The sequence below is a fragment of the Cricetulus griseus genome, chromosome X (genome assembly GCF_003668045.3).
Source record: "Cricetulus griseus strain 17A/GY chromosome X, alternate assembly CriGri-PICRH-1.0, whole genome shotgun sequence".
Lineage (NCBI taxonomy): Eukaryota > Metazoa > Chordata > Mammalia > Rodentia > Cricetidae > Cricetulus > Cricetulus griseus.
Genome location: NC_048604.1, coordinates 73011032 through 73083120, shown reverse-complemented (window position 1 = coordinate 73083120; position 72089 = coordinate 73011032). Strand labels below are relative to the sequence as shown.

The window sequence follows — 72089 nt, the reverse complement described above, 5'->3', positions numbered from 1 at the left end:
TTCATGCTCCTGAGACAGGTCCTGGTGCCACTGTCAGCCCCCCAAACAGACCACGTCAAATAACTGTCACCCACATTCAGAGGGTCTAGCATGGTCCCATGCAGGTTCCCTCACTGCCAGTCCATAGTCCATAAGCTGTCTCTTTAGCTCCAGCCAATCATCAACCACAGCTTGCTAATCTCAAATATCACACAAATAGCCCAAATGAAGTATTTGCTTCCACCTGAAGCCTCACAAGCTAGCCCTCTGAAGCTCACATTTCTCTCACACAATATCTCATTACTCTCTGAGCATCCAATGGCTTTTATAACCCATAGTTCCCAAAAATCCTTCACAGTTCTCCCACAAAATAGTTCAGAAGATTAAAAACCACATGGCTAGGTCCATCACAGCATCAGCCCAATTTCTTTGTACAAATTTCTATTTTAGTTTGATACCTGTTGCTGTGATAAAACAGATTGATCAAAAGCAACTTACAGGATTTAAGGGTTTATTTCAGCTTATAATCAATCCATCACTGGGACAGGTCAGGATAGGAAGTCAGTACAGGAATCTGCATTGAGAACCATGCAGAATGCTTCTTGATGCTTACTTTCTGGTTCTCCCACAGGCTAATGCTTTGGTAGTTTTCTTCATATTTAAAGGCTCATTATATTTTTAACTATATGTATGCTTGTGTGTCTGCCTGGGGGTATGTGCATGTGAGTGCCACTACCTGTGGAGGCCAGAGACATCAGTGACTCTGGAGCAGGAGTTACAGGTCTTTCAGAGTCACCTGAAATCTGCTGAGAACCAATCTTGGGTCTTTTGAAAAGTATGCTCTCATAGTAAATGAGCCATGTCTCTAGATCCAATCCACAGCCAGCTTTCTTAAAATATCCCAGGACCATTTACAGAAAAAAAAGTGTCATCAAAAGTGGGCTGTGACCTCTTATGTCAATCATCAGAACAATCCTCACAGACTTGTCCATGTGAGATGCTCTCAACCTGTTGTTGCTGGCTTTTAAGATGCAATAAGAGGACACAAGCAAAGCAATGTTTGCAGTCTTTAGAAGTTTAAAATGGTAAGGGAATTGTTTCTCCCTCAAGCCTACAGAAAGGAATGCAATCTAACAGTTTTTATTTTAGCCTAGTAACTCCTATCTGACTTTTGAAAGGTGGAAATATCATGAATGTGATTAAATTTTTAATTGCATTGTTTAAACTATTATTTCCATGTGGGTTTGTTATAGCAGCAATAACAAACTTATAATATGATGATACAGTGATTATCAATAACATTTACTAAATACTTACTATGAGCTAAGTACTATCATACAATTAAAGAAGAAATAGTGGTAATAACAATAATGATTATAATAATCTTACTAGGGCTTTAAAATATGGCACACATTTGTATTGGTTAATTTCTGTTGCTGTTGTAAAACAGCTTGGCAAATTATGGAAGACTTTGCTTTAGTTAATGGTTCCAGAGGGATAAGAGTTGATCACAGTTAGAAGGATGGCAGCAAGTGGAAAGCATTGCAGCAGATGCAGGAAGCTGAGAGCTCACATCTTCAGTCTTAAGCCAGAAGCAGAGCGCATGAACTGGATGTATGAACACAAAGGCTACCTCCAGTGATAGACTTTCTGCAGCAAGTCCACATCTCCTAAACATGCCCAAACAGTGCTAACTGGGAGCCAGTATTCAAATCCATAAGGATATCGGGGACCTTTCTTGGTCAAACCACTACAGCATAATTCTAACATTTTCACATAGCCTGTTTTACTTAATCAATTACCATAACCCAGTAAATTGCTATTATTAGTAGTATTTTATGATTATAAAAAGTGATTAGACATAGAAAAAATAAACTTGAGAAAGATCACAAACCAGTGAGATACAAAGGTAGAATTATATTCCAGCCAGGCTTTTCAATATTAGGTATTATAAAGATAGAGATTACTATTTTTGAGACTTTTATATACAAGTGATATATCCATATCATTTCCATTCCATCCTTCCTCTTTACCATCCAATTACTCCCATATTTCCCTCACTCCATCTCATGTTCCTGATCTTTTCTTCTATACTTATTATTATTATATAAGCCTGCTTCTTTTTTAATTGAATTGCTTAAAAATATTAATTCTATATGGGATTATGATAGCAGCAATAGAAGACCAACCACTACTATGGTGTGTGTGTGTGTGTGTGTGTGTGTGTGTGTGTGTGTGTGTGTGTGTGTGTGTGTGTGGTGTGTTGATTGTATGTACATGTGTTTAGAGATAACCACTTTGGTTTAGATAATATATCAGTAAGTTCTTTCTTGAAGAAAATTGATTCTCTCTCTCTTGACAGCCATTGATTGCTAGTGGCTCTTCTACTAGGGATGGGAACTGTTGAAAATTCCCCAATACACATTAGCATGTCAGCTGGTGTTGTCATTATTTAGTCACAGAACTTGAAGTCCCTATTGCTGAAGATATCAAGCAATTCAGACAAAAGGACTCAAAGGAATTGAGCTAAAATTAACCATAAGCTTCCTCTTTGAAGACTAACTCTTGTAGTTTCAAAAATTGCTAAGCAAACTGCCAAAGAAGAAAAACAATCAAACCATGCTGTATAGACTATTAACCACAATAATGACTAGCCTGGTAATATATCTCCAATGGAACAACAGTGCCCTTTTTACATTGAGAGTCACCCACAGCTGTCTAGTTAATATGGTCCACTTCATATGAGGAAACTCATACCTAGTACAATAAACGTAGCCAACTGTCTGTGGAAAGAAGAGGCTGTAGACCCTAGAGGAGAATCTATTATTGCCATGTCCCTAAACTAATATAGTTTCTGTGTTTGAAATACTTACTTTTATACACACAGATATGTGTAGCCCTCACCCCTCATCAAGACCACTTTTGGCAGAAGATGAAAACCACAACAGAAATCTACAACTGGCCAACATACAGAGAATAAGTGACTCTGGGGGTGCCCAGGACCAGTTGATTCATCTGTAACACAAACCCTAAACCTGTGGATTATGGAGCATTATGGAAGAGGGGGTAGAAATCCACTTAGAGCCAGAGGATCAGGATGTCTGCTGCTAGGCAGTGTCTTCTACACATGACAGGGTTTCAGTATTCATGATAGTGCACCAATATGTTTGCCTAAAGAAACATATATATATTATGAATATCCCCTATATTGTCCACACATATTTATCTTTCACACAGGTAAAAAATTAATCTTCCATAGTTTCATAGAATTTTTGTCTAATTATTTTTGCTTAATTGACGGTAAGCACTGATAATATAGAATTTTAGAGGAGTGCCAAGATGTTCTGATTAATTTTTTCTCATTTTTGGCAGTTTTTTGAACTGAAAATTTTCTTAAAAAATCAGTAACCACAGTACAGCTGTTATTTTTGTCATGGTTATATCTTACCAATAACACAAATTTATTATTCAAAGTATAGAAGTACTCTTCATTTCTCTGCATTGTTCCTGATATTTATTTAATCACCTTGGCCACTATCTATAATTTAATTTTCTTTAAGTTGCATTTGCATACCATTATCACAATTTTACTGAAAGAAACACTTTCCAGTTTATTTGATTCATATTCACCCATGAGAATATATATATATATATATATATATATATGTATGTATGTATGTATGTATAAACTCTACCACTGTTTTCCTTCCTTCTCCTTCTCCTCCTTCTCCTAGTCCTCCCTCACCTTCCTTCTTCCCCGTCCTGATCCCCATCCACTCCTCTGTTTCTCTTCAGAGGTGGACAGGCCTTCCATGGTTATCAACCAAACATGGCATATCAAGCTGAAAGTTGAACAAGGCAACCTAGTATGAGGGTAAGTGTCCCAAAAGCTGGCAAAAGAGCCAGGCAGTCCCTGTCTCCACTGTTAAGAGTCCCACAAGAAGACAAAGCTACACAACTGTAACATATATACAGAGGGCCTTGTCAGTCTCATGCAGGCTTCCTGGCTGTCCAGTCTCTGTGATCTATAAGCCCAGGTTAGCTGATTCTGTGGGTTTTCTTGTGGTATTCTTGATTCCTCTGGCTCCTATAATCCTTCCTCCCCCTCTTCTGCAGGATTCTCTGAGATCCACCTAATATTTGGCTGTGGATCTCTTCATCTGTTTCTGTCAGTTGCTGGATGAAGCGTTTTTAAAGACATTTGGGCTAGACACCAATCTATGAGTATAGCATAATATTATTAGGAATCATTTCATTGATGTTTTTGTCAGTAATGTTGGTTCTATCCTAGGTCTCTGGGCTGTCCAGCTTCTGGGTCCTGGCCCTCTATGTAGTGTCAGGCCTGAGCTTCCTTTCCTGTCATTGGTCTCAGGCTGGACCAGTCATTGTTTGCCCACTCCCACAATTTCTGTACCACTGCCTATAACCCAGCAAATCTTGTAGTTAGGACAAATTGTAGGTTGAAGGTTATGTGGCTGGGTTGGTGTCCCAATCCCTCCACTGGAAGTCTTGCTTATTCATAGGAGATAGCCAGTTCAGGCTCTGTATTCCCCACTGCTAGGACTCTTAGCTAGGGTCTCTATTTTTAACTCAAATTTTAATATTGAATATGTTGGGCTCCTCTTATACTAGAAAATGCAAAAAGAAAAACAATCCCTTGAGGAATTTTCAAAATACTTGACCTGTCTACTAGTCAATTCCATTCTTCAGTCCTTTGTGAATCTGCATTTAGAAAATGATTATCTTTCACAGAAACAAAATACAAGAAATGTGAGGCTTATATAAAAAAGAAAGGTAAGTTCAAAGATGTCAGTTAAGAACTCAATCTCGCTTGGCATTGTGGAACATGTCTGTAATCTTAGTAATTGAGTAGGTAGGGCAGGAGGCTCACCAGTTCAAGACTATACTTTTTTACATAGTGAGACCCTGTTGAGTTATGTGGGCGCAACAAGCCTGAGGCCACAACTGCAAGCTGACAACAGCTTAGTCATCCATTTTCATTATGGCAAATATTGATAGAGCATATACAATATGCCACTGTTACAATAAGTGCAGGGATGTGAGTCATCTTATGAACAATTTTTATTTTCGCTTTACTAAAGAAAAATAAAGGTACAAACAGGAAAACTGACTTGAGTTTTAAAGTCAGGTTTATATATAGAAGCCAGAGACACGATTGAAAATGAGTCCATTGATTTCTCAAGTCTGTGTTCTTAGTTACTCATCTCAATGCCCCCTGAATAATGAACAGTTGATTCCAGAAGAGAACATGGTAAAGGCTGAAGAGTAGTCAGCAGTCTATGAATGGTATACTATAAACAAGTTATATAATTCTGCCACTTCTATGCTGTGTCACTTAGAAATAATTGTCAAACTACTCTGCTCTGGGTCTAACCAATTAAAATGAGTGCAGTTCTTTTTGTCCCCATTTACTTCAATTAGAAATGAAACATGAAAGGTGATTTAAGGATAAATGAGGTGATGACAAAAGGAAAGGTACTAGAAAAAATGAGGTTAGTGTTGTGGAGTTTGGTGTTTGCCATGGAATTGATTTATATATAGAATGGCATTTGTCAAACTTGTTCCCATTGAGGAACATGTTATTGAGTGATCATCCTTAAATGGGGCATATATATCAACCCCCCAAGGTTCAGGGAACATCACAGAAGAAAAGGTAGAAAGAACCTAAGAACTGTAGGATGGGGAGGAGTGTTGTAAAATGTTATCTTTTGGTTATGCTATTGCCATTTTACTCAGCTCACAGCAGCTGGGGTTACTGGCACAACATTAAGATTAAGCCAGCAACATTATAGCATGGATGGGAGAGAAGCTCACAAGAACCCATCCCTAATTAAGGAGCCCTTGGCAGTTTGTAGGTGTTGAAAGAGGAAAATCATTCTCCTTTGGGACTATGGTTACTGGTAAGTTGCCCATGCCTCAGTAGGCTAGCTCCATGTCTGTGCATTTATGAGCAACACTACTTGGATTCAGTAGGTTAAAAAATTAAAAGTAAAAGCAGAAAAAAAGGACAAGGAGCTTGAAGAGAGATGTCTGAGTGGGACCTTGCATATGTATGAACTATTTGAGACATAACAAAAATAAGAAAGCCTTATCTGAGATGGTAACATTTAAGAAGAAGCTTGAAACATAATGATATTACCAGCAAGATTTATGCTACACAGAAGGAATGGTAATTATAAAGGCTGTGGGGTGATAAGTATGCTTGAGATAATTGATAAATAGGTAAAAGTGACCAGGGTGGTTGTCACAGTGACTCAAAGTGGAAGAATTGCAAGTGGAAAAGGTTACAAGGAACCTGACACAACAACTGAAGGACATGACTCATCCTGTTATTACTGCCAGTCGGTGGTGGTGGGGTCAAAGTGTTTCACTCAGCCTCTCATTATACCACAGAGGTGAGAGACCCATCTTTTTTCTTGGTAACATGAAATTTTTAGTTCTTTTTGAGATTTCTGTAGATACTGACCTGGCTAGAGGAAGGTAACATATTACTGTTTCCCAGATGACCACCACTGACGTCTTTGAATGGAAACATACCTTGTTATTTCAAGATAGTAGTTAATGTTCTGTCCTTTCACAAAACTTCCACTAACAATCACTAGCAGGGCTGGAAGTGAGAGGGATTCTTTGTAATTATGTGGCAAGGTGAAATCTTAGTGGGATGCAGGTAGTGACAAAGTCTCCATGTTGCATTTGGCCTTGTTTGGTAACAGCCTGGTAGGACAGAAAATGCTATATCACTATAGGAAAGTAAGAACATAGGCCTTGACCCCCATATCACACTAACTTACCGGCAAGGGTACAATAAGAGAACAAATTTTCTATATTTGGCTTAGGTAGTACAAATATTGCTTGAAATGATGCTATTTGACTTGGTTGCCCCTTTCTTTACACATTGCCTTGAAAAAACAAACAAGCAAACAATTTTTCCTTGAGAAATTTTATGGTCTATGATCATGAAAATTTGTGTTTTTGGCTTTCCTCCCACACAATCTTTACCATATAAGCAACATGGGGGACTTAGTTGGATGAGCATTATGTTTCCTAATGCCTGTCATTGGGAGACATCCACGGAATAGTGGAACACACCTAAGTCTAAGGGGCAGACAGACCCAAGCTGGAATTCCGGAACATTGTTTAAAGTCATATAAACTTCAGAAAAGAATCATTAAATCTGTCAGAACTTTAGTTTTCTTCTTTATAAGATGAATATTACTAAGGGCAACTACCATCTCTATCATGAGGTTTGGTTCAATAAAATACAAGCTATTAATGCACATATACGGGTCAACTCACATAAGAGTGTCCTTTAGATTTTTATTGCTGTGAGAAACATCATTATCAAAAGAAACTTTGGAAAGAAAGGATTTGTTTGGCATACATGTCAAGATCCATCATTGTGGGAAATCAGGGTAGTAGCAGTTATAGGTATCTGGAGGTAGAAATTGAAACAGAGGCCATGGAGGAATGCTTCTTACTATCTTGCTTTCCATGCTTTACTCAGTTTACTCTCTTCTACAACCCAGGACTACTTGTCCAGGAGTATCACCACTTTCCCACATCAACTATTAATCAAAAATGTCCCATAGGCTTGTCTACAGACCAACCAAAGAGAGACTTTTTCTCAATTGTGGTCCTTCTTCAGATACACTAGGCTGTATCAAAATGGCAAAAAATTAATCAGCACACTAACCTCCACATACTAATACTCCATTCTACTTCATTGTCACTGCACTACTACTTATAAAGGAGTTATTAATGAATGAAATCTGCTACCATTAGAAGCCACAAGGATATAAGCTTAGTGGATGAAAGTCATGTAGCAGAGCAAGTTCCCTAAGTAGGAAGCCATTTTATTCAGACAAACAGCACCTGAAATCCCAATACTCATTAATACATGATTTCTCAATCCTTGAAAGGCTAATTTCTAGGTATACAGAAACTTACCAGTCACACTGAACAAACTAAGTAGTGTTTCTTGATGGAGGAGGTACTTCTGTGAATATGTTTATCTTATTTGTTGATAAATAAAGCAATAGGGGAGCAAGATAGGTGGGGCTAGGAGTCAGGAGGATTCTGGGAAATGTAGTAGAGAGGAGAGTCGCCATGTGATCCCAGGGAAGAGAGGATGCAAGCCGCTGGTGTCCTGGATAAGATAAGTCTTTATAAAATATATAGATTAATAGTTATGGTTGATACTTAATACAGAGCTAGCAAATAAGAAATCCTAGTCATTGGTCAACAGCATTGTAACAATATTAATCTCTGTGTGTTATGTGGGGGCTGTAACGTGGTGGCAGAAATTAGGTGGAGAGAGTTATCGTTATAGTTACTAGCCCAGAAAAATTCAAGCGTTCTTAGTCACTAATAAAAATATTAATAACCATCTAAAAATTCCGTTTTTGATGCTTGGATGCTTTTACTGCTCTTATCCATCTGTTGAGGGATCCAGTTTCCCCATGTCCTTCTAGTGTAGAGTGGGAGTTCATTGCCCTGTTATTAGCACAGGCACACATTGACCTCAACTCCACAGCAAACGAGGTTACTGCTCACATATTAGCCACTTCTGTGCCTCCATCACTATGCATACATTTGTGGATTTAAACTTCTTTACTATGGCAGCATCCTAATATTAATCAAGTGAGACTATAAGACCTGATGTGTTTTCTTACATCCAGAAACATGACAGTCTCACCACAGTCCCCAGACTCTTAACAACTAGTAATTGCCAGACAATTAATATTTTATCCATTGATAATGCTAATATGCCTCACTGTGGCCTGCACTAGTACTTCTTTTGCCTAACATCTCTTTTTTTTTTGTCCAATCCTGAGACTGTAATGTCTTCCCCTGCTATTCCTCTTGTGGACTGAGACATATGCCTATACCTCCCTCTGAGTTCGTGTTATATACTTATTTTTCCTCTTTCCCCCTGGCTATGTAGATAGTTGAAAAATAATAGAACTGAATACATCTATTTTTTACCCTGAAGTGAGTATCTAAGTAGTGTAGGAGAGAGAGAGAGAGAGAGAGAGAGATTAAAAACTCAGCCAAGGCAATGAAGGTATATGGAGAGTATTAAAATCGACAAGTAAAAAGTGAGCTCAGAGGTCAGTGATTGTGAAATGTTTTTTAAATAGCCTTACTGAGCATTTTATATAATAAAAGTCACCCATTTCAAGTGTGCCTGTTCACAATATTTTTTTTTTTGAGACAGGGTTTCTCTGTGTAGCCCTAGCTCTTCTAGAACTCACCTTCTACCAGGATGGCCTCTAACTCAGAGATCCTACTGCCTCTGCATCCTGAGTTATGGGATTAAAGGCATGTGCCACCAATGTTGGATTGCTTATCTGCAATTTTTTGGTTGTGAGCCTAGCCTTTAATGGCTGAGCCATCTCTCCAACCCGTTGTCTGCAATTTTTTAATAAATTTACTGAGAAGTGCACCTAGCACCATAACATTTTTATCTTCTAAATATCTTCCAAATAGATCATGTATGACTATTAACATTTAGTTGTTTCTCTTGTTCCCATTACCAAGAGACCAATAATTTACTTTCTGTTACATTGCACAAATATTTAATAAAAATGGAACTGTGTAATATGTATGTTCTGATACCTGGATCATTTCACTTCATATAATTTGAGAATAAATACTGACATACCATTTATAAGAATTTCAATTATTTTAATCATTTAATAACTTTTTTGTATTACAATTTGTTGATTAATTTATCAGTTGATAAAATTTGGATCCCTGTCAATTTTGAACATTATAAACAGTGTTTCTAAGTTTACTTAGTCAAAATATTATGTATACATGTTTTTAATTATCTTTAGTATTTATGGATGAGTAGATTTATTGAATCATATGATAACTGAAGCTTCAACTTTTACAGGAACTGCCAGGCTGTTTTAAAAAGGCCATAGTACTTTACAATCCCACCAATAATGTATGGATTTTTTCTTTTTCTCACATCCTTGTCAGTATGTATTTTATTAGAATTAGACAATATTTGGGATAGGAAGAAATTTAATTTGCCTGGTTTTAAATAACATTAGAGTAGTGAAGAACATTTCAAATTAAATGCTAGTCCTTTAGCAGTCCCTTGAATTCAATAACACTGTAAAAAAAAATACAGACCAAACAATGGAAAGCAATGTTCTTAAGAGGCAGTCTTACCAATGCTCTAGTGTGTGTGTGTGTGTGTGTGTGTGTGTGTGTGTGTGTGTGTGTGTGTGTGTGTGCATTTTCTTATTTTTAAAACAGTATGAATTAATGGGAATTTGGTTCATTCCTCTAAATACATGCACACAGTCTAAAGACTACATAAAACTGTTTAAGAATTATAAGCTTAGGACACAAAATTTTCCTGAAGATCTGCAGCCAGACAAGAGTATAAATTCCATAAACAATTCAAAAGCAGGATAATTTAGACTATAACTCAGATCTCCTGGGTTACAAGTCAGAATCCCCGTGGCCCTGTTGCTACAACCAATGATTAGAAACACATTTCTTTCTGTACTGACTGAGCAGACACAACAAAACAACCGAATGAGTCATCCCAGTTCTCTGAAACAGGAGGAATAAACAAGACACTTGGATGTACATCTTTTATTGATTCATATGAACTGTTTGCAGATTTCATAAACCAAACACAACTTGTCAGTATCCACACATGCATCTTGCTCAAGATTTAACAAAATCTCTACAAATAGCTCATTTTAAGAAAAGTAGTAATTAAAATCTTCCTACATTAAACACAAAACACCAAAGACCTTAGTAATAAATTGAGTAGGGGTGGGTACGAGGGTGACATCTCAGTGTGTCGATGATGTTTGTTGAAGAGAGTGATGTAGTGTTGACATTTTTACTTAACCTGATATTAAGACCCTTATGGAAGAAAGTTGATCTCCCATACTACTTAAAACCTTTCAAAATTCCAGGGAAACTGTAAGTGGAGGAAAAAAGTGAACACTGAAGCCTGACTCACCTCCACTAAACACCTACTTCAGCCTTGTAAACAAGATCAACATTCTTTTGCTAATTCAAATATGTAAAATGGAACTACGTCCAGGCTCAGAGTTAGGTTGAATACATTTATAATGGATTCTTCTACTTACTTAGATCCCCAAGTAGAAGACACATAAAAACATAGTACACAATGTTGTCCCACTTTATAAGGACACTACTTGAGCAAACATGCAAATATGAATTTGGCCATGGCCAAATATCAGTTTAAAGAAAAAAAAAAAACATCCTTCACTTCTACTCAAGATACCTTAGAAACCAAATGAAAACAAAACGTCCTTATTTTAATTACCAACTCCATCTGCTTAATTTAAGAAAATTGGAACCAAGATGATTTTTGGTACGGGCTTATAATGACCTTGCTATGTACAACCACAGTGTAGTGGGATGCCTGGCTCATTTAATCACATTGTTTTTGCTGTGCAATCATCACAATCCTTCTCACTGAGAAGCAGTGATAGATTTGAGTTTGAAGCAGTGCTAGGCACATGGTGACCTTTCAACAGCTGGAAATTACTTAAGCTGAATCCACCTCAGACTGGGTGTTAGTTGTTCTCCACCAGAAGTACAGATATGACTAATTAAAGTTGGTGAGATGACAATAAATGTCCCAGAAAAAAGTACAGTGAGCCCAAAGACCAAGGTTTAAACATTGGCTCACACATATTTGCTAATGCTTACATGAGACCAGGTTGCCTGGTGAAGGCTTGTGATTCAATTGCTTCTAATCCCCTGCCAAGTACAATGGGACCTTTTAGCATTTTTCTCCCATGCTTTTAACACACTTATCATTGATTTGACCTTAAGGTCCTTAACCAGTGTTTGTGGATGAGCTGTTATTAAAGATACACTTAACAGAATCCTAAAACCAGAAATCTTGTAGAAAATACTCTCTGTTAGGGATAAAATCTGGTGATGAAGGCCACATTTTACCTTAACCACCAAGCACTTGTAGGATAGAAACTAGCTTTACAAGATTCAGAATGATTCTGAGACAATAAAAATAATATAATCTTCAAGGTGCCTCTTGGTTCTATCTGCTCATAAAAAAGTATAAAAAGCTAATGCAAAAATTAGCATTCAAAACGAACCAATGGACAGCACACTAGGCATCTAACTGAGATGTCAAAAGAAATACCAATACCTTGGGCATGTTTCACATCATCACTTAGCTAACAGAAAATAGGTTGGAGGTATCTTTAGAGGTCTGTTGGGTGGTTGTATGGAGAGCCCAGACATAGGAAAGCAAAAGTTGACTAAAAAATGTTCTGTAGGGTACTGAAAAATCAAACTTCAGCCTGGCTTCCTGTTAGGGGTGGAGAAATATAGAACTTCAAATATGAAATAAGGCCCAGGAGACCCATATGAAATTTCCTTTCTGTTTTATATGCTACAGCTCAGGATCACTGCTCTTTGAATATCCACTGAACCGTCCATCAGACTCACAGAATGCTATGAGTCTAGGGACCCAAGAGCAAGCAGAAAAAATTGTATAAACAGTATTTAAGAGCTAGTAGTAGGAAAGGCAAGAAAAGCCCCTAAGATGAACTCATGTGACATTTTCCAATGGAAAACTCTACTACAGCTTCAGCAGCACCAGCAGATTATGGGATCTATTGCATTTCTTGGTGGTGAAAATGCTTTATTTCCTTCTTTCCTTCTATCCTTTCCTTCCTCCACCAATCTCTTTCTTCTGTAATGCTAGGATTGAATCTATGACCTTGTTGATGCTAAAGGCAAGTACTCCATCACTAACTAAATTCCTATCCCTTGGGTTTTGACAAAGAATCTTGCAATGCTGTGCAGACCTGCCTCAAAATTCTGGTACTTCTGCCTCTGCCACTTTTGTATTAAGGGAATACTTGTATGCATTCATTCCCTTCTCTTCTACCTTATAAAAGTCATCAGGGAGTATCAAATGAAGAGAATTGACTGAAAACATTCTAGCCTTGCTATGCACGCCTATTTCACTGAGTAACCCCTTCACTGCCTATACCAAAGTTTGTATAAAGAGCTATGGAGACAACATCTCTGATGTGAATACTGTAAAGTGCAGCACCCATATTTATAGTAAATCTTAACATCATGACCAGAATAATTGTGCTTATATTTAGTTTGTTTTGAATAAATTAAATGAATTTTCAATAAATTAAGTCATACCAACATCATGGACAGCAAACACTACTCCCAAGCAAAAAGATCCAGTTGTTTTACTCATTTGACTGGACCATTATGAGGGCATAGGCATTAAAACTAGTGGCTCTTTTTAGACATAAGGGGATACTTAACATCAATACATGATGCTCACATCTATGTCCTGAGGATCACATCTGCCATGTTCCACAGAAAGGTTATAAAGAAAAAACTTTCAGTTCATGTTAAGAAGCATGTGAAACTGGAGGTTCAGGCTTAAGAGAAATGAATGGACTATTCTTTAAGCCAAAAAGCACCAATTGGTCCCCTTTGCTCCTCAGTGCTCTACTCCTGCACCTCAGAAACTTCACAGTCAAGACCTGACTGGAAGGGAAAAAGGTAAAAAAAATGGAAAGAATTTAAGAAAAGAAAAATTTAAACTCTAAAAGACACTAATTTGCATCACCCTAGAGAGTGTTGGCAGCTTAATATTTAAGAATGGAGACTCGAGCAAATATGCTGGCTTCAGGGCTATCACGACTGTAGAAGTCTAAGACATGAGTTGTAGAATCAAGGCTTCAGGCCTCCCTCATGATATCTCTATATCTATATATCCTCCCACCGTGTATGTGTGTGTGTGTGTGTGTGAGAGAGAGAGAGTGTGTGTGTGTGTGTGAGAGTGTGTGTGTGAGAGAGAGAGAGAGAGAGAGAGAGAGAGAGAGAGAGAGAGAGAGAGAGAGGTGTGTGTGTGTGTGTGTGTGTGTGTGTGTGTGTTCAGGCCTCCCCATGATGTCTCTCTATATATCCTTCCACTCTGCGAGGGTGAGGAGTGTGTGTGTGTGTGTGTGTGTGTGTGTGTGTGTGTGTGTGTGTGTGTGTGTGTGCATGTCAAAGCAGAAAGTTAACATGGAAAGCATTTCATTTTTCTCTCTAAAGTAGTAGGTAGATGTCGGTAGAGTTCTGTAAAGCCCTTTCTTCATTCATACTGAAAAAAATGTAGGCAGGAAAAATATACAGGCAGGAAATCACTACTTTGTTTATCAGCACCCCCCACCTCTATAATGAATTAAAGAGAAAGAGCATGCCCAGCAGTTCCATGGCTGTGGAAGCTGGTTCCCAGGCTGAAATAAATAAATAAAAATGCTCAAGATCAGTCTTGGGGAAATGGTGGAGATTTAACCCTCAGGTAGGATGGAGTTCTGTATACCCTTTTAGAGTATTGGTTATTGTGGGGCCTACATTCCAGGCCCATGCTACTGTTGTTGAACAGAAGAAGAGCAGGAAAGTCCAGCAATAACCACCGGCAAGGTTGCCAAGAGTGAAAGAGACCTAGAAAAAGAGTAGAGTAAGTTAGAATGCTGTGATGCAGTCTCATCACCACCCTCCTTTCCCTTTACTCTAAAAGTTCATGGTTAGATCAGTGATTTAGGACACAATAGCAGAAATATATCACCTGCCTAATAGACATGACAAGTCTATCCTATTCCAAATTAGCCAAAGTAATTTTACTGAAACTGGGTTAAATTATCAATACTATGTACTGGAGAAAAACCAAAAGTGATGCTCTCCAGACAGATGCTGTCATCAGTTCTCTCACATTGCAGAGGAATCAGATGTGTGGCACAAGCAATAGAACCAGAACCCACAAGTGAGGATGAGATACAATTATGCTTTTTATGTTAAGTTCACCTTTTCAGTCATAGCTGTACTACACATTGGGCAGTTGTGAGCTCTTGTTCACTGCAATGTATGAACAAGAACTGCATAACCTCTTGATGAAGAAATAGATTGGCCATCCTTAGTCCGAAATTCTAAGATTCAAAATCCCAAATGCTCAAAACTTTATAACTATTTCACATGACACCTTAAGTGCAACATTTCACGCTTGATCACACATGACAGCTTGTACTAAAAATAGCACATGAAAGTACCTTGAGGATATATGTTTAAGGTGTATATGAAGCATAAATGAATTTTGTATATGTTCTGTTTTCTTCCCAAGATGTTTATACACACAAACACACACACACACACACACACACACACACACACACACACACACACATATATATATATACATATATATATATATATATATATATATATCACATATATATGTGACATATTGAGCTACATATACCTATATTTCAAAATCCAATGATGGAGTTAGATGAACTCTATAATGGGACTACTAATTCTGGGCTCTAGCCTAGTTCTGAGATTGGATTGCTCTGTGACTTTAAGCAAATCATTTTTCATCTCTGTGGCTCAATTCTTGCCTGTTTACAATGAGATTAGCATATTTCTGATTTGCCTACCACAAAGACATGAAGTTCAGAAAAAATGTAGTGAATATAGAAGAAATTTGTAATTTGTGGCCAAATGCAGGGAAAGGAAGGAAATGCCAGCATGGTGTAAACACCTCTCATGAAGACATTATAAAGGACACTCACATGTGTTTTCATTCAATCCTCATGATACTTATGAGTAGAAGACCCAGTCTGAAAGAGGTAAAACGATTTCCATGAGCTCATAAAGTTATTCAGGAACTGAGGTTTATCCGGGTATAGACCTGTACAATGCTGTGCTGCTTATACACACTAAAGGAGAAAATTGAATATGACTAGTGGGGTCCAGATGAAGAAACTGGCATCATGTCAGCCTTCCCAGTCTCCAGACAATTGTTGGCTTACAAGTCTGATGTAAAATTAGCTCAAAAGCTTAGTGCCACAACTGTTGCCTCTCCAACTTCCATCGACCTAATTTCCTGCCAGTCCTCTGCCCAAGCCCTGTCATACAATAGAGCTAGGGTTGGAAATTTGTTGGGAGTGGCCCACACATTTTGGGCTTTTAACAACACTCTTCTGGCTCACCTCAGTAGAGTCAAAGTCTGGGAGTTTGAAAAGGTAAATGGAGCTGCAGCCTGTCTCCAGAGCTTCCAGCTGTGTTCTCCCTCGAGGTTTCAGCTCCAGTACAGGGTTCAGAGCTGGAAAACTTTTGCAGGTCCAGCTCTGTACATTCAATGGGAGTATGGACCCATTGAGAATGGCTCTCTGAAGCGCAGGACGCCATGGTAAAGGACTCCTGGGTGGGGAAGCCACGAGTGGAGCTGCAGTCATCATCCAGGACAGAGTTAAGTGGCTTGATCTCAAAGATGCTCTCATTCACTGGAAATTCAGGACTGGTCTCCTGGCCAGCTGGCATGGGGAAAAGAGAATCCTCTTCTACTGCTTTCTCAGCTTCATATTGCAGTGAACCTCCTGCAACTCGAAGCAGAAAGCCACTGAGTCACCCAAAGTCAAAGTCTCTTCTCAACAGGGTACCTATTCCTGAACACAAAATAAGGAGGGGTAAGGGGGTCTAGGAGCCAGAGTTCCACTTCCCTTCTAGAGGACCAGAGCATCTAGAATTGGTCTAAAATGATACATTTCAGAAACACACTTTCATTGGTGTATTACATTAATAGGCCAGATGCTAGATTAAGCAAGACAAAGTTCTTCAGCTAGAGATAGATGCCTTGTAGAAAAGATATTGTAATATGTCCCGTTCTTCCATAATCTGTGTGTACTATATTATATGGCAAAGGAACCACACAATCAGAATTATGGTAGTAAAAGAAGATTATCTTGAATTATGCAGATGAGTTCACAAATACCCTTAAAATCATAATTTTTATTCTATGATTAATGATCAACATTTTAATTTAGTTCCATTTTGCTAGGTTACTAGATGCATCCTGAGAAATATCAGAAGGCAGAAATGACACAGAACATTAGAGAGGTGTGGCATAAAACAACACCAATATATCATTGCTAGTTTTAGAAATAGAAGAGAGCCAGGAGCCAAAAAAATGTGAGCAGCCTCTAGGCCAGTGGATCTGAACCTTCTTAATGCTTCAGTCCTTTAATACACTTCTTCATGTTTCTACTTTATAGCTATAATTTTGCTGGTTATCAATCATATTGTAAATATATGTATTTTCTGCAGGTCTTAGGCAGCCCCTGTGAAAGGGTCATTTGAGTCCCAGAGGGATCACGCCTCTGAGGTTGAGAACCACTGCTCTAGAAGCTGGGAATGACCTTCAGCTGATAGCCACCAAGAAAATAGCACTTTTTTTCTATAAATTCATGTGGGAACAGATTCTTCTAGAGTATGCAGAAAGAAATACAGTCCTGTCAATTTCTTGATTTAGGCCTTGTTAAGACCCAGTAAGTCCTGCTAATCTTCTGAGATATGGAAACTGAGAAAAGCCATTAAATATTTGACAATTTATTACAACAATGATAAAGATAAGTAAACCATCATTCATACATGAGCCTGACTCAATATTAAGTTACAAACTGAGTATATGTTTATTTGTTTCCCCACTATGGTTGTGCTTCTGCAGTTTGTTTAAATTATTTGTGAGTCCATAAGGAAATTTCATACAAAATCACAAATTTCTGAATTATTTGAAAATTTGGAAAGTTTTGCAAGTGGTAACAAAGAGAAGGAAAAGAGTGACAGATTCCTGAGTAGATAGAAGATGGTCCTTCTAGTATACCACAATCCCATTCCTTTTTCCTGCATCTGCAGTGGATTTAATTCTCACTAAGTTAGCATTACCCACAAAGCCCTAGAATGTGTGTCAGTCAGTGGGTACTAATAAACACCCTTCTCATATGGAAATCATGAGGAAGCTATCTGTCTTTATTCTCTCAGGAGGATACTACAATAGCCTCCTTAGGCTAGTAAAATAGTTACTCATTTTTTTCTCTCCAAAGGAAGAATAGGGAGATGGGCTGTTCTTAGATGCTTCAGCACATCCACCTTACTGATACTGGGGACCCAAACACTTCATTACACATGATCCAGCATTGGGCAAGGATTCTTATTTTACACAACACCTTCCAAAGACTGGCTGGTCAATGAAACAGACAGTGATCCACCATTATCTGAACTTTAGAGCTACCAAAGAAGCTTTAAGGAGATTGAAGTAGAGTTGAAGAATAGGCGTTGAGAATCAAGAGGGAAACGCTTTATCTCATGAAATGCTAGATTCATCTTTGCTAAACATTGAGTACATACAAATAAATAATTGATAGGTTTTAGAGCCAAACAGACTAAGCAAGCTCTATTTAAAAGGGATTTTCCAACACTAAAATAAAGTGTTGCCTCAGGCACAGTGTCCATTAAGTTAAGGAATCTTGACACTGCATCTAGTAAACTCTATCCTTCCCTTTACTAACCCAGGTCTGTTTATTAGTCTGAGTTAGTTTTTTTTTCATTGTCCCTGTTTAGTTCTTGGTTCCATTAATGAAGCTGCACTGGACAGTGGTATTATTGCCTGGGATTCTATTGCCTTGTTTAGTCCTGATGATCCCACCTCTTCTGTATTTGCTCCTTAATGAACTATACTTTCAGCCTTACATTATTGGCTCATAGATGAAGTTGAAGAAAAAATCAAAGTGTTATCAAGAGTTCGACCATAATCATCTGTCTTGATTTTCATGTAGCTATCTCCTATGGTGTGAGCCAGATCTCCTGGAGCAGCAGTATTTTGGAGTTTGGAGGACAGAAAAATATAAGAATGTTGACTAAACACTATGCTTTCAGTTATCCCATTTTGGGAAAATACTATATTGACAGTATTTACTGTAGACCTCATTAACTTTTATTAGACGTGTTTCAGATATAGCTAAATCCTCTTCAATTCTGATGCTTCAGAATCTACTAATACATAATACAGAAAACAGTTTAAATAACTTGTCCAATCCCATCTATCATTTTGAAGATTAAAATTAAGTAAACCCAAAGAATCTAGATAGGTTGAGTTACATTATGATTTAAAATAGATGTTTGTTCTCTTGATTTCTTTACCAAGTGATTTCCCACTAAGAGAAAACTTAAAACTTAATAAATCAGTCCACTAAACCAGGTACATCCCAGCCCTTTTGACATCCCATGTTTTTGATGCCATTGCAGACAGTTTCATGTGATAACAGAACATCATTCCTGGGGTTTTCCAATGTGGCAGAGAAGGCCCATTAAATTACAATTTCAGAAAAATTCCTCTTTTACCAAAATATGTTTTATTTTCATTCATGTGAAATGTTAAGCAGACACACTTACCACATTGACAATGTCTGTTGAAGATCTGCTTGCAGTAGAGGAAAAAGAGTCCAAGGAAGGCCAACGTAAACACCACCAGCAGACTGCCCACCAGTGCCACAAGTGTGGCCTCCTTACCAGGAACAGTATGTGCATCCACCTTCACTAAGCTCAACTGAAAGGTACCTGTGGAACAACAAAAACAGAACAATGGGGGTGGTGGTCAGTCAATGTGGGCAGTTAACAGTTAGACAAGGGCCCTAAAGGTCCTTGGTTACATCTCCTTTAGGTCATCTCTATCAGGGCTGCTATGTTCTTATCTGAGACTAGGTAAAAATATCATGAAAAAAGCACAACTCATAAGCTCCAGGAATGGTATAAATTAGCATGACTAACCAAAAGATGCTGCTATTTTGCTTCATTCATGCTATATTTAGCAATATAACCTAAAATATAGAAGCAAATTAAAATGCTCATCAGTAAATACTAGATCAGTAAATCGTGATTTACCCCTAAGACGTCATAAAAGACCTTTCATTGATTATTATAAGTAACCCAGTGGAGAAAAACAAAGTGAAGAATAGCTGGATGACCTTTACAGAAAATATTGTAAAGGACAAACATACTAGCACATATTGTCTAAGGATATGAATATACATGAAGTGATACAAACATTTAAACAGTAATAGAGAATACATAAGAGGAATATGCCTATGAATTAACCACACACTCTCTGTATTTTTTACACGCTTACAGTGAAGACATGAACATACTTGCAGACAATGCACTTTTAGTGAAAACATGTATGTCACTTCTAGACTCAGTTAAGAGCTGATACATCTCTATCACTTCTTTCTGTGACAAGGAACTTGGTACTACCTAGTCTAGCCACAATAGGCACATTATGGAAGAAGGCCTTTGCCTTATGAAAGGAAACATGGGATTTGTTTATTAGCATAGGATAGCCTATTAAAAAGCGGCTTAAAAGTTCGGGGAAGCAAAATGGCTGAAAGACACTGAAGAAAGTGCTCAAAATCCTTAGCCACCAGAGAAATGCAACTAAAAAAAAACTCTGAGATACCATCTTACCCTGGCCAGAATGGCTAAAATCAAAAACACCAATGACAATCTATGCTGGAGAGGATGTGGAGAAAAAGGAACACTCCTCCATTGCTGGTGGGAGTGCAAACTTGTAAGACCACTTTGGAAATCACCATGGCGGTTGCTCAGGAAAATGGGAATCAGTCTACCTCAAGATCCAGCCATTCCTCTCTTGGTCATATACCCAAATAACCCACGTTCATACAACAAGGACATATGTTCAACCATGTTCGTAGCAGCATTATTTGTAATAGCCAGAACCTGGAAGCAACCTAGATGCCCCTCAACTGAAAAATGGATAGAGAAAATGTGGTACACAATGGAGAACTACTCAGCAGAAATAAGCAATGGAATCTTGAAATTCACAAGCAAATGGATGGAACTAGAAGAAATCATCCTGAGTGAGATAACCCAGTCACAAAAAGACAAACATGGTATGTACTCACTCATATATGAATTTTAGATATAGAGCAAAGGATTACCAGCCTATAATCCTCTTCACCAAAGAAACCAGGAAACATGAAGGACTCTAAGAGAAAAGTATATAGAGAATGGGAAGGGGCAGGATCTCCTGAGCTAATTGGGATCATGAGGGTAGGGGAGAGGAAGCTGGCAGAAGGAGAAGAGGAGAAGAGCAGGGGAGAGGAGGAAATGGAGGAGCAGAAAGGTTGAGTTGGGGGAAGAATAGAGGAGAGCAGGATGAAAAATACCATAACAGAGGGAGCCATTGTAGGTCCGAGGAGAGATCTGGCACTAGGGAGATTTCCAGAGATCTACAAGGATGACAACAACTGACAATCTAGACAGTGGCGGAGAGGCTACCCTAAATGCCCTTCCCCTATAATGAGACTGATGACTACTTTATATGCCATCCTAGAGCCCTCATCCAGTGGCTGGTGGATGCAGAGGCAGACACCCACAGCTGTACACTGAATTCATCTCTGGAACCCAGTTGCAGAGAGGGAGGAATGAAGATCAAAGGGGTCGGGACCAGGCTGCTGAATCCCACAGGAACAGCTGGCCTGAACAAGGGGAAGCACACGGACCCCAGACTGCTGTCTGGGAGGCCAGCATAAGACTGATCCAGATCCCTGAATGTGGATGTCAGTGAAGAGGACTCAGCACACTATGGGGCCCCTGATAGTGGATCAGTATTTTTCCCAGGTGTAAGAAGGGACTTTGAAAACCCATTCAACATGAAGGGATTCTATCGGACTGAACACATGGGGGAGGGCCTAGACCCAGCCCAGGATGATGTGGTGGCCTTTGTGGAGCCCCCATGGAGGGCCTTATCCTCCCTGGGGAGTGGAGGGGGTGGGGATGTTGGGGGGAGGGGAGGGAGAGGGAGAAGGGATTGACATGTGAAGAAAGCTTGTTCCTAATTTGCACAGATTAAAAAAAAATTCGGGGAAGTGCTTGTTTCTGTGGAGGGAAGGAATGAAGAGAACTCAGGATTGAAAAGGGAAGTTTATTATGTCTCTTCTTTTAAAAATCTGAAGGAAATATACAAAATTTTAAGACTTATTTTCTAGAAATATCAGCTAATTTAGGACTTTATATTTTTATACTTATGTATATTTTGCAATGTTTATTTTATATATCATGATTTTAGGGATAAACCACTAATGTGAAGAATATGTTAGAAGATAAACAAAAATTATGGTAACTCAGACAAACAAGCAAATGTCAAATGATATGCACATAGACTATATTTTAGTTTTTTTTTCAGATTCTAAGGTGGTCTAAAACCTTATGACTTCCATATACCATGTATATTGACTCTAATAGTAATATTGGGTATAATAGCAATTAATACATGTAGAAATGCTATCATTTTTAAGTACACTATAGCATTTATTACTCTAACAAACTTAGCAAGCAGGTCATTAAGTCTGAATAAAAATATTTTCATTAGATTCAATTTTTAAGACAAGGGAAATGAATTTCAGTAAGTTTGAATGCTGAAAAGTTGGGGATAAATCATAGGTGATTGTCATCACCAGGGCTCCAATGGAAGGAGTACTAAAGACTATTTTCCTTCTACAAGAATAAAGAAGTCTATTGACTCAGTTGACACAAAGCAGTTTGGGGAAGACAGCAGAGAAAACTAGATACATACACTGAACCTCAGAAGAAGGAGTCTGCTTTGTACATGGGATACATTCTTGGTCTTGCAGTCCCCCGATGCGTGTCTTTCGGTAGAACCTGTGATCAGAGAAGAAAGTTATGGCAGACTGATGAAACAAGCAATTGACTTGTAACAGTGTTTCCTGAGACCATCGAGAATGTCTAAAACTGTTTCCTTCATGTTTCTTCCATGGGAAGCAGTACCTACATTTGTGAAATCTCTGACATGTGTGATTCAGTACAACTTTTTTCCTAATTCATTACATCCCATAGCCAAAAGGGTAGTTAAGGACATGAGACGGGAAAGCAGTTATGACACCAATTTATTCATGATTTATATGCAATCTATCTAAAGTGACATTTTTACTTTAAATTTTAGGCAGAATATCAGCACAATTAAAATGTTTCAAGTGTTCATCTGTGTTTAATAATTGTCAGGTACTTCATATATAGGGATCTAGCTAGGAAGATATGGCTTCCCCATTCATAGAGCTTAAATAGAGTGTGACATGAGTAGTCAGGATACTCTTACTAGGGTCTAAGAGGTAAGATGATGAGGGACACTAAAAAGTTTTAAGAAATCCTAGAAAGACTGATATAATTGAGTAGGCTTACCTGGGCATACAGTCTCCACAGATAGCATTAGAGGTATTTGTGCAGTTGGCCTTCTGGACCCGATTAATGACAGCACAGGTGATGCAAGTCTGACACCTGTGATGTCCCCAGGTGCTTTTATACTTTCGGGGAGGGCAGTCTGTGCAATATGCATCACCACCTTCTCCATAACCACAATCCTGAAATATAGGAGTATTTATAAGAACTTAGAGAAAGGATCTGCTATGAGTCAAGTGAATATAGTATAAAACAATATTTTTCAAACTACAAATTTCAGCCACATTATTGGATCATTAGTTTTAACCAACATGGAAAAATGAAATGGAACTAAAGAGTATAGTGACATAAAATGAAGTAAAGCTAAGTGCATCAATCAAAATAAACAGATTACACTACGGAAAAGATTAACTCTCAAATTTTAGCTTTGTGAAAAGAGATTACTTTTTATTCACATGCTGCCTATTGGAGATTCAGTGAGAGTTCTGACCTGTATTAGCCACAATGGTGCATGCATGAGAGGTTTAATTTTTGTGCTACTATGATAGAAACATCAAGTAAGGGAGAACATTTTGTCCTCAAGAGATAACACACTTCAATTTTATCATATGGCACAGGACACACACATCAACTGATCATTATTAAGTACAAAGAGTACAAGAAAGCACAATTTTACAATGTATCAAAAGGTGGGTACTAACAAATATCTGACATAAAACATAGTGCCTATTTTTTTAATTAAAACTTTCACAGGTAAACCCAATATTCGCACATGTTGGGTAATGATGAAAAATTAGTTCTTATTCTAGTGTAGTAAAAATGTTTTAATATCCACTGAATAAGGCATCTATCTTGTTTTTGCTTCAGGTCAGATATCAATACAATGATACTATGACTATTACTCCCAACCTATTCTCTCCGTGCATAAAAGAAGGGATTGGAATAGTTGTTCTGTAAAGATTATTCTAGCTCTCCTACTATGGAAATAAGTTGGGTGGTTCCTTAGAAAGACAAGAATCAATCTATTTCAAGATCCAGATATACCACTCTTAGGCATATACCCGAATGACACTTTAATCATACTACAGAGACACTTGCTCAACAATGTTTACTACTTTTCTATTAATAATAGCCAGAAATTAGAAACAACATAGGTGTCCTCCAACAAATGAATGAATAAGAAAGGTGGGACATTTTGACTAGGAATATTATTTGCCTGTTACAAAATGAATCAGTATGTAAATGGAGTGGACCAGAAAAAGCAATCATCCCGATTGAGGTATCCCAGACCCAGAAGGACAAATATAATACACATTATATGTGTATATTGACTGTTAAGTCAATTATAATCAAGCTACAATCAAAAGTGGGGATGGATAGATCTCACTAGAAAAGGGAACTAGAATAGATAGCTCTGGATGGGTGGGGGTACTGAAACAGGAAGAGCAAGCAGAGTGGGGGAGGGAAAAGGGAAATGAGTGATGCAATATTGGTAGAAACAACTAAAATTAAGGATCATCTGAGGGGTAGTATGGAAACTGAATATGGTAGAAGTTTCCTAAAGTATATGCTTATATGAAGGCAATCTAAATGAATTTGCCAAATAATGGGGGAGACAGAGTCCCAATTGGACAGTTCTTATAAAAAATGGAAGCATCCAGTATAAGAATCAGCTTATATCTAATTGAGTTGTTGGCCAACATGGTCCCATGGGAGCCTCCAAACAACCCAGGCTGTTGCCGAGAATTTAGGCTGCTCTGCACAAACTGACTGCAAGGCCCCAGTTTTGAACATAACACCTACAAAACTCACCAAACCTAGTGAATTCAAGCAGGTGCCTAGCTAGATGCTTCACCTATAAGGACTAATGTTCTTAGTACCAGAAGGTACTCTGCACACTAGCAAAGGAGAAACATAAACACCAAGATCTAAAATGCTGTCCTGTCTGTGAGATACGGTGTTGTTCTGTTTGTGAAATAAGCTGGGGCAATAGTGGCACAAAACTTGTGGGAGTAGCCAACCAATACTTGATTTGACTTAAGGTCCACTCCATGAGATACAAGCCATATCCAACACTGCTTGGGTGACTAAGAACCTGAGACTAGATATCCCAGGGACCTACGATAAAACCAAATACTACTGTTTTAAGAAAAAAAAGGTAACAATAAAATGACTCCTAATCACATTCTGCTATGCTCATAGATCACTGACTCACATATGACTTTTCACTTACTAGAATAAACAAGTTGCAAAAGTTTGACAATATCCTGTGTTAAGAAAACTGCAGGGAAACAGGCTTAACCACGTTCTGCTGGTAACACAAAAACATCATAGCTCTTATGAGAAGAAACTGTCAATACTAAGTTAAGATTACATATGCATTTAGGATTCTATCCCATAATTCAACTGTGCATGTATTGAATGCATGTGTTGTTATCATCATGCCTAGTGAATAGTAAGTTCTCAATGGACAAGTAACAGTATGTATTGTTATACATTCTAAAACAAGTAGGGTACTGGTATCAGAGGACCTATTACCTCACTGACTGGAGAAGACAAAGTTGGAAGCCAGCCAACATTCACTGATTATCAAATAATAAATTTACACATTCTTCAGCATGTTCCTTGATGTTACTGGTTAATTCAGATAATACTTATTAGGCAACTATTAAACATTATGATTCTGCCATGGGTATCATGACTAGATTAATAAAATCATCAGAGAAAAATCCCTGACTTCAGAGACTTTTATATTTGTTTATTTTCCATATAAATTTCTAAGGTTGCAATACCATTCCTATTTCAAAAGTGAAATTTTTTGTACCAAAACAGTTGGCCAATTCATGAGATTTCTCCATGCACAAACAGAGATACTGTGTTTTAGTGGATACAAGCAACAGGGATATTGACACAAGTAACCAGTCCAAGTAGCCACTTTACTTTCTGAGTCTAAGAATACTTCATAAGGCTGGATGTCTTAGTATACACTGGAAGGAAGTATCCTACAACCACTACAGTCTTAGAATTACTCATCATCTCAAAACTCAGAGATTTCTTTCCTTCAAATGAGATAAATGGAGAAAATGCTCAGGAAACATCTTTCCAATTATCAGGAAGTCTATCAGAGTAATGCAAGACCCAGCAGTACACACACACACACACACACACACACACACTATATATATATATATATATATATATATATATATATATATATATATATATATTCCACCAAGGATATAGAAAATTTGTCTTTCAAACTGACATCCACAAAGAAAGCCAGAATCTGTATATCTGTATGTTAAGACAGGTAACTCTTTGAAAAGATGGAAGATTTTAGTAGGACTCTGAGTCTCCTGAAAAAAATATAAGACACCATAAACACCTGTGATAACAAGAATCAAGAAAATCAGATTAATGAAAGCAAGACAATAAACAGACACTACCATCTAGATGAATCAATTATTGGAATTGTTTAACAAGATTTTAAAGTACCCATGAAACAGTTCTGACAAGCAATTACAAATTACATTTAAATATGAGAGAAAATTAAACATCACAGCAAATAAATGACTTTTTTATTGGCAAGTTTGGTTTTTCACATAGTGCTCAAGCTGGCAAGGAGCTTGAAGTAATTTTGTTCCTGCCTTCTAAATGCTGGCATTAGAGCTGAAAGTAACAATATTCAGTTCAAAGAAATTATTTTTAAGAGCCAAATGGAAGTTATAAAAATAACTAAATAAATGAACAAAATTGACTGGGTGCACTGATTACTAGAAAATTAGAAAAATCACTGAACCTGAGGATAAAACAGTAGAATGAAAGCATTTCTAATGGCAGGGAAATTAGGCTAAAATAGACGAAAAATAAGACAATGACTAGAGAATATTAGGTTAAAATAACAGATCAAGCAATAAAACTTTCAGAGTCACAGGAAAGAAATACCAAAATAATTTGTTTCAAAAAATGCTCAAAGAAACAAAGCCTGAAATTTTCACAAATTTAGAAAAGAATCACCAAATATGGTGATAAATTGACAATTAACACAGAATAAGTTCAAACAAATAGATACATGGATATCTCTATCCATCTATCTATCTATCTATCTATCTATCTATCTATCTATCATCTATACATATTTCTCTATATCTATCTCTCTATCTCTACATAATGAAACCTCTAGGCAAAAATCAAAGTTTGGAAAATATCACTCAAATGACAGTGAGTTTTCATCTGAAACTTTGGAAAGTTTTCTCAAGCCATATTTTTAAAATATTGAGAGTGCATAAATGTCGAGTGCAGTGAAAGTCCAACTCAGGAAAGAAGGGGAGACAAAGATCTTCTCCAGGCAGGAGAAAACTAACGTTTTGCTGGTAGGCATACTATAAAATAGTAGCTATAGGAAGTTTTCAATAAGTAGAGAGTGATCGAAAATGGTAACTTGGAAAGCTACAGGAAGGATGAAAGAATATTGTAATCATAAAAATACATTTATAAAAATTGAGCTTTTATTCCCAATCCTTTTCAATACTATACTTTAATCACTATCCAGGAAACTAAGACAAGAAAAATTGAAGAGATACTAATTGGGATAAAAAGGAAATTTAAAAAAATCTCTATTGGTAGATGACATGATACTATGTTTCAGATCCCAAATACCCCATGTGCAAGCTTGTAGAAAGTGTCAAGAATGTAAGTGATATGAAAGGATAAAGATCAGGAGTTTTCTTTCCACTACAACCACCACCACCAATAACAAAAAGCACAAAGAAAGGGATCATAGACACACTCTCATTTAAAGTAGCATCAAATACAGTAAAATGCCTAGAAATAAATCTAACTAATGAGGTAAAGGACCATTACAATGAAAATTTTAAACCTCTGAATAAAGAGATACAGAGACTATAAAATGGAGGCATAAATCATGCCCATTGATTAGTAGAATTAACATTGTAAAAGTGAATATTCTTTCAAAAGCTATTTAGAGTTTAATGCTACCACAATCAAAGTCCGTAGCATACTTTTTACAGAAATATAAAAGAAACTATTCCAAAATTCACATGGAACAACCAAAGACTCCAGATAGCAAAACCTATTTCAGATTTCAAGATATATTACACAGTCAAGAAGTGAAAACAATACGGTAATGGCACAAAAATAGACAGAATCACCAATGGAAAAGAAAAAAAACCCTGAAGATCCAAACATGAATATGCATTATGACATCCATATACTAGTACAAAGATGCCAGAAGCATACACTGGGAGAAAAGGCAGAATCTTCAAAAATGGTGGTCGGAATCATGATGTCCACATGCAAAAGAAAGATATCAGACCTGTATCTATTACCTTTCAAAATTTAACTCCAAATGAAACGAAGACTTAAGTGTGAAATCTCAAATATCTAATGAAAAACATTTGAAGTACTCTACATGAAATGTGTGTAGGGATGGACTTTCTAAATAGGATCCCAATAACCCAGAAATTGAGGTCAACCACTGACCTCTTAGAATTATAAAGTGGCCCCTCATAAAACTAAAAATCTTCTGTACAGCTAAAGAAATGATCACATGGAGAGCATTCCTACAGAATGAGAGAAAATCTTTGCCAGCTATATATCTGACAGAGGATTAACATCAAAAACATTTAAAGAATTCAAAAATAAAGAGAGAAAATAACCCACAAATAACCTATTCATAAACAGGCTTGAGGTATGAACTGAGGGGAACAGCAGGGTACAAATGATTTGATAAGGAAACAGGAAAGAGAGCCTCGAATTATGGAAGGGAGAGGGAAATAAATATAGAAGAAGTGGGAGGACAAAGTAATAGTAACCATGTCTACAAAAGTCCCAAGGAATCACACTATTAACTATTTACCCCCAAAATCCTGCTATACAGAACTACATGTAAATATACATACATACATATTTTAAATGAAATTTTCTTAGCTGAGTTGACAATGCTCCCTCCAAAAGCCAAAGACAACCTAACAAAAGCCCCAACACCAGGCATAAGAAGCCCTCTTTTGAATTTTGGCCAGGGTTGTCCAAGATACTCCTAAAACAAACAGCCTATTGATATTGACACCGATCTTCCTCAAAAGTGGAAGGTAACTCCCTGTTGCTAAAGACAATATGCATTTCAGGCTCAGGACTCAGAGACCTCTGTGCTGGAACTAACTTCAATGCATCCTCCATGGTGAGAAGGGGACATGGGGTCATACAAGCTTCCAAAAGAAGGACATAACTAGCAGTCGTACTCAGCTATGATGTAGATGAAGCACAACAGTGGCAACCATGACACAATAAGACTAATAGGTACAGTAGGGGCATAAATACCTTGGTGGTAACCAAGGGCTCTCTAATTTTAATGAAGACTTGTTCAAAAAGAGGAAAATCATACCTGGTGCAAAAAACCATTTCAACTACCCAGTGCCAGTGAAGCCAGAGATCTTGGAGGAGAACCTACAACTACCACTTTACTAAACCACCAATATCACTAATCACATTCTAAATATTTGTCTTTATACCTACAGATAAGTGTAGTCCTTACCCCTTTTCAAGGAAACTTATATTTGCAAAATGAGAGCATTACAGAAAACCACAAACATTCAAAATGCATAGTTTGTAGTGCCTAACCCTAATGAATACATCTACAAAACCACTCCTGTAGCTAAAGTTCATGAAACAATATGGATGAAGAAGTTTACTGTGAGACTGGATCTCCTAGTAATGTCAGAAAAGCACCCAGAGTCGTATAATGGTTAAACATGAGCTGAATGAGGACAACACAGATGTGTTAAAATACATGGAGAAATCCATGAGGCCCAGCCTTACATACAGAGCTACATGCAACTAAAGAATGCCCAGTGTAGGAGAAATAGTTTTCCCCAGAGAAGAGCACACCAGGAACACAAAGTAATAGTTATAGGAAGGAAAGGAAGAGAAAAAAATGATGTAATCATACATTAATTTGAAAAACTAGAAAATGTCTTTTAAAATATAGACATTATTTTCATTACTTTTATAAGTACTGTTTGATTATAACAAAATATCATATCTGATATCCATATCAATTATATTTATATATTGGGTATGGTGGTATGAAAAAGAATGGCCCTCATAGACTGATACATTTGAATGTTAAGTCATCAGGGAGAAGAACTATTTGAAAAAGAATAGAAGGTATTGTCTTGTTGGAGAAGACGTGGCCTTGTTGAAGAAAGTGTGTCAGTGAGGAACCGGCCTTGTGGTTTCAAAATCCCAAACCAGTCCCAGTGTCTCTCTCTATTCCTGCTGCCTGCAAATCTAGAGGTGGACGTCCCAAGCTCTTTTTCCAGCACCATATCAGCCTGCCTTCTGCTATGCTAATAATGGACTAAAGATATGAAACTGTAAGAAAGCTTCAACCAAGTGCTTCTTTTATAAGAGTTTCTGTGGTCATGGTATCACTTCACAACAATAGAACCCTGACTAAATACTAAAGTACACACATGTGATGTTTCTATATTCATAATTTGAAACAGTTGAAACCAGCAGACCCTGAAAAATCATGTATGTATTTTAGTATTTAGAACAGCTAAGTAGATAATACAAAGAAATAAAATAAATTGGCACAAGTAAATCAGTTAGTGATTAAAATTTAGGAGTGACTTAATATATGATCCCAAAAGATACCTTTGTGTAACCAGCAGGAAGGAAAAAAGGAAAGAAAAGAAAAGACAAAGAAAGGGATAGGAATTGAAAGAACAATAAAATGGTAGCCTTAAGCTCTAAAATGCCAATCAATAACAATCTTAAATTTAAATCATCCAAGCAAAGCAATTAAAAGGCAGAAATGAGCATTGTAGATAAAATCAGATACGATCAAATTGCCCCCAGTAGCCATTTCTCTCACTGATGAATGAATCATTTCCTAAGAATTAAAAAGATGCAAATTATCATTTAAAACTCTTGTTGAGAATCATCTTTCATAGTTAGGAGGCAAAGAGAGTTTTGTTTTTTTAAATGATTCAGGTTCCCAAATGATTTTGCTGCTAATCAGTTTTATAACCAGTAAACATTTATCTTAATTTTATGCTTTCATGATGCTGACACAAAATTTTGATGCTCATCATGGAGTAGGTATAGTTATTTCCTTTTAAAAGTTGTTTGTATAATATATGAGAACAATTAACTAACAATTATAATCAAGAATGGTTTATACTGTAAATATACAATATTTTAATTTTAAGAATTTATTACTATATTAACAAATTAACATGACAAAGACAAAAATGTATGAAAAGTGCATATAAGATGATGAAATACAACAAAATTTGAAAACGTTTCTGATTTTAATATATTTGTTTATTCTACAATAGATTAAAAAATATTTCATTTGGCCATGTCTGTCTACTCAAATACCATACATGAGTGGAAATCAAATAGTAAATATTGCATTATGAAATAGTTCACAGGTTAGTGTATTTCTCTATCAAATATTTAAAAAATAAAAAAAATTCATAAAGTTTCACAAATTAGTAATTTAATACTATAGAAAAAGCACAAAATTAACAGATGATGGAAATATGTATTATTCATTTTGGGGTTTTACTTCTGGGACATGGGAATTTTATGCATTATTGAAAATGAATGCAATTGTAATGGAAATTAGTAAGAAAAAGTTCAAAAGTGGTATCTGTTCATATATTTCAAGAATATTAAAATTGTATTAAGCTTACAAATTATACTTCTAGAAAAATATCCTGAGGAAGTACTGTTAATTTTCTGCAATAATTTGTTTACAATGATATTTATAATTCATGAGTGAAATGTAAAACTAAATAGAGATAACTTAACAGAAATGTTGTCTTGGATGTTGTTAGTTATTTATCTAAACACTGCCCACCTTCTTTAAATAATCATTAGCTTTCATTCTAGGTAGTATGATGACCAGGGTAAAAAATAATTTCTTAATTTGTTTAGTCAATCATGTCAATATTATTCTTGCTGCCAAACACAAATTTCCCAGTCACCTACTAGGTGTATAAATATGCATTACCCAGTTATGTTTCAAAATATATAAAGAAAAGTATACATGGAAACTTTGGGAAATATTTATTTCTTAATAAAAGGCTAACTTTTTTCCTTTTGTCTGTTTCATGACTTGTGATGTGAAGATATGATGCTTTGGGTTTTAACAACTATGGAGCCATGAGTATGTGGACAGAATAGCAAAGTATTTACAATATCTGAAAAGAGGCTGTGTCCTTGATAACATTGTTGATCAGCAAAACACACTACAATGATGTCTATATCCAGGCTTCAATATGTTCATCCATACATGTGATCATATATTAAGTCACTCTTAAATTTTAATCACTGATTGATTTTCTTTCTAAACATAGAAAATGTTTTAAAGTTTAAAAACAACTATTCTAATTAAATGTATTTTAAATTGGTACACAAAATATAAACATTGTACTATATCAAGTGAACAAACAACTCAGCATCCATTCTCAGATGTTTGCCACACATCATCTTCTGAGAATCATCCACTTATTGAATTAGCCTGTTTATCAGTTGTGTGCTTTGTTTTCTTGCTGTTTAGTTTTCTGAGTACATTTATAGTCTACACAACACTTTCTGTCACATGAATAAGTCGCAAACATTTTCTACCATTTTCTAAGATGTCTCTTTGCTCAATTGTTTCCTTTATAGTGTAGAAACACTTTAATTTCCTTTGCCAACCATTTTCACTATAGTCCTATTCAGAAAATGCTTGATTTTATATATATCTTTAGGTCCTTTTTTCTTTTTTTTTTTTTCTTTTTTTTTTTTTTGAGACAAGTTTTCTTTGTTTAACAGCCCTAGCTGTGCTGGAACTGGCTCTGTAGACCCACTCAGGGTTTTGAGATGTGAGCTCTCAGCTGTTCCTAGCACCATGCCTTTGTCTCACCATCATGAACGCTAAGCCTCTGAAACAGTAAGCCTAATTACATACTTTGTTTTATAAATTTCATTGGTTATGACATTTTATTATAGCAATAGAAAACCAAATGTGATGTGTATGTTATTAAAAAATGCTGTGTCTATGTCCATTAGGGAAACAAACCTATAATTATATTTTAGTGTTTTCCTTTTTCTGATTTTTTTTACTTATTTAAATTAGAAACAAGCTTCTTTTACATGTCAATCCTAGTTCTCTCTCTCTCCTCTCCTCCCAACTGATGCCTCTATCCCAACCCCTTTCTGCTCCCCAGGGAGGGTGAGGCTTTCCATGGGGGAATCTTCAAAGTCTGACATATCATTTGGAGCAGGGCCTAGAACTTCCCCAGTGTATCTAGACTGAGAGAGTATCTCTGTATGAGGAGAGGGCTCCCAAAGCTCATTTGTGTACTAAGGGTAAATACTGATCACTACAAATGGCCCCATAGATTGTCCAGACCTCCAAACTGACTTCCTCCTTCATGGGGTCTGGTTTCCCAGCATAGGACTGTTCCTTTTTCTGTTTTGCCCTGTTTAAGTGTCACATAATATTGGATTCATAGAAGGAATGAGGTAGGCTCTTTATCTTTCTATTTTATGAAGTAATTTGAGAAATACTAACATTGTTCTTCCTTGAAGGGTTGTCAGAATTGAGCAGTGAATTTTTCTTATCCTAGACGTTTTTGCTTGTTTGTTTTTTAGTTTTATATTTGCTTTTTGAAACAGTGTTTCTCTGTAGCTTTGGATCCTGTCCTGGAACTTGCTCAGTAGACCAGGCTGGCCTAAGACTCACAGAGATCCACCTGTCTCTGCCTCCTGAGTGCTGGGATTAAAGTCATGTGCCGCTACCACAAGGCTATCCTAGACTTTTTAGTTGTGAGATGATGATGATGATGATGATAATAATAATAATAATATTAACTCTAATCACATTGCTCAGTTTAGATTTGTTTAATTTGTTTACCTTACCTTGCTTTTATTTTCGTAAGTCATGTGTGTAGTGATTCATTCACTTCTTTTAGATGGCATAATTTGGCAGGAGGTATTTTTATAAGATGTCTTAAAAGATTTTTTTTCTGAATGCCATTGGGAACATTTGTAAAATCTGTCATTTCACTTGTAATTTTGATAATTTGGGTTTCTGTTCTTTTTCTCTTAACTAATTTTGTTAAGGGTTTATTTGATTTTATCTTGGCAAAGAACCAACTCTTTGTTTCATTAATTATCTGCTTTGTTTAATTATTGTGGTTGTTCTTTCAATTTTCTTAATTTCTTCCCTGAAGTTGATTATTTCTTTCTATCTGTTCATTTGGGTGTTGGCTTTTTCTTCCTCTTCCCAAGCCATAGACATACCAATAAGTTATTTATTTGTCATCTCTCATTGTGTGTGTTCACATGCAGGAAGGAGCACATGCAAATCAGGTATCTTTCACAATAGCTTATGCAAATAATTTTTTGAGACAATGCTTCTCAGTCAGACTGGAGCTCACAAATAAAGCCAGACTAGTTGGTAACCAAACTGCAATGAGCTTTTTAGCTATGTCTCTTCAGAGTAGGATTACAGGGGCATGCTGCCCCATGTGTATTTTTGGGGATTTTTTTTTTTTGCATGGGTGCAAGGGGTCTAAACTCTGCTCATCATGTGAGTGATGCAAATACTTCATTAACTGAGCCATCTCTTCAATATAACTTCTCTGGATATACTTGTCAGGTGAAAATTCTGATGGTTAGGCAAAAGCCAGCATTCCTCAGGAACTTGTAAAGCCGGTTCCCTTCTAGTAAAGAAACCATTTCCTTATCACTGTCAGAAGGGACAAATGGCTATTTTTGGTGCCTATTCACACACCTCTTGTTCTTACATATTTTCTGCACCCCTTCTATGATGTTCCCCAAATCTTAGGTACAAGATTTGTGCTGCAGAAAAATCTGATCTTTCAATAGTGTCCCACAGCACTCAGGTGTTTTAGTTATATTTTCTTATTATTTTATCTTTGTTGATGTCTTTGTTGTTTCTTTTCATCTGTCCCTGGCATTCTTTCTTCCTTACAATCCATTATATTACATATTGAGGCTATCAATTGAATTTATTGTACTTTCTGAGATTCTTATTACTAAAATTTCAATTATATTTTTCCTCCCTTTCTGTTTCCTCACCAAATTCCAGTTTCATATGCTGCATTGACCTTCTTATCACACTCAGCTCTTTATTTTTACTCTTCCTGATTTCTTTCAGGATTTTATTTCTCTCTTCTTTTATTAAACATCCTATTAAAATTTTAGATATTTTTCTGGGATGTATCTAATTCACTCTCACTGTGGACTAGTACTATGATATTTTCCATGGGGAAGAGGTCATATTTCCTTGATTTGTTATCTTTCTTGTTCTATTCCATTGAGATCTATGCATCAGTTTTTTTTATTGATTGGGTTTATCAGTTGTTTTATTGCAGACAATATTTTCAGTATTCTATTGATAGAATTAATATGCAGAGTTTAGAATTTATACCCCCTTCAGGGTGCCTGATACTACCACATATTTAAATATTATCTGTATAATCAACCACACTGCTGGATAGAATTCCTACTATGAAAGTGTCATTCCAGCCAATTAACAGCAGTGATACTTTTAACTCCAATAACTATTGCAGTACTAGTACACATGCATAGTATAGTATAGTATAATATAGTATAGTATATAGTAAAGAATTATCAAGAATCCAAGAAAAGGGATGTAGTCTGGATAAGGAGAGGAATTTGTGTTAGACCAATTGGAAGAAAATTAAGATGAGAAAAAACATCTGGGAGCAGAGCATTGGGATATTGTTATTTTCTATGGTATCATACATTTTTAAAGTTTTGGAGAGCTAAAGTTAATAAGAAAAAGAAGTAGTAGCAAGGAGGACAAAATATAAAAAGATGTGGGAATTCATGAGTAAATACACTGGTTGTACGTAGTATGAATAGCACAGAGTACATAATAGTACAATGAGGTCAAAAGGATACAAAACAATCACATAAACTGTGCAATGTATAACCTAAATAAAACCATTACAAAGTATTTGTTCAAGACTGAAGATTAAAAGATGAAAAGAAAAAAGAAAAAAGAAAAATTAACAAAACTTTTAACAGTAGCAAAAGAAAAGTGTAATAAAAAACCCTATTCATCAATATTTCTTTTACCCTGGAATGGGATTTGAATTTTTTCTTCCCTTCAAAAATTTCATGAGGCAAATTGCACTCACAGGTGAGGGACAATTTGTTTGTTATTAAAGTAGAAAGCTGCAAAGCCTGATTTTGTCTATGTATTGTCCCATAGAGGTTAGCTAATAACACTTTGGATTGAGTGTTTGGCACAGCCTCAGTGAAATGAGCAGTGTAGTTCTCAGTTCCTTCCTTGGTACTCTGTGTGGTTTGGCAACATTGTGCTGGAGAAGACAGGTTGCCATCTCTTGCTGTGGGTTCCCATGGACTATAGCTACAGACTGGGTATAAAGAGCATGTCAATTGCACTATCACATTTCAATCCCTGGACCTACCCAGCTCTCAGTTTTGTGGCAGGCCTTTCTTCAGGCTGTATCAACATGCTGGTGTATGGGGAAGGAGGTGTAAGCTTTCCTCCTACAATTCCCGCTTAACCTCAACTGGAACCCCGCTGTGAGAACTAAAGCTTTAGTTCCAAGGCCTCATCTCCAATTGCATATCCAGTCCTTGGTTATCAGCTAACTGTTACCGCAGCTCTGCTGAGTGTGTGTGCTGCAAAGTGCTTCCCTGTGGTTTCCAATTACCTCACCAGAGCCAATTTGTGCAGCTAGGCACCAGTTCACAGTCACTCTTGTCTGCTTCCCCACAGAGATCTCACTTGGCTTAATAAGCCCATTTAGAGCTACTGTCTCTTGCAAGAATAAAGATTATCATGTACTCTCCTGTTTTCTTTCAGTGAGTTGCATCATGCGCTCTCTAATCTGCCAACTTCCCTAAAAATGCCTATTCTCAATTTTTTTGAGGAAAATCCAAGCTATTTTACAACATTCTTACCATAGTGTAGGAGAGTTCTTTTTCTACATTCTTACAAAGATTAAAAACAAAATTTTTAGTATTATTTCTATTACCAGTCTTGTTAGGGTGAGGTGTATCCTGTTGCTTTGACTGGCCTTTCCCTGAATAGTGACATTGAGCATAGTTTCATGTACCCATTGTTTATTTGTAAGTCTTCTTTTGGGAAATGTTGCTTTCAATTAAGTGTATCCTACTTAATTTGAAAGAAAGATGGGACCCAGTTTTATCTGATCCCAAATGTATTTCTTAGGTATTCACTTTCACTATACTTATATGACTGAACAAGTTGCACATATTCTTTGAGCTGTGGTTGTCAAGCCTGTGAAATGAGGCTCACAATAGTTGTTTGGCAGGATTGTTGTAAAACCCAACAAAATAATATACTTGAGAGTTCTTTATAAAGTACAGACTACCAGACAAATATAAATTCATTATATTTAACATTTTTTCATGAACAGTGTTGCCATTTATGAGTTTTTCTGAACTTTCAAGTGGTGTGTAAGTAAATGGCAGTCAGAGAGGCACTGAGTCAAATGGGCCTTTCATCGTAGTATTCCTTTTATGAGTATTCAGACAGCAGCTTGACAGATTAGCAGAACCTTCTTTCCCCTAAAGAAGTGCAGCTTTGCAAATATAGATGGTTTTAAAGGTGATAATCATGTACATGATAGGAACATTTGTAAACCATTTATCATGAAGTCCGATGTGATATTTAAGAGATATTTTTTTCAAGACAAGAAATTTGTTGTATTAGATTCTTCCTAATATCCAATATGACCCACCCTCTAGTAGGCTTACCTTGGCCTTTGAATTCCTCTTCAACCTTGTGGGCATCCTACTGTTAAAACTAGAGATGATACTTACATCCTTTCATAGTCCCTGGCTTTAGCCTCTATTTTTTAACTTATAAACAGAGGAAGGAATTGAGATAAATATTTACTTTAATGCTTTTACCCAGTAGAAAATATTGCTTGCTTAAAATCCCCCAGAAGATTTCTAGTGCTCTAAGCAAAAATATAAATATTTCTCATCAAGAACTTCAAGTCCCCAAAGATTCTGATCTATACTTCACTTTCTCTTTCATTGAATATCACTCTTTTTTATTTATGAATCAGTTGTGTTAATCTTCTTATTCATGAAACAATGATAATTTGTACTCAGCTTGGGACTGCATTAGCTACATGTTATTCCCAGAAAGCAGTTACTTAGGGAACTCTTCCCCACTTCCCTACATTCAAGTAGCCATCCACTCTGCATCATATCAACATAGTTTTGTTCTTGGGCCCTCACTGTGAGGTGAGTGTGTGTGTGTGTGTGTGTGTGTGTGTGTGTGCGATTTGTTTCACTGTGATACCTATAATCACACTGACTGTTCTGCAAATTCTTGATAAGTAATTGGCAAATGAATGAATAAATGTGTAAAACAAAGCATGAGTACACTGAAACTCTGCTGACTATCTTCTTCCAGCCTTTGTAGCAAAATTTAATACTATCTCTAATTGAAGGAGAAACAAAGGCTCTGAAGAACGTGAAAAATAAGAAGTATCTGCCTTGGTCTCATTTTTCATTGCTTTCCTTTTTATTCAAACTTTTACCTTTAATTGGGTCATTCTAGACTCCTGCAAGTTTCCTATCCCTGAATTCTTTCTTAGACAGTTTTCTCAGTAAATCAGATCCTTCAGAACAGAGGCCATTTCAGACTTCATGATTCCTCTCTCTTACAGATTCCCAAAACTTAATATTTTGTTTCTAAACCTAATTAAATATACTTTGCTTTGTTTAACAGATTTCTCTAATTCAAAAGTCTGGACATTTATATTTACATATCTCTCCATGAGGTACCCAAGTATATCATTACACTCTCCCTTCCCTTTAAGTGTGCTAGCCTCACTTCTTGTTTGAACAGTGACTATGATTACATACTATTTGTATCTCAAGGTATCTGCTGAACTGAACTATTAACAGCTGAGATTGAATGTATTGCTAATATTGGCCATTCTCAAATATTTGTCTTTAAGTGCACAAGCACGTACACACACACACACACACACACACACACACACACACACACACACACACACACACACTTCCAGGTTCCTGAGATATAAAAACAAAAATTACTGTTCAAAAGGGTTTACCTTGGAGAGCTCCTGTCCAGGGCCACATTGTTGGCAGGTGACACAGTGCCCCCATTGGTCCTGGTACTCATTTTCTTGACAATCCATGATGAAAAAACTGTGGGTACAGAAAACAGTTACTACTGAGATAAGCAAAAAAAGAAGTAGCTTCCCTGACACCTGGCTTCTGTGTCTTCTTAACTGTGACTTTTAGTGACAATGGCCAAGGAAGCCAACTGGAAATAGCTAAAAGTTTTGGAGTACTGACAATGTGCCCAGAACTCTTCCAAATGCTTCCTATGTGATAATACATTCAATTCTCAAAGAATAACAACATAAATTAATAATAATAATAATAATAATAATTATTACATTTTACATGTAAGGAAACAAAGGCACAGGGACAAACAAATTTTCAGCTAATGGTTATACCAGAGCTTACAGTCAATAGATAACGACAGGCAGATAGATAATTAAAACAGTTGGATTCTTTCTTTCTAGTGGGTACAATCAAATGTGTGAAAAGCTCTTACGCATTTAAAAATCACTTTCACACTTACTTGATTTGTAAATACTTTCAATATTTTTATGACTTAAGCAATGTAGAAATTATCTTTATTTGTGAATGAAAAATTGAAACATGATTCTTCTTTGCCAAAGGGTCTGATTACAACAGCCATGTATTGAAGAACTGTACAAGTAAAGCAGTGTAAGTATGGAGATCGCCTTACATACATACACATATACGTTTATTATAACAGTGTATCAAGGAACACATACATGGTGCTTGTGTCTCTAAAATAAAACTGACAGGCTTTTTTGTCACTCTCAATGTCATTTAAGACTTTATTTCAAGTGGGCTCTCAACACACACTCTCTCTCTCTCTCTCTCTCTCTCTCTCTCTCTCTCTCACACACACACACACACACACACACACACACACATATATATATATATATATATATATATATATATATATATATATATGAGAGTGTGACCACCAATCATCTCCACAAAAGTCATCAATAGAAATAGATGTTCTGGATGGCATTTTTGTTGAAGTAAATTTTCCTTCCCAATTCTTCATTCAGTGGAAGGTGTCCTATGAAGTCTACTTTTGGCACAAAATGAATACACATTATCCTCTGTTATTTGTCTCAAATTGTCAGTCTCAGGGGGCAAGCATCCCCTCTTCCATATATTTCTCATTGAGGAAAAAAAAACTATCAGTAGTCTCCATAACCCTCAATGACACGGAATTCAGTGTTACAGTAATAAATCCAGCATAAATTATTCAAAGAAAATTTCTCATGTATAGTTTTTTTAAAAAAATAAAACAAAACAAAAAACAGAAAAACATTGACAGAGTCCCAAAAGCAAACCTCCTTAGGAGATGAATTCTTAACACAAGCACCTAAACTTTTCATGAAGGCTGCTGGCCTTAGAGACATCTGAGACCCTATTTTCAGTTTGGTTTCCAAATCCAAAACAACCCAATATACATTAAATTGCCTGGAGCTGATATGAGATTGCTGTCTAGGTAGGCTCCCTGCCAAATACATATACCAGGACACAGTCAATAAACATAGGGTTTCTTTGTCCCTCTATTTTTTTTTATCAAAACAGTTATCCAAAACATGAATTAAATTGTATTTCAATGGGAGTTTAAATGTAGACAGAAATTTCTGTTTACTTCCTGGTCCTACAGTCATTTAGCCCCAAGCAAACACACAGAGGCTTATATTAATTATAAACTGTTTGGCCAATGGCTTAGGCTTCTTATTGGCTAGCTCTTCTTAATTACTAACTATGTATTTCTATTAAACTATGTATTTCCAAGAGGCAGTGAATTACCATAATGCTCCACATGATACTTCTGTGGTGGCTACATGGCATCTCCCTGGTTCTCTGCCTTCCTCTTTCTAGCATGCCTAGTATGGCAGCCCCACCTATACTTCCTGCCTAGCTACTGGCCAATCAGCATTTATTCACCAACCAATAAGAGAAACATATATTCACAGCATACAGAAGGACATGCCCCATCATTTAAAAATTGTTTCTATTGAAAAAAAAACAACAAAACCATGTGTATGCTAGACTGTTGTGAAGAATCCTAGTTATATGGATAAAACTTCCTAATAAGCAATAAATGTCACCACCCATCAATAATGTGATGCCTTATATGAAGCCATTTGCTATGAATAGTAGTTTCCTACAACAGATGTTAATTTATGGTAAGCATAAGAAAGAATAATTGGACATTGCAAATACAACTATTCTTAAATATACTACCACTGAATCTATCTTCCTACAAAGTATTACAGAAGATGGAATTTTGAGTAAATCAGCAATGCACAGTCAGACCTATGTATTTTCTAGTAAAGAACTCTTAATGTGCAGCAGGAAGTTAGTAGAGAAATGGTAATCCAACAGAGCTCGTTGCGTGTTAGTTTGTGAACACACTTACTTTCCTGGCCTGTGATGAATTACGTGTGTGTCTAGGAAACTTAGATTGTTTCTCTCTCTAATAATGCCTTTTCAGACAGTGTATTGTAAACCCATGTCAAGGAGACTTCGATGTGAATCACAACCCTGCCATTTACTAGGCTTTACAATGGTTTTCTTTTTCACAGCACTATTTGTTTCACCCTTAAATTTGGTATTTTAAAAATTCAAACCTTCCACAGTTTTGTTCAAGGAAATAGATGTTCTTACATATGTTAAAGGACCTAATATAGTGCTTTGTTCAAGTGTTCAAATAGGTTCTCTACTCATTTGCCCTGAGGTTACCACATTTTAGACGTGTGAAGAACTCAGGGGAATTTGCCTTTGTCACCCCAGATATTTGTAGGAAAGGAAAGGGTAAAGCACATAAAATAACTTCAGTGGCCAACTTCACCAGGAACATGGAAGTCATGCCAAAGAATTCGATGTCTCCAGAACACATCCCTTCCCAGTAACTGTTCCCACCAATAACATAAGACTTAAGAACAGGTTTACTTCAATATATGTAGTATCTAAGTCACCTTGGTTAAACTGAACATTGTATTAGTGTTTGTTGAATATTTTTCGTCAGGATATTCCTATATAAGAAGAACTCAGTGAACAAGGCCTGGAAACTTTTCTGGGATAATTACTTCTGAAATGGAAGTATAAGAAAAATATGAATTGGGGAGGATAGTATCGACTTCACTGAGTAGCAGATCATTTCCCACAGAAAATCACTCTCATTGTCACATCCTAGTACTGTAGCAGATCTCTGATATGACTCTGTGTTCTTTTTATATCATTACATTAATGGAAACAGGGGAGATAAAAGGGAGTGTCAGGCATCTCTTGTCTCCTATCCTGGAGCATGACAAAGGCTGGGTGGGGTTCTTGGTGCTTCTGCCAAAGTTCACAATGCATTCAACTCTACCAGCACAGGCCACACTCAAAAATTCTGCCTCCACCTTGCCCAACAACAAAGGAAGAAAAATATAGACAAAGAAAACAAATGAACATTGAACAAAGCCCAGATTCATCAGACAAATTCTGTGGTTTGTGACAGGAAATACATCCAGGTAAATATGTAAAATGCATTGTCTACTCAGGGTCCCTTGTACCCCTTTTCCAGTCAATATGACCCCTTCCTGTAGGTAATTGCCATTCTGGTTTCTGTCATTATATATTTTCGCTGTCATTTAGTGTCATATAAATTCAAATATAAGACATTACCTCTTTGTTTCTTATTTACATGAGTTTTCTCTTAAGAATTATTAAGATGGATAATTTAAGATTTTTTGGGGGGTTTTTCGAGACAGGTTTTCTCTGTGGCTTTGGAGACTGCCCTGGAACTAGCTCTTGTAGACCAGGCTGGTCTCGAACTCCCAGAGATGAGCCTGCCTCTGCCTCCCAAGTGCTGGGACTAAAGGCGTGTGCCACCATTGCCTGGCTTTTAAGATTGTTTTGATCAAACAATATTCTTAAACATTTTTGTGACCTTAGGTTATGCTGTTTTTAAGCTTTAGTAAAACTCTATAAGCAACCAAAGGCCAAGGTGTGAAGACAAGTTTTACACCTAAACTTAGTACTTGCAAATTCAAAAAAATTTGTCTCAAGAAGTGATTTTGAATCCCTGAAGTCCCAAAGTGGAGTTGGACTCTGGACAACATGGAACAGGAAGCTCAAAAACTGAGATCCTGGTAGTCTGTCCACCAAGTCCCTTTAGAGAATGAGAAGCTGCTGTCAATTGTGGATATGTTTATTTTCTGGAAGAAGAAGGCACATCTCTTACAACCATAGGCCATCAAGCATTCATCACTATTGATTTCAGAGTCTGAAGGAATTGAAGGTCCCCTCCTTTTTTTTTTTTTGCTTTTTTGATTTGTTGTTTTGCTGAATCACTCAGGCAAAATACGAGTAAAGAGGAATCATAGTTCAGTATGTCACTGCCTAAGAACAGTGTGGGCTAGTGCTCCCATCAGACTTCTACCTCTTCAGTAACCATCTCTCTTCTAGCCAGTGAGCATGATTTGCAAGGGGGTACCAACCACATAATGCCATTAGGAAGGCCTGGCATTCCAGGAATTCACAAAAAGTATGATAACCTATAGTGAGCGTGAGCATTACAGTGACATCTCAATCATGTCTATCACCAAGATCCAAATAGTACATGATGCTGCTTCCCTGACAGCACCTTCCACCACAGCCTCTTTAACACATGGTACTAGTACCAGGCATGCCTTATTGAGGCCCATTCTCTACTATGGACAGGATGTTATTTATCAGAATCCCCTATGACTTTTGAATTACTGTGGTTGGATACCAGTAGTTGCTGACTTTAGAATCTCAGGACTCACTTGTGAAACAACCAGATTGCCAGGAAGGCTCTTGCTTGTTTGATTAACACACATGTGCTCCATAGAGCACAGAGAACTCCAAAAGGCACCCAAGAGGGAATCTCCAGTTTCAAGGCATTATTTATTCCAGGATGACAACTATGGGAAAGTATATACCAAATGTTCTCACCTTATCAGTCATGAAATAAGAACACAGGTGAGAAGCCCTACAAAAAAAAAAAAAAAAAAAAAAAAAAAAAAAAAAAAACACTGCACATGCCCTAATGTGCTTGGATGTTGCAATATAAATATGTACCAGATATTGATCTCATGCATATGATGACTGTGGGAGACAGTTCATGAGATCTAACCATCTAGGTAGCACTGAAGAACTCATCAGTGGATTTTAGTTTACCTAGAAGGTCAGGCCAAATGAAGAAAGACCAATGGTCTTCTTACTCCTAGCCAGGAGCTTTAGGTAATTTTCTCCTTCCTTTGGCTTTCTACTCCCTGACCTCACTGCATCAGACTAGCTCATCTCTTTGGTATGCAAAGGTTTAAATGGAGGAAGGAGCATTAGACTGTGGTAATAAAGCCAAAATGAAGCTGTTGACCTCACCAGGGATACCTCAAAACCTTCAAAAATAGTCTCTTGATGTTCTTGTCTTCAGAGGCATCAGCTCTACCCTTTAGTCAGATGAGAAATTGGAACAGAGAAAAAGGGCTTTAAAAAGCTCTTCTCTTCTGCCACTCTTTACTTAAAAAAAAAAAAACCCTTTAATGACTCTTGTTTACCTGCTATATAACATTCAGGATCTCTATCTGGATCTTTCACAGTCTTCAGAACCAGGTTTATGTTCAAGTAATAAATGCATCACTTACTGGAAAATGACATTGGGAAAGGACTTTGAACAACATGTTTTATGAACAAAATGTTTTATTTAATCATCTTCTGGAAAATAGCATTAGGAGTATTAGGCTACAATGAATATGCCATATGTAACACATTAGATTCTCTCATCATGGCTACCAACATACCCAGAGTTTTTGTAGCTTCCCACTAAACTTGATTAGAATTCCTTGTCATAGAAGATGGGATCTGTAATTCTATATAACCATAGAATTCCACACTTTTGGGACAGGTAATACTCATGGGTAAAATTTGACTAGTGGGTAAAAGGAGATAGGAGAGAAACAAGAGGAGAAATTCTGCCTTTCTTCTCTCCCATAAATTGTTGGGTAACATTATTTCTCCCCCACATGCTAGCTTTGTGGGGAGATCTCCAAAGCAGCCAATGAGAACACTTGCCTCTTCAAGGATGGTCATGAAGCAGTACCTAGCATGGAAATACATCACCTGGCACTACTTCTTTCTTTACTGCCACACTGGCATGTTTTCACTCCTATATATTGGTTTTGAACAGCTCAATAAACAATTAGTTGATTTTTGTTATTTTTTTAAAGTTTAACTTTAAAAGAAAGACCAGGAAAGAAGGGGAGGGAAAATCAATCTTAGGTGGTGATTGGTTTTCATTGGATGAATGTATTAAAATAACACTCTGAACCTCATCAATATGTAATAATTAACATGTGTTAATCAAAATTAAAATATTTAAAAGTAAAGATGAAAGATAACTCACACAAGAGACAAATTTTGCAAATCATATAACTAATAAAATATTTGTACCTAGAATATAGTTAGAACTCTTATAACACAAAAATTAAAAAAAAAAACCACAACTTAAAAGCTCAGATTAGGGGGTCCATGTCTGGGTTCATGGCTCTGATGCAACTCTTGTCTGTGTTGGTGTCTGAGGCCACTGGTACCACTAAAGGCAGAGAGAACAGAGCTGTATAGAGTTGTCTCAGCTCCTCACTGGCAGCAACCTTGGGGAGAACTGGTCCTGCCCTCACTGGCTGAACCACTCAGAATAGAGGGTATAAACACCTCACTTGGCCGGCATAATAGCGCTGACCCTGTTCACAGAAGGCACAGAGAAGCTGGCCCTCAGGGCATGAGAATGGGAAAGCAGGTTATTCTACTCTCATCTGCAGTGTGGTAGCATGGGTGCAGGAAAGATACCCTCCTCCCTTCAACACCTGCTTCAGGTGGGGGACCGGGCTCCAAACCCTCCATAGCTGCAGCACTTTGGAGAACAAGCCTTCCACCTCACCTTGGCAGCACAGTAGAGTGGAACCTGTAGACAGGGGTATGAGTGACCCAGCCCTGAGGGCATGTGAGGGGCATAGCTGGTACTGCCTCCCTCATCCGTGGTGTGGTGGTGACAATGAAGAAAAGATGTCCTCCCCAAATGCCCCTACCTCCACCAGATGATAAGGGAGCTGACTCTTCACTTTACCAACTGCAACACTCAGGAAAGTGGGCCCTGCACCTCACCTGGGCAGCACAGTAGAGCTGACCCTGTTGATGGGGAGGTGGGTGAACTACCCAAGAACATGAGCCATGAGCATGTGAGATCTGGTCCTGCCCCTCAACCACCATATGATGGTGTGGACATGGGAGGCATGCCTCCATCTCCTGTGGTAGATGGGAGATCTGGCAGGTGATGTCATCAGAGTGGGAGGGCTATCCCTGCCTCTCAACATGTGCAGCATTTAGGAAAGTGGCCCCTATACCTCCTCTGGACAACACAGTAGAGCTGGCCCTGAAGGTGTAGATATGGGAGAACCAAACTCTAGGGCATGAAAGCAGGAGAACCAACCCTAACCCTTGCTCATCACTGCAATGGGTGAATTAGCAGGGGCAATGCTGGACAGCTCACCAAGATGGTGAAGACAGGGGAGAGCTGGAGGACTGACCAACCCTGCAACTAGCCAGGTCCAGAACCATGGCTTTGAGATGGCCCACCCCAACATCCACCCCATCTATGATATGCAGGGCCATGTGAAGGGGCTGCTTCTGCATACCCAAAGCTTCAGGATCTCCATGACACAGAGCAACAACAGGATGTCCAAGAGGAGTCCCAGTGAGGGCCTAGCATCTATAGTGTATCAGAAACCAGACTCTTTGCAATGAACACTTGCACCTAAAGATATATGAATAGATGTGTTTACTGTGTGACTCACTGTGTCACAATGCAGCTTCCATAACAAGAATTTTCTCTTTTTTTCTTTTTTATCTTAAATGTTATTGGGAGGGTCAAAGTGCAGATACAAAGGAATGGGAAATGAATGGGATGGAGATGCATGATATGAATGACACAAAGACTAAGTAAAAAGAAAGAAAGTTTAATAAAATATAAAAGCTCACATTTTTTTTCCTGACGTAGAGTTACTCAGTGTAACAGTCCTGGCTGTCCTGAAACTCACTCTGTAGACCAGACTGGCCTCAAACTCACAGAGATCTGCCTGGCTCTACCTTCCAAATGATGGGATTAAGGGCATGCATCACCACTACCCAACTAAAGTTTACAAACCATATAACTAATAAAATATTTGTACCTAGAGTATAATTAGAATCCTTATAAATCAAAATTAAAAAAATACAAAGTAAAATAAGCTCATGATTGTGTGCTCAGTAGGAATACAAATTAAAATCATAATTAAATATTTCATTATACCCAGTAGAGTGGTTATATATTTTTCTAAAATATGGATAAACAACTGTCATGAATGATGTATAAAACTAGAATTTCATAGACTGTTGTTGAGTCTAAAGTAATGCAACATTTATAGAAAATGATTTATCAGTACTTCAAGATGTCAAACATAGTCATCATATGATATAGAAATTATTACTAAATATAGACTACTAAATATATATGCCAAGAGGTGAAAACACATGTTCACACATAACCTTGTGCATAAATGTTCCTAGTAGCATATTCATAATAACAGAGTAATAAAATAAACCAAATGTCCATCAACTTATAAGCAAAGTCGATAAACAGAACTTGGTATACCTGTATAACAAAACATTATTATCTAGAAAAAGGAATAAAACATATAATGCGGGCTATAACGTGTAATCAGTCTTTAAAATATTATGCTTAAGCTGACCCTATTCACAGAAGGCACAGAGCCATGAAAGGGCAACAATGTGACTTCATTATCAAGATGTCAGAAACAGGCAATCCACAGAGACAAAAAGTAGATTCAATATTTGCTGTTTCCTTGGAGGAAGAGCAGTGACTATGCAATGTGTAATAATAATGACCAGGAATTACATTTATTAATGTGTATAAGCTAATTAAAAAAAAAGTGGTGCCAGGTACCACAAGAGTAACAGAACTGTTCTGTTTTCTGGGATTCTGTTTTTTACTTTTTTAAAAAATGGAGTGTGCTGGATGTCTCTACAATTTTGTTCAAATGACTGCAGAACCTGGAAAAGCTGTTGCTGCTATTGATGCATAACATACTGCCATTATTGGTCTATATATATATATATATATATATATATATATATATATATATATATATAATTTGAATTTTTGGAAACTTTAGCTGTGCTGTCAACTTTGGAAAAAAGTATCCCAGTTTACCGTGTTGACTTGGCATTGTATAAAAATTAACAGCCATATTGGTCTAGAAATGTTGAACTTAATTTTTTTCCATTTGTACAGGGGTAACACACTGTATTAAATATGCAAGGTCTTAAAAGAAGAAGGGATTTTGAGAGCCCATCCCATGTGAAGGGATGCTCTCTTGACCTGGACACATGGGGAAGGGCCTGAGCCTGGCCCAGGATGATGTGGTAGACTTTGGGCAGCCCCTTTTGAGGGCCTTACCCTGCCTGGGGAGTGGAGGGGGATGCCTAGGGGCAGGTGGGATGTTGCAGGGGGGAGTAAGAGGGCGAAGGGATTGACATGTGAAGCAAGCTTGTTCCTAATTTGAACTAATAAAAGAATAAAATAAAAAAGGAAAAAAATACGTATACTTGTAAACTTGAAAATGGTAAATTTTATGTGAATTATGCTTCAGTTGTTTGAAAAACAGATGACCTTCATTTTTTAATTAAATACTTGAACTATCCTCTTGATCCAGATGATTTGTTTCATTCAACTTTTTACCCAAATTTCATAATTGAAGTGTATGTACACATATATGTACAATATCATATTATTGTATTAATATGTCATCAACTATGTGTACATACATATATTTATCCAGTAAGACTGGAGTGACAAAAACATGACTAGTGTTTCTTTACTTGTCCTGTCTCATCTGCATAATCTGTGAGTGTGTTACCATTGTCCTGACTCTTCAGAAAATAACCTAGAAGAGTGTTAATGCAGGCAGACAGGAAAGAGAAAAGCAATGAGGTCGGCATTAATAATAATCTCAACATTAGCTCACTGTGCCCTGAATAAATGATGCTGGCTAAGTTTCTGTTGGGTGTAAGGTACTCTCACACTGCTGGGTGTGCAGCTGCCTCTGATCACCATTTGTGGCTGTTGGTCTTCTCAACTTGCAGAAATGCCTGTGGCATGAAGCATGGTCTCTATCTAGGATGGGTAGAACTTGGAGGATGACAAGTCTAAATTAAGAACTCAGGACTTTAGGCTATTTGCTTTGCTGGGGCAGTACAGAAGTCCTGAGATTAAAAAAGGGTGATGAAGATAGCAGCTGGCCCATTCCCTGTCCATTCCTCTCATGCAAGCCCAATCACCACCCATGTGTACAAGGTTATCAAAAATCAAAGCAGTTGCTTGGCCTTGAGAATAATTCCTTCTTTGAAAATCAAACTTCTAATCTTGATAGTGCCCTCAACAATTCCAGATGTTTGGCCTGCAGTGCAGATGTTGTTGTAAATTATTAGACACTGCCTCTCAGCTTTCTCTTTTCTGGTCTGGTCCAGATCCATTTCTAGGTCAGATTTCTCTTGTCAGTTTCCCATTTCCATTTTAAAAAGCATCTTAATTTCTTCCTAGCCCACTAATTGTGGATTTTTTAAATTTATTTTATTTATAGTAAATGGCCCAAGGTACAGCTCTGCCAAAAGTAACATAGTGATACTTAGTGCTGGCTCAAGCTATACAGTCATCATGAGAAGGCTGATTAGGTTAAACACTTCAGGCCAGTGGTACTCATTCTTAGTTATATTCTGGAGGCTCCAAAATATATTGATACCTGGGTACCACTCCTATTTTTAATTAGAAACAAGCTTCTTTTACATGTCAGTCCCAGTTCCCTCTCACTCCCCTCCTCCCCTCCCCATCCCAACCTCTTTCTGCTACCCAGGGAGGGTGGGGCCTTCCATGCAGATCTTCAAAGTCTGTCTTATCATTTAGTGCAAGGCCTACACCCTCCCCTGTGTGTCTAGGCTGAGAGAGTATCTCTCCATGTGGCGAGGGCTCCCAAAGTCCATTCAGAGGCCCCATAGATTATGCAGACTTCCAAACTGACATCCTCACTTAGGGGGTCTGAAACAGTCCTATGCTGGTTTCCCAGCAATCAGTCTGGGGTCCATGAGCAACCCCTTGCTCAGGACAGTTGTCCCTATGGGTTTCTCCAGTCTGGTTCTGACCCCTTTGCTTATCACTCTTCCCTCTCTGCAACTGGATTCCAGAGTTCAGCTCAGTGTTTAACTGTGGTTCTCTGCTTCTGCTTCCATCAGCTACTGGATGAAGGCTCCAGGATGGTGTATAAGGTAGTCATCAATCTCATTATCGGAGAAGGGCATTTAAGGTAGCCTCTTAACTACTGCTTAGATTGTTAGTTGAGGTCAAACTTGTAGATCTCTGGACATTTCCCTAGTGCCAGAATTCTCTTTAAACCTATAATGTCTTTCACTATTCTGGTTTCTCTTTCTTGCTCTCCTCAATTCTTCCCCTGACTAAATCTTCTGCTCTCTCATGTCCTCATCTCCCTTCCAGTTCTCCCTCTCCCTTTCTTCTAGCTCCCTCTCCCCTTCCACCATGCTCCCAATTAGCTCAGGAGATCTTTTCCCTATCTCTGGAAGACCATGCATGTCTCTCTTAGGGTTCTCCTTGTTTCCTAGCTTCTCTGGCAGTGTGGATTGTAGGCTGGTACTCCTTTGCTCTATGTCTAAAATCCACATATGAGTGAGTACAGACAATTTTTGCCTTTTTGCGACTGGGTTACTGGGTACCATGCTTGAGTTTCTGATATAATTAGTCAAAGTATGATCTAAGCTTCTGGAACTTATACAGTTTATCCATTGATACTCAAGGAAAACTACTCTAAATAACTGTGGGTTTAAGGGTTCCTTTAGTTTTGACTTTGTGTATTGTTTAAATGTAAAGCATAATTAATAAAAGCGAATTCCTGTCCTTCTACAGACAGGCAACCCACCCATATTTTATTTTTTGGTAGGAGAATGAGACATAAAGGAGCAGAATGTAGGAGAATGGATCCTTTAAACATATCAGATTACATTATTTTTAACTTGAAATGGCTTTTCCTTTTACTCCCGAGAAATCCGAGGCCCTTTTAATGGGCAGTGACCTTATATAATCTGCCAACATAAACTTCATCTGCTATTTCTAGCCATAGGCTCTACTATTCTTCCCCTTACTGTATTTGCTTCAACCACAGTGGTCTCATTGCTATTCATCAAATTAAGCAGGGATATTTTCAGTGGAAGGACTTCATACCTTCTCAAGGCAGGAGTCTTCTGAATATATACATTTGACTGGTTCTCTCAACTTCTTTGGTGCTTTATTATTATTATATCATTTGTTGCATAGGGCTTTTCTGGCCACCATTTTAAAACTGGAATTCCCCTAATCCCCTTATCCCCCTCTTGTTTCATTATTCTTCATAGTACATGTGACCTTCTTTATATATTATGGTTTTCTTATTAACATATATCCCATTTATGACATCATTGTCCCTATTATTTTTACTACCTTATCCAAAATACTTAAAACAGTGCCTGTCCACACAGTTGTCACTAAATAAGTATTCATTTGAGCAAATGGCAAAAAAGAAATTCTACAGAGTAATAGTAACAACCTTATAGTTTTTAATGCCAATTAGTTCTATTGACCTTCACAATAATCTTAGGAGGGAGCTAAGACAGATTTTATCAAAACAAAATGAATGAGACTCAAAGAGAAAATATTCCCTTAAGTTAGTTTACTTGGTAAGAAAAAAAAGCCAAACTCTGCATATATTTTACATTTGTGTAACTGGGTCTTCTTGTGGCACTCCTAACAGTGGAAACAGGGGCGGTCCCTGGCTCTTTTCCTGGCTTTTGGGACCCTATTACTCATACTGGGTCACCTTGCCCAGCCTTAATACATGGGAAGGTGCTTAGTCTTACTGCAACTTGATATGCCATATTTTGTTGATATTCATGGGAGACCTGTCCTTTCCTGGACTGAGATGGAGGAGGAAGGGATTGGTGAGTGGAAGGGAGAAGTGTGAGAGGGGCTGGGAGGGAAGGATGGTGGATGGTGGGGGTGGGGCACTTTGGGTTGGATGTAAGACAAATAGATGAATAAATTCATTTAAAAAGAAAAAAAGAAAAAAAGAAACTAAGGCAAGACTCAAAGGTAACTTAGAGTGCATAAGTGCATCCATCATGCTTTCTAAGGCAATGTTTTATGAAAATAGTGACTGCATAACCTCCATTAATTATTTTTTCTTTTTGCAATATTTTCAGTGAACACAAAAAATTGTTTTGAAAATTAACTTGAGTTTTCTTTAAATAATAATTTTAAAAGGGTTACTAGGGAAGTTTTGGAAAATGCCTACACTCAAGATTAAATAAATCAAAACATCTGGTAGTTAAGAATCATTATACTAGGTAAATAGTGGGATAGACTTAGATGACTAAAGAAGGATGCCAGGAACAAGATGTTAAGGACACACATATTTAAAGTTAGAAAGGGGATAGCAGCCACCAACACACAACAGGAACCCAGGGGAAAATTAGACTCTGGTAACAGTAATGCATGATAAAATGTTACTAATTAAGGAGTGATTATTAGTGCCATATTTTGGTACAGGGATAGACAAAGGGGTTAAGATGTGTTAATTTGATTTTGATTTGTGTATTAGTAAATTGGTAGCCAGCAAAATAGCTTAGTGGGTAGGTAAATGTGCTTGTCATGAATGCCTCATGAACTCGATTTGAACCTTAGAACCCATATTTAAAAAGTAAATTATCTTTTATCCTTAAATTTGCTAAAATAGATTCCTGGGATAGAAATAATTAAGAGGCCATAGGTGTTTGTTATAGCTTTTGATTTGCTTCTTTTTCCATTTTCCTACTGGCTGAGGAAATTCATCTATTCATGGTAACAACTTCAGGGGGAAAAACGAACTGTATACAATTAAAGACTGACTGACCTGCTTCTTTTGTCCTTTATTCCAGTGCACGAAACAAGAGGAAATATCCCATCTGAGGTATGCAGAAGTATATAGTTCTTTTTCAAGGCAGTTGTCACTGTAGAGGTAGAAATAATAGTAAGGAAACTGGGCCACTTCTACCTATGCAAAGGCATATAGTAATCACATGAGTTAAATTTCAGAATGTGTGCCTGCACCCATAGCTACTGCACAAAAAGACACAAACTTCTCAAAAAGACTGTAAATTGAGCAGAAGAAAAGGCTAAACACATATATACACACACACACACACACACACACACACACACACACACACACACACACACACACACACACACACACACGCACACTCACATAAAAGAATGAATGAAATTATTAAAGTCAATCAATTCTAGTCTGATTTTAAGGAGACCATATCCTTTGGATTTCTGCTGAAACAGTCATTCCAAGTAGAATCGAAGGCACAGAAACAACTTTGGACTCTGTTCAAGGGAAAGAATGAGACAATACATGTGAAAGTGCTCTGGAAATTCCAGACTGTGTTTCACATGAGAAGAGCTGCTAGGACTATTGTTACTATCCCACCCAGTGCAGAGAAAAAAAGGACATTGGAGATAAGTCACAGGTCACATTAATGTTGAGCCAATATTTAAGTCTGATTTGCTCCACTGTCACCCAAGTCTAAGGGTGTCACTGCTTTGTGAATTGACCACCCTAAGGAAGTATGAAATGATGCTATGAGCAATAATTAGTTACCTACCAGGAGAGTGCTTGAAGTGGAGATTCATTAGCTTCCCAAGGAAATTTGGCACAATGTCCAAGAAAGAAATTGAAATCATGATATGAGTTCTTTATGTGCATGGCTGGAAACTGGATGACTCTCCGAAAGTGTGTTCTAATTTCTGATTTCCCTTACTACTTTTTGGTCTTGCATCATATTATTTCTACTCTGTTCATATTATGAGGCAATCTAGAATAACTGTACCATCTTGAATCAGTCAGTTCTTTTTACCCAATAATAATCAAATATGACATTTATTCCTCTGAAGGCCAGGGAAAGAAATATACCTTCATAAACAGTGGGATAAAACAGTAGGTACATGTAATATCACCCAAGGTAAAAACCACACAATAATACTAGGAAAAATAACCCAGAGATTGAAGCCTATTCATAGAGAATTGTTGCCAAAGTTGTTCTATCCCCCGTTTAAAAGCCATGCCAATAAAATGGGAAGGAAGGGTCATTAAAGGTGAATGTAAGTAAGATTGTTATACTCTTATAAATATGTCACAAGGAAACTCACTGTATTGTACACCAACTAAAAAATTTTAAAGAAAATAAATATATGTGAAAAAAGTGTTCAAGGAGAGGAAGAAAGTATTGGATATGAAAGGGTTGGTATTATAGTAATATCTGGTAAAAATAAACCTATTATCACATATATAATTATGCTTTGTGAAATAGTTTTCAGAAATAATTTCAAATTTTGAGAATCTCACACAAAAGGTCAATTAGCCTCATCTTTTTAATTCTCAGAGGAAAATACCATCCGTCTCTATTTGAACCCCTTTAATAACAGGCAGCTCCGTCCTCACAAGACAATATGTTTTCATTATTTTTTTCTTCATTTTGACAACTGCTTACTATTTAAGATAAAATTAATTATGACTATATAGGCATGAAATCTGACATGAATGTATCAAGGTAACCTCAACCTTTATGATGCAAGTAGGAAAACTGGAGCTACAAGGAAAAAACAGCAATTTTCCTGAAATGTACATAGTTTGTTAAGACTATAATCTAAGTCTCTGCTCAGAGTCTAGTGCCTTGTCTATTTCCCAAGCACAAAAAGGCAGGGCATTTTCAGGACTGACTGCTAACTTCTTTTTTCTTCACAGCATAGTATTGGCTCTGTAATCTCTCAAAAAAAAAAAAAAAAAAAAAAAAAAACTACCAAAGGGTAGAGTAGGTCAGGGAAAGGCGGCGGCTCATGGAAGGGAAGTAGTACTGCCCACTCTTTTTGGCTTATTCACAATAGTGACTAACAGCCTCCAGGTAATAATGACATCTTACTGTTTGATTCCATCATATACTACATGGAAACCACTTTACTTTTCAGAATTGTTTGCTATTTTTTGAGGATCCATATAGAATATCTGTAAATTCTGTAGAATAGATGGTTATTTACTAAAAATTCAGCTGATAATTGTTTCTACACTAGGCATTCTTTTGAGACTTAGTCACAAAAGAGAAAATTGAACCAGAATTAAGAAGGCTAATTATGTGTAAGAGAGCATGTCCAAAGAAACACTGAAAAAATATTTAGTTAATTCTAATCTAGACAGACTAGAGCCATCCTCACATCTCTAATATGTATCTAATAATAATGGTCCTTTTAGTATATAAACTGATGATAAACCTAGCTAGTGCTCTCCCCAGTAAGCAACTTAGGGGATAATATATGGGTAGGGATAATCTCCTAAAGGAAGCAGAGAAAAAATAACTTCTGCTTCAAAAGCTTCAGCTCTGAATAATGACTTATGCTTTACTCCCTGCAGAAGGCATTCAGGTGGAACAGATCAAAAAGACATCTAACTAAAGGAAGGCTCCTTGGCCTGCCTTAGGTTTCTAGGCCCAGGTATCATTTGCTTTTCTTTTGGGTCTAGGGGCTTTTTCCTCCCTGGTTTCTTTTACTGAAAATTTTCAAAAAGAAAGTAACTGGTACAAGGCAATTGAATGATTATTTTCCTCTCTTCAGCTCTAGTTCAAGAATTAACCTATCTAGCCATCATCTTATACACAAAGCAGCTGTAGAAAATGAAGGAAAAGTGAATTAGAAAAAAAACACTGTGACTTGCAGTTATGGCTCACACAGAGAGAGACCAAATGTTTTCCAGCAGGTTCCCTGAGCATTCTCTAGTGAAGAAAGAGTACAATTAAAGAATTGAAAGGAATAACACATTATAAAGAAGTTTGCCACATTTTCCCATCATGCTTCTTGTGCAGTTATTGCCATCTTTCTGGAGGTGTTACCACTCCATTTTATATAATTCAAAACCTCAGACTCATATTTTAACTAATAGCATGCCACAGGATAAATGGAAGAAACCCAGCTGATTTACCAGGGAACAGAAGATGGAGGGAAATTTGGTCTCTAATCTTCAGATCTCTGAACTTTCAAAAGAGAGAAAGAGGTGTCCGTAAGTAGCTCCAAAAAGCACCACTAGAACATCTGAGTACAAGTCAGAGGCATAAGAAATGCAGCTGAACAGAAGAAAACACTTTCAAGAATCAAGGATTTCCCCCCAGACAGATAATGGATTCTTTCAGAGAACAGTGAAGACTTTTCCTCTACAAGTGTTGTCAGAGATGAGACGGATGTTTAAAGGTGAAGTCAAGTGTTATAAAAGAAACATATGACTCATAAAAGCCTACTAGTCATCAGCCTTGGGCTAGGACCTTTACAAGATTATCACTTTTTAATCCTTCCAACAAGTGGGAACTATTTCCCATTTTTCAAGAAAACAGAAACTCAGGGAAGTTTTAATTTTCTCACTGGGATTACTCATGGTTCTATAGGTGGGTGGAAGAAACATCTCTTTGCTGTATAAAAACACTTAGTGCTGATTCAGAATGGAAATATTGAGAATACTATGCATGTAAAAGCCCTGGGCAATTTATGGGGCCTCTAGTAGTGGATCAGTGTTTATCCCTAGTGTATGAATGGACTTTGGGAGCCCATTCCACATAAAGGAACTCTCTTAACCTAGACACACAGTGGAGGCCCTAGGCCCTGCTCCAAATGATATGACAGACTTTGAAGATTCCCCCATGGAAGGCCTCACCCTCCCTAGGGAGCAGAAAGGGGATGGGATAGGGGTAGTGGGGGCCAGGGGAGGAGGGGAGGGAGAGGGAACTGTTATTGACATGTAAAACAAGCCGGTTTTTTTTTTTTTTTTTTCGAGACAGGGTTTCTCTGTGTAGCTTTGGAGCCTATCCTGGCATTCGCTCTGGAGACCAGGCTGGCCTCGAACTCACAGAGATCCGCCTGCCTCTGCCTCCAGAGGGCTGGGATTAAAGGCGTGCACCACCAACGCCTGGCAACAGGCGAGTTTCTAATTTAAATAAAGAAGGAAAAAAAGATTTCAAACAACAGATTCCAATTTGCACTATATAGAGAAGTAGGATGAAAATGTGCACTCTTTCAAAGTATAAGCTAACCCTAAGAGATAAACTCCATGCTTCCTTTTCTAATGCCATGTAATTCAACAGCTTCAAATTTCTGATGAAGCAAAGTTTGTGTGACATGATAAATACATTGCATTCTTTCTCTTCTCATAGCCAGCACATCAGGTTTAGGGCTTTGTGTACTTTTCATTTGTTCACTTTTGTGTTTTCTCATTCCTGTCCATCTGATTCACATTTACCTAATTATTCTTGCTAAAATACAGATCTGACTTTTTCTTCAATTCAGAAACCAACAGTGGCTGTACAATGATCTGCCAAATAAACAGAAACTCAAGTATCCTAAGTCTTGTGTAGTATCCTACCAATCTAACTTAAACTTTTTCCTAATTGCATTAAAGCATCCAATTCAACTGTTCTTCTTTTCACATATTCTGAGTTCCTTGCCATCGTGCAGTTGTTCATGTTTTCTGTACTTAAAATGCCTTCTCACTCTTTTCCACCTGTTGAAATCCTATCTGTGCTACATAATCTAATCTTAAATAATAATGGTTAATATTTATTGAGTGCTTATTTTGAACTGTGCTAAACAAGTATTTTACATGGAATAATTCAGTTCATCCTCACAATTACTCGATGATGTTGGTACTGTAGTAAAAGGAACTTTAAAGAGGAAAAAATGGCTCCTTTTGACCAAGGTCACACAGTTGCTATTGGTGGAATGCGATTTGTATACAAATACTTTTGTTCTCTAGCACCCAAAGGTGTTAGGGTTTAAAAACAGTCAGCTAGGCATAATGAACACATACCTGTACTTAAGCATTTAGGAGTTGGAGCAGCAGGATCAGGAATTAAAGAGCCTTGTCTGTAATTAAAGAGTTTCATTCAGTCCAGCCTTATCTACATGGGAACCTATCAGGGCCTAAGGATACCAGGGGCAAGTCTTGCTCAAAACAAAACACTCAAAAGCTATCAGAAGAAAAGAAGAGAAAAGAAAAGGAAAGAAAAGAAAAGAAAAGAAAAGAAAAGAAAAAAAGAAAAGAACTCACGTTTTTCTCTGGCTCTAGTTGATATGATACTTACTTGACAACTTCAGAGCATTTTGACTGAACTTTTAAAGTTCATCTTGTACATTATTATTGGTGTCCCTACACTCAGGATGAGTCTATTAAGATCTAGGGGATTTATCCTCTATATCGTAGACAGCTTAGTACTTCAAACTTGGTGATGGGAGGGTAAATATTCAGTATGTGTCTTATGTTAGATTAAGTGTATAGCAAGACATAGGGGACAGGAGAGTTACCTAGACAGAGAGCTCCACAATTTACTACCTCCCATTGTCCTACAGGACATTGGTCAATGCTACCAAAAGCTGTCAAAATGAGATCCTACAGCCTGTTTTCCCAGCCTAGTCTCTGGCAGGCCTCTTCTCCTCCCTGCACCCAGCCAGTTCTTGCAGCTGTCTGGGCTTTGGCCAGCGTTTGGGGTGAGGCCGGATCAAAATATCACTGTCCTGGGCTCAGCTTCCAGCAGCAAGTGATCAAATGAAACTCAGTCACTGGTGACAAGGCTGGACTGAAAGCCCCCATACACAGTGCCAAATTGCTCTTTACACAGGCCCGGACTTGCCCGAGCACCACGTGGGTGGGCTAGTAGTTCAGCTTTCTGCAGGATGCTCTGAATGTCCAATCCATCCCCTCCTCCTCTCGCTTCCTTATCTCTGGATCCCAGATGCACAAGCTTGTTGGACAAGTCCGGGCATATTCCCAGCGGCCGTCTGGCTCCAGTTCGAACCTGTACAGGCAGGAACTGACTAGTCAAGGCTGCAGGGATAACAGCCTAAGTTTCTGACATCCCAAAGAGTGCTGTCAGGACACAAAGATGAAATGACTGATAGCCACAGAATACTGTCCCCCAAGCCATGCTGACTTTCCAGCACCCTTACAGGGGTATCTGATATAGTCCTCTATTTCCCGTACCTATGTGCCACAAGTTCCAACTGATTTACCACATGAAGGAGTGTTCCCACACTTTCCCTGTCAAAATCAATGGATGGATCATACAACTGGATTCCCTGAACAAAAACATTTGAGTACAGAAGAGACACCCTGCCCAGTAGCCGCCCCTTAGCCCCCAACCTGCATACCGCTCTCAGAATAGGCGAAATCCGTTGCAAGCAGTGTTCTGCTGGACTCATTTCACTTTCACGTGTGGCAACAACAGATCAAATCCATCCTCTGTTTCTTTCATGTTATGCCTATCCCCCCTCCTCTCCTCTGTGAGGCATGGGGGACGACTATTGGACTACTTGATGTGTTTGGGAGTGGTTATGCAAATAAACCCCGCCCCTGAGAGGACACTGTGAGTCTGGCGGGTAAACAATGGCCAAGCCACAAGTATGGCAAGAGTTATTAAAGCTCCAGGAACTGAAGCTGGGACGAGAGGGGGAAGGGCCTAGAGTTGGATCTAGCTGAATCTGTGGGGAGGAAGGGAGGAGGCAGCTAAATGCAGCTCAGTTTTTCAAAGTTCTGTGCCTGACTTAGCAGGCTTGGAGTTCCAGAGAAAATCAAATGTTGGGAAATTTAGTATTCTCACGCACAAGGAAAAGCCACTTCCCAGCTCTGACTCTGCAGTTTTATATTAGTACCTTTCAGAAGATTAAGATTTTTTAACATGAAACATGAAAGCTGGGGAAAGACCACTAAAAATGAAGAAAAAATGAATTCTACACTTCACTCTGACTTTAAGCCATCCTGTTACCTCTGATGGGTCTCTTGGTCTCTCACTGCACAGACATATATGGCACACACACACACACACACACACACACACACACACACACACACACACACACACACTATATATACACAATAACTCTATGGGACCTTCTAAAAATGGTACTTTCCAAGAGTATTCTTGTGCTTTCACAGGACACTGCAGGAGCTATCCTGGAATGCATTAGAGATAGGAAGAAGTGGAAGCTCGAGACAAGGTATAGAGGAGAGAATGTGCCTTGACCAAACTGAAACACCTCACCTGACCTGGACAGAGGCCAGAATCAAGTCTCAGAAGCTGAAAATCCTTTGGAGGAAAAGAGCAGAATTGAATTAAAATAATGACTAGAATTTAGTTGACACAAGTGTATAATGGATATAAATAAATAAATAGCTAGATAGACAGATAAATAAATAACTATATCTTGGTCATCATAGAAATGACTTTGTGTTACTAGCATAAGCTAAATCTCCACAGACCAGAAAACAACAGGGGCAACCAACCATGAACTGAAACCTCCAAAACTGTGAGCCCAAACAATCCTGTCTTCTTCAAAAGCTGATCGTTATTGCTGTGGAATGCTAGGTAAAGCAAAAATGAGCAGCTAATGTTGCTTATCTTCACTGAGATTAAAATGAACATCGTTACCCAATACTGCTAATTTTGTTCCAAGTAAAGAGGAGGGATCAATAAAGCAACAATCTGCCTTTTCTTTCAGAGCAGGCAACTTTTTCTAAAAGAGAGGCACTTTGATTTTCTCCATCTTCTTCAAACGTTTGTGTCTGAGCTAGCTGAGTTTAGAGACACCATTGTAATTAAAATCATCCTGTTTTGGGAATTAGGACCCTGACCAAAAATCACATAATCTTTCTCAGTCTCACTTTTGGCACTTGAAACTTGAACAGATTCTTAGCCTTGATGGTCTTGAAATTTTAAACTGGTTCTTCTTACATGCTTGTGTACACATGCAGTTTCTGATAAAACACATATTTTTAGTATCACTAGTTTGAGGCTGAGCCTGACTTTCAAACAGGATGCCCATTTGATACAGCAACAATTTGATACAACTAACAATTGCTTCTTAGTCACAGACAATACATTAGATATCAAAGGTCTAGATTGTGAAGAGAAGCAACATTAGCTGCTCATCTTTGCTTTACCTAGCATTCCACAGCAATAACGATCAGCTTTTGAAGAAGACAGGATTGTTTGGGCTCACAGTTTTGGAGGTTTCAGTTCATGGTTGGTTGCCCCTGTTGTTTTCTGGTCTGTGGAGATTTAGCTTATGCTAGTAACACAAAGTCATTTCTATGATGACCAGAATCCAAAAGAGAGCCTTATCAAATGGTCTGGGTCTCACCATCTCCTTCACACAAGACCCCTAGTTACCAAAATATCTCTCACTAGACCTCATCTCTTAAATGCTCTAGCATTTTCTAAAAGTACAATGTACTATTGTACAAGCCATAGACAAATAGACCCTTGCAAGACATTTCAGATTTAAACTAAAGCAATCAGTAATCTTGTAAATTGTGTTTTTGTCATCAATGATTGTCTTTGAAGTAAGGTTTACTGTTTACATTTTACAGCTGAAGTGAATCCTAGTACTCCATGATCATATCTGGAAGAAACCTGAGAGAAAAGTTGCAGAAAAGCTTCAGAGTGCATAAGTTATTGCTGAATTATTTGGAAAATATCTCTAAGCAACTCCGTCTCTTCCCATAACTTATACAATAGTAGAATAATTGTTGGTCTTCACTGAGAACACTTGACAGGAATTCTTTCGGATATCTTAATTGGTTAGATTAATATATTTGTCCTAGCAACAACCGGTGAGACCAAAAATAATGGAATAATCCTTGCCTCTACTTTTTTTTAAACATTGTATATAGTTCTGTCTCTAAAATACATCCTAAATTCTATAACTCAGCACCTTTACTTCAGCTGTTCTGGTAGCCATCCAATCTAGTCAATTCTTTGCTTAGCAACCAGAGTGACTGACCCTTTAAAATATTAATAAATCCAAGTATTTTCAAACCAATTAATGAATTGTCTTATTCAGAGTAAAAACCAAATGTATTAATTATGGTTTTTTAATAATTTATATTCTACTCTACTCCCTCTGACTGCCAACAACTTGTCATATATATTTGATCTCATCTCCCAATAATCTCCTTCATCACTGTGCTCAATGATTTCAGTACCCTTGTTTTATTTCTCTTAATATCTGACATGCTAAAGCCTGGTCTTTGGTTGTGGTTTCATAGCTGAGAAATTTCTTCCCCAGCCATCAACATGGTCCTATTCCCAGCCATCATTATGACTTCATCCATCACTTCTTTAGCTCTCCATTCAAATGTTTTGAGAAAGAATTTTCAATACTACCCTAATATAAGAAATTGCTCCTGAATTTTGGACTCCAATGACTAAATGAACTTTTCATCATCACCAGTTTCAAGTACCTGAGGAACAGTGTGGTATTGATCTAGAGTAAGGCTCTCAATTATTTCTTCTATATGGAATCTACTTTTGTCACATGGGCAATGAAAACTGAGTTGGCTCACTTCATTTCTTGAGACTGCTCCAAGTCCTCTTCTTGTTATGGGCAGAAGTTATGTCATGAGACCTAGTTGAAGCATTTATCTGATTATACGTCACTGATAGAACCTGCCTTACATACCTAACTGGAAGAAAGATAGACAAGTCCAGCCTCCCCTAAGAATATCTACGCTTGCAGAGAGGTTTCTCTTGGGTCAGAGAGAAAGAGAGATTTGGGGCTCTCTAATGCCAACCTTCAGCTATTCCTCAGACCACTTAGGAATAGTGGCCTTAGTGCGTTCTTAAAGAACATAGGCTACCATCTAATTCAAGGGTGAAATATAGACCCAATGACTTATTCTAATGGAAAAGAATGTCTCTCCATTTAGACTAAAGCTCTTCCAATCTGTAAAGACTGAAAAGTGCAAATGAAAGCACAAGTTGATTAATCACAGGATGGCAAGAGCTATAGTGCTGACCCTTTGAACTCTAGTATGACTACCAGCATCCCTAATTACACAATCAGTTTCTTAAGTTTGTTAATCAACATGCGCAATTCTCAAAAGTAATTTGGTCATAGCTGTCTCGTGTAATGGCTTGGGTTTTTTGGATTAGAAAGCTAGGTTATAAGAAAGTTACTTTTATCTGTGCACTTTTTCGAACTTCAGCTGAGTTCTAGCATAGTTAATTAGTATTTTCCCTCATCCTGAATCATGTTTCTTTTCATTTGCCAAAAATGACTATTTTAAGTTCAATCCTATTAGTCAAGACTCAAATGCTACTCTAAAATGCCTAACTGATCACTTCCCTTTCCAAAGAATATAAAAGATCAGTGACTTATCCTTCCTTAAGCTTGTCCCTCTCCCTTATTGAAGAACTTCTTTCTGTCTCAGAATGATCTACCAGCATCCATTCCTATTGTCTGCTGTGTATTACTTTCATGGATCTTTGTAGTCATTTCCCTTCACATGCTTCTGCTGCCTTCCTCTTTCTACTTTAAGCCAATTCTGAAAAAGATTTATCATGCTAATTGTTTTTTTTTGTTGTTGTTGTTTTGGTTTGGTTTTTCGAGACAGGGTTCCTCTGCGGCTTTGGAGGCTGTCCTGGAACTAACTCTTGTAGACCAGGCAGGTCCTGAACTCACAGAGTGCTGTGATTAAAGGCGTGGACCAACACCACCTGGGTCTAATTGGTTTTATATGATCATTTTACTTCTTCATTTCTTTTTGTTTGTAGTTTTGATTTTTTTTTTTTTGAGACAGGGTCTTGTTATATAGCCTGACCAAAACAGGAATATATGACCCTCTAACCACACCATCTCTAAAGCAGGCTTTAAAGATATAAGCCACTGTATCTTGCTCAACCTCTTCATTTCTGAACTGACTCCATTCTGCTTTCATGAAGGCCACTCATGGGTTCATTGTTGTCAAACTGAGACTCTTACTGCCTTTTCATTTGAGTTCCTTTGAACTTCCAGAATTATTGAGTTCTGTTTTTTCCTGACTCTTGCCTTGACTTATATAGAAATTATGGCTCTTGCTTTCATTCCTTCCTTTATGCTTTTCCCTAAATTCTTCTTTTCTACTTAACACACAAATGTTGGAATGTCCAAATTTCCTCCATTGATCCTCTTACCTGACTTTAATTTGTCTCAGTGGAGTGTGAACCTGTGTGTCAAGAACCTACTATGTCATTTCACTAAATTCCAGATGCAAAATAGCACCCAGAGCATATATTTTGGCCAATTTGATTATATCTATTGGTATGTATTTAATAAATTAATTAGCACATGACTTGGTGGGAAGATCATAGGATAAAAAATCAAATTGTGCTTAAATTTATCCTTAAAACTTCCAGGCCTCATGGTGACCACCACACAAGATTTTCAATCCCTCCTCAACTGAACAAAAGCAAACATTGGAAACACATAATAAATAGTAGTGACAGCTAAAATGTCATTATCACTTCATCAACTCTGCATGTCAGGTATATGCTAAATGTTTGCTATACAAGATTTCATTGTATAATTGAGAAAATTGAGTCACAGAATTGATAGACAATTTCCCATAGTACCACAAGTAAGCCTGGGTTCTCAAAACTAAGTGAACCTTGAATTATTCACTACCAAATTAAAATTAATTCATTATTTCCTTCCCAGAATGGACCATTCCATCTTATCTGGAGAACTTCAGATTCTATACTTCAAATATCTCCCTCTATGTCCTATTCAGTACTGACATTTCAGTCTTGAAAATGGACTTTGTCCTTTTCTTGTCATGAACATAATATCTCTGCTTCCTTTACTTAAGTCCATGAATGCTTTCTCTACCTGTCCCACCCTTCTCTCTGAAAGGAGAAGAGGAGAAATGAGCCTCTTCTTGTCCCTTGTGAACATGCTTCATGGATCATCCACATCTTCACTCATATCAGTATTATTTGTCTTCTCTGTTTTGCCCACCCTCCTCTATCCAGAAACACATTTGAATTCCACTCCGACTGCAAAATTAACTTGAACCTAGATCTATACTGTTTCCTATTTAATGAGCAACTTCATCTCTTCTCCTTTCTTAGCTAAGGTTCTGACCAGATACTGGGTCAGATACTATAAATTCAGATAAAAGCCCATGACTCAAGAGGTCATAGGCCCTAGTGGGTAAGATACTGGTTTTTGTTGTTGTTGTTTTGATAAATAGGCATAATGTGCTAGATCAAATCACTTCTGAATAACTGTGTTTAGGCCTATAGATTAATAGCACTAATAGTTAATATTTAATCAAATCATTTCTGAATAACTATGTTTAGACCAATAGATTAGTGCTATTGTTAATGTTCAAAGAAGCTTCATTATGCAATGGAAAAATGCAACTAAAGAAACTAAACTAGTTAAAGTCTAGAGAAGAAGTGAGGGTTGAATTTTCAGCCATGAATGGGACATCTAAATCACTCCCTGCAAGGCTCAGAAAATATCATGAAATGCATAAAAAGAATGTCAGAACTGAAAACAGGGGAAGGGATGGATCATTGTTTTCCAAGCATATCATTGCTACTGCACTCTTGAACTCACAACATCCATTGTTACTTGCATGAAGTCTGCACAAGAATGGACCTGTCAACACTTTTTCCTGAAGTAAGGAGAGGATTCTGCCCTGCACTTTACCTGAGGATTTATACAGTGTGAATGGTTGATTGGAAGAGAAACATTTCTATCAACAGTGTAGCCACTGTTCAGGTGTTCATAGTCCTGTAAACAACCACTCACCTATGCTCCAGTAAAAAAAAAAAAACCTCAATGAAAGCTATTGAATCACACACACACGCACACACGCACACACACACACACACACACACACACCACACACACACACACACACACACACACGTGGCATGAAATGACTTAGCTGGGAAGAGGGAAAGCATTAGTGGCAGTGATAATAAGGAATAGATGTCTGATCAAACTATATCATGTACATTTATGAAAGTGCAGCAATGAAATCTATCACTATATAGAATTAATATATATTAATAAAATAATTTTTAAAATTATGATCATAGTACTCCATACTTACTGTTTCCATGTAATTATTTCTTTCAACAACATAATATATTGTAATCAGGCTCCTTACCCCATGTGTTGTTTGTTGGACCACAGGGGACAATTTTAGTGCCAAATATTAGGAAAGAGTTTTGCTCATTTTCTTCTTTATTCACAGCCTTTTCCAGGGTTGGTCATTTTTCTTTTGGAAACATTCTTTTGTTGGAATAAAATTTCCTTCTCTTTCTCAAAATATTCCTTCTCAGACCGTGTTGCAGATATTTTTCTTGTCTTGTCTCTATGGATATTTGTTAAGGTGAGTCTTCTCAAAATATTTTATATACGTGAATTCATCTACCTCATAGGCAGCCCTTTGAAGTATGTAGTCTTTTCTCTATTTTACAAAGTAGGAAACTCAAAATCAGAAAAATAGACTGAAATGCCCAAGGATGCAAGTCATGCCAGAATGAAAGCCAAAACCTGATTCCAAACATGTCCTTCTTAAACAAGTATGAGTGTAGCTCAGCAATAGACTGATTTTTCCTCCTGATTTGAGTTACTTAATAACTCACTGCCTTATATACTGTATGATTTTGAAAAAGTAGATTAAACCAATGTCCGTATCCATAAAAAGGGAACAAAACAAGGATTTTGGGGAAGACCTAAGAGGAGCATTTATAGACTCTTCATCTGAGTTCTAAACACAGGAATGCAGAAACAGAAATTATCACCACTAGATCCTGTTAATAACGGTTATTATAGTTACTAAACATTACCTGCTTGCTATGGTCTAAACATTTGTATCTTCTCCAAACTCATATGTTAAAACCTAAACTCTAATAGTAGGGTATTTGTAGGTTGTCCTTTAGTGATTAGGTCTTGAGGACAGAGACTTCATGAAAAGGATTAGTAACCTTATGAAAAAAAAACATATTGGCCATAGATATTACTTCCCCTTTCATCATGTGAAAACATAAGAGAACAGCAATGGAGGAAGTAAACATGGACCAAATGGTGAATCTGCCAACATCTTAATCTTGTACTCCAAAACTATGCAACTATGAGAAATAGATGTTGCTTATAACATACCCAGGTTAAGAGATTTTGTTTTACCACCCAGGAAGGACTAAAGCACACCCTACCCAACTAGTTTTTTGACCTTCTATTAAGAATGCAAATGAATCAATTTGTGAAACATGAAAACTATGTTGTGTGACATGGAATAAGGTAGTGCTTGCAAGACAGGAGCCAGCCACAGGGTATCCCCATATGATCCAAGCCCAACACAGGCTTTGGTGTGTTGATTAAAGAACCCTAAGGTGGTATTGATATAATAGTGAAAGCACCCTGAAATTGGAAAGTTCCATAGCACAAAACTAACACTATTGGAATAATACAAAGATTTGAAAATTTGAAGGCAATTCTAGTGTTATACTTCCCTTAGATGGCATCTGAAGCCTCTGTGCTTATGTCCATCCTCTGAGAATGGCCTCTGTGTGGCTCTGGCTTTGGTAACTTGATTTTCTTGTACTATTATTGATTTCACACATGCCTACCTGTCAGTGCTAGTAGTGCCCTAAGCTCTCAAGGACTTTTTGGGACTTCCAACAGTGCCACCCTCTGGGCCTGCCACAGATGAAGGGCTTCACAGCAAAGTGGGTCAGGCCTGCAAGAAGAATTCTAACAGGGAAGGATTCCTCAATGGAACCCTGCATCAGTTATCTGCCTAACCAACTGTTCCCTGTTTAGTGAGATATCTGTTTGCATAACATTATGGTAGCCTATATTATAGCATGGTACTGTAAGGAATGTTGGTGTGAATAACCTTGGCATATCCAAACAATAAAACTTGTGTGGACATTCTAACTACCAAGTTCCTCATAGCCTACAGGCTGTGCTCTCCATATACTCACTGAAAACATCACTTACTAATCTACTTCCTTGTCAACACTTCCTGGTTTTATTTGGTCTTTCATTACTCATAAACTGACTGAAATAATAAAATTTTGACAGAGGCAAGTAGCCAAACCCAAGTTTTTTCTTCATTCTGTATTAACAAGTCTAAGCCCAGAAGCATATGTGCTGCATATAAGCTTATTAATAATTACTTTAAAGTCACTTGGAGCCAAATAGCCTTTCTCTGTCATTCAGTTTTAATGTGAAGGGAAACATGCCTTAATTATGCTAACTTATTAATTGCAAAGGACATAATTGCTATACATGAGAACTTTACTATATATAGATACCAATTCTAGGCAATTTATAAAAGTTATTTAACAACTCTTTGCTGTGGTTTAAAAGAATAATGCTGTCCCCCAATAGCTAACATATTTGACTGCTTGGTTCTCAGTGGTGCTGTTTGGGAATATTATGGAACCATTTTGTTAGAAAATATAAGACCTTGAGGGAGGGCTTTATGCTTTTGTAGCCTCATCCAAATTCTTGTTAGCTGTTTGCTTCTTGTATGCTGTTGAGATATGAGTTCTCAGCTTCCTGCTTTTGACAGCATGTATTCACCATCATTATGAATGCTAACCCACTGGAACCCTCCTTCTTCTATAAGTTGCTTTCGGTAAAATTGTTTTATTACTGCAATCACAACAACAACAAAACATATGAAGTCTTTTACAGCACTTCAAATATTAGTTACACTTTTAAAATGAAAACAATAGTGGATTGTATTGATGGCCCAGTCGTTAACAGGGCTTTCAAATATTGCAGAAAACCCTGATTTGGTTCCCAGCACCCACACTGAGCAACTCACAACCACATGTAAATCTAGTTCCAGTGCATACCATGTCCTCTTCCAGACTTCTCTGGTACTATGCATGGAAATGGTGCATATGTGTACATGCAGGTACTAACTGGTAATCACAAAGTAAAAATAAATATTTTAAAAGGTATAAAGCTATAAAACATGAGCACTAAAATATTAAGTGGAAACAGCATCACCAACATAGTAAATAGGACATTCCAGTACTTCTCCCCTTGTAAAAACATTAATTTTATAAACTATCCATACATAAAAATACCTTCACAAAAAAAGGTGTCCATGAGAAGGATTATGGTGCACCACAAAAGTAAACCTCATTGGAAATGGTAGGAAAGGAAGATTTACATTATCCATATTACACCTCTTTGGTGATACATTGTTTATGATTTAATAAAGTCACTGGTGATCAAAATGTAAAGCTAGCCATAGAGCCAGGCAGTGGTGGCACACACCTTTAATCCCAGAACTCAGGAGACAAAGACATATTGATCTCTCTGAATTCAAGGCCACCCAGGGTTACATTAGAGTGGATCAGTCTGTATGTTTATGTAGAGGAAAGAGATTGAAGTGAACAGCATGAAGAGATCTGTGTCTAATATTTTAAGTCAAGATAAGAATATCCTTTGGCTAGAATGGTCATAGGTCTCATTGGGGAAATATCTGCTATTGTTTTGTTGGTGAACATGGTGTACCTGTCAAATTGTCTTCTTAATATTTATATTTATGTCTGTGTGTTATTGCTCCTGTCGGTTTCAGTCTCGTAAATCTCTTTTATATATTGAGCAATAGTTACTGTGGAGGATTATCACTGGTTAAAATGCTGGAAATAAATGACTATTGAATGTTTATTTTTAAATTAGAGAAGATAATAATACATCTGTATGAAGTGATACATGAGCAATCCACTAGTGTGCCACATCCACAAAGGAGCTATCCTCCCTCAGCAGCCATCAACTTCTTACAGCTCTTTTGATAGGAGTGTGTAACTGGGCATTCCTTATCCATAATGAGGTTTTTAGTGGCTTGATCTTGTGCAGGTAATCATAACAGCTATGAGTTCATGTTTGTTACAGATTTGTCATGTTCAGAAGTTAGAATCTCACAACTCTCCTCCAAATTCCTTCTATAATGCTTTCTACTTGGTCTTCTGTAAAGTTCCATCAGCTTTGGATGGTTGTAAGTGGAACACTCACTTATTTGTATTTGGTATTTTCAAAATTACTTACCTCACAAAGAACTTTCTCTTCCTGGAGTTGAGGGCAGCACAAATCTATTGTGCAAAGGCAAATGTTCAGAATGCAATTTGACAGCATAAGATAACTTAGCAAAACAATAATATATATGCTTCTCTCTAGAGCTATTAGTCTTCCCAGTCATGGGGTTTTGAGAATATTTACAGTACCAAACACAAACATGGCAACTCTTATAAGGAAAACATTTAATTGAGATGCCAGTTTACACTTTCTGAGGTTCAGTCCACTATCGTCACTGAGGGGATCATGGCATCTAGGAGTATGGTAACAAGCAGTCTGACATGGTGCTAGAGATGTGCTGAGAATTCTTACATCTTAACTCTCCAGTAAGAGGAAGTGGTCTGTCTCACTGGGCATGGCTTGAACATATATGAGGCCTCAAAGTCTGCCTCCATAAAGTCACACTTCCTTCACCAGGGCCACACCTACTCCACCAAGGCCAAACCTTCTAATAGTGCCATTCCATTTGGGGACCTTTTTCTTTCAAACCACCACACTCTCCCTTTACCTTTTCCTTTCTGAAATCTTATACCCACTTAAGCCCCTTTTTATTTATAATTTTTTAATTTTAAAACTGTCTTTTCTCGTCTTACATACCAAGCCCAGTTCCATCACCTTCCTCTCCTTCTGCTGCCTCCACCTTACCCCTACCTTACTCCCTATCCACTCCTCAGAGAGGGTAAGGCTTCACATGGGGAGTCAACAAAGTCTGGCACGTCAGTTTGAGGCAGAACCACTTAAACCTTTTACCCTGAGTATTTCCTCCCCTAACTCTTCTCACCACTGTTCCACTACCCTCCCCAATTGAACTGTTTTCCCCAGGTTGGGAGATTACATGTTTCAATACAGCTTTTAAAAGAATTGTAAGCTTTGGTTCAATACCTTATTTCCCATTTTCTGCCATCTCCATGCTTAAACATTTCTGTCCTCAGCAAGCCCTTTCTCTACCTTCATTTTACCTTTCTTTTCTAACATCATTCCTTTACAGCATCCATCCACCAGTAAATTGTTTCTAGTATTCTGGCTTCTACATATATATATTCCAGGTTAAACATACAAATCATTTGAAGAGAGAATGCAAATGTGAGAAAGAGCATACAGCATTTATCTTTCTGGGTTTTGGTGACCTCACTCCACATAATTTTTTTTACCAGTTCAATTCATTAACCTGAAATTTTCATAATTTCACCTTTCCTGTAGAGTAGTGTAGTACATAATTATGCATTTGTATCACATTTTCTCATCCATTCATCTGTTGGTGGACATTTTGGCTCACTGCATTTGCTTGTTATTGTTAATTGAGCCTCAATTAAGATGAATGTCCAAGTTTCTCTGTAATAGGACATAAAGGCTTTTGGGACTTTATAAACTCAGGAATAATATAGCTTGGTCATAGAGTATTTCTACATGTACTTTTGGGAAATATCCAGCCTGTTTTCTCTTTTCATCAACAGTGTATTACAATTCCCCTTTACCCACACCCATACCAGACTTTATCCACATTTTTGTGTTAACTAGTATTGTCATTGTTTGAGTCTTCTTTAGGTGACCTTATTGTTGGGATTTCATAGGTGCAGCTTGCTTGTCATATTATAACACATTGTCTTAGCAGATTTCCTGGTACTCTGGCTCTTACAGTGTTTCTAAACCTATTCTGAAATGTCCCCTGAGAAATAGATAGAGGTTGTGTTATAGA

The 72089-nt window shown here is 37.4% G+C and overlaps 1 protein-coding gene across 6 annotated transcripts; it reads right to left on the bottom strand.

Moving 5' to 3' along the window:
* Positions 1-13994: 13994 nt before the first annotated feature.
* On the bottom strand, positions 13995-59785 carry Eda2r (ectodysplasin A2 receptor). 6 transcript variants are annotated; one of them, XR_004771472.1, is made up of 9 exons: positions 59669-59785; positions 53337-53433; positions 39258-39354; positions 23098-23276; positions 22475-22560; positions 19276-19440; positions 16038-16430; positions 15618-15665; positions 13995-14493 (listed from the first exon to the last, which is right to left on the bottom strand). XR_004771472.1 is itself a non-coding variant. In XM_035450179.1 (8 exons), exons 3-7 carry the CDS (start codon positions 39342-39344, stop codon positions 16048-16050), a joined length of 900 nt encoding a protein of 299 aa, XP_035306070.1. In that variant the 5' UTR covers positions 39345-39354; positions 53337-53433; positions 59669-59785; the 3' UTR covers positions 13995-15665; positions 16038-16047. The 6 variants fall into 6 exon arrangements, 4 of the variants coding, with proteins under 4 accessions (XP_035306070.1, XP_035306071.1, XP_027287699.1 ...); XR_004771471.1 differs by having other exon boundaries at positions 15618-16430; XM_035450179.1 differs by having other exon boundaries at positions 13995-15665.
* Positions 59786-72089: the final 12304 nt, after the last annotated feature.

What these genes read in the sequence shown, in the direction of transcription:
- Eda2r (XM_027431898.2), bottom strand. Translation starts at nt 39,344, where the DNA reads ATGGATTGTCAAGAAAATGAGTACCAGGACCAATGGGGGCACTGTGTC. An exon ending in CTGGACAGGAGCTCTCCAAG is followed by an intron (nt 23,277 to 39,257) that starts GTAAACCCTTTT and finishes CCTATATTTCAG; the next exon opens with GATTGTGGTTATGGAGAAGG. An exon ending in TCCTTCTTCTGAGGTTCAGT is followed by an intron (nt 19,441 to 22,474) that starts GTATGTATCTAG and finishes GTTGTTCCACAG; the next exon opens with GTACCTTTCAGTTGAGCTTA.